This window comes from Helicoverpa zea, chromosome 17 (genome assembly GCF_022581195.2).
Source record: "Helicoverpa zea isolate HzStark_Cry1AcR chromosome 17, ilHelZeax1.1, whole genome shotgun sequence".
Taxonomy (NCBI): Eukaryota; Metazoa; Arthropoda; class Insecta; order Lepidoptera; family Noctuidae; genus Helicoverpa; species Helicoverpa zea.
The window spans coordinates 1,795,069-1,850,350 of NC_061468.1; the positions used below are offsets into that span (position 1 = coordinate 1,795,069).

Below are 55,282 nucleotides of genomic sequence, written 5' to 3' on the forward strand. Positions count from 1 at the left end.
AGATTTCTCTGTGAGTGACTTACTTCACCTCATAGATCATGGCGTAATTAAATGGCTATTGACAGGATGGAGAGACGGAAACTTTGGCAAATAGATCACAAAATGGAGCCATCGAAACACTGATAAAGCAAATATTTTTTTTTCAAATTGTCATTTGCGAGTCAAGTCAAGTAATATAGACAACTTATGCCACATTGTAGATGAAGTAAGAGGATTTGGTATACTGCAGGCTTTTGACGCTTACCCGTTCAAAAACAAACTTCAAAGAATTAAAAGCTTGTCAAAAAGAAATAAACCACTGCAAAATATTGCAAAGATACTTTTGGAGATAATTTTTGTTGAAATAGAAACTTTTGACAAACAGAAACCTAAAGGACCATTAAAGAATTAGTTAAAGAAACTATTATTCTTTATTGTACACAAAAACATATAAAAAATACACACAACACAGAGAAGACATGTACAAAGGCGAGCTTAACCCAGAACTGGGAAACTAGATGTAACAGTGGAAAAAAAACATGATTCTTTATCTGAAAAGTACTGAAAACATTCACATTGTCATAGGAAGAAAATAACAAATGACAATCAAGTTGTGGAAACGACTGCCATATTATTTGATGACACTTTTGGTATAACGTTATGTGGCTGAAATCGCAATGAAAATGTATGTGATGCTTTCGAACAACCTATGAAGTGCTCATTGTCCTCAACTCTTTTGAACAATCCCTATCCTTTTTGGATGTTTCATAACCTATGTAGGTGTACTTAACAAATAATTTCATTTATTTATTTTCTACTGAAACTTTAAAGGAACTTTTAATAATAGTTTTAGCATAGCAACAAGTATTTTAATAGAGAGGTAACTTTTAAATCAGACTTCGCAAAATATACTACGGCGAATTAAATAATTCTGATAACGATTGATCTTAAACTGTCGGAATTACTAAATTGGGTAATTTGAACTGGGTTATTGACCTGTGGGATATTTTGTAAAAGTTAAATATGGTCTTTTGGCGTATTTTTTTAATATTTATGAAGCCTTTTGATCGCAGACTTTGATTTTCTGATTCTTTGGTTATTAAAGTGGCAACAAAGATATAAGAAAAGGGTGTCATGGTTTTAATTAATTATCAAAGAAGCTTTAATTGCTTGATTTATACGAAGTAAAAATTTCTACTGCCAAGAATTCACAGATCATATGTATGTCTTTTTGTCACTAAAAGGTAGCGTAATAATTATTCTAAAAGTGCATCCACACTGCAGTAACTAGTTGTGGAGCAACTGAATGCGACACGATGATATAAGGATACGTTGTTTAACATTTGTGACTATACTTTTTGCTATCGAATATTGCCATAAAAATTACCATTATAAATAGTCTATTTAACACTGAAAGATTTTTTCAAATCGGACTAGCAGTTTTTGAGAAAGGCACGTTCAAACAAACTCTTCAGCTTTTGAATAATATTAGTACCGATTCAATATTATTATTATCGACATAGCTTTTGATCTTAAAAGAGGCATCGCTAATCGATATTCATTCACGCCAGTCATTAATATTTATCCACGGTTTGTATCAAACAAAAATAATAAGTTTTTATCTCAAGTTTTTTCATAAACACCTAGCTTTTAATCGTTTGTAATCTATCGCGTTTTTTGTTCTAATTTGTATACTTTATGATTATTGATGTTTTGTTTTTTTGTTCACTAGCTTCCGCCAGCGGTTTTACTTGCGTCCCTTGGAAACCACTTTAGACACCCGAATACAATATAGCCTACGTTACTCGGGAAGAGTGTACTTTCCAACTATTAAATATTTTTTTAACGGTTCAGTAGTTTTGGAGCTTTTGGAGTACAAACAATCAGAAAAGGTTCCTTTTTATTGTATCAGTAGACATTTTTATATTGCTATAGACCATTTTCTGCCAGTGGTTTCACCTGCGTCCTATGGAAATTACGCACCGATACAATTTGGCCTATAAGCCTTCATGACTATCTACCACTTTAAATTTTTTTCATATCGGACCAGGTACCGGAGATTACCACGTTCAAACTAACAAACTCTTCGGTTTTATATTATTAGTAAAGATATTATGTAGAATGGATTTTTTATGCTTTAACTTTGGTTCATGACGTCGTTTATCAATGGTACGATAACGTTCTACTTCATTCATACTAACCCTATAATTATCATGTTAACATCCTATTAATAAAAGTCTTGTTTTACCTTTAATACGATTTAGTTTTTTATTTCTGTTTCACTGTCGGGCAAAGGCGTGGTCGTCTCAAAACGACGTACAAGGTGGGTCACGCGATCAGCATATTTTATATTTTTGTTTTTGTGTAGGCTTTAATAAAAGAATACGAACTGTAATGAAACATTTCGAGTAAGGAATAAAATCGAATAAGTCTTAAACTGATTCAATTCAGGAATCCCTACTAACAGCCAGTTTCTTCATCAAAAGTTAAAGCCAAAGTAAAAGTCAAAGTTATGTCTAAAGTAAAAGTAACGGTCAAATTCAATTTTTCTATTAGTTTTGCTGTCACTTTAGCCTTGAAAAAACGTATTTGACCGTTACTTTTACTTTAGACATAACTTTAACTTTTGATGAAGAAACTGGCCGTAATATTATAAATGCAAAAGTAACTCTGTCTGTCTGTTACGCTTTCACGTCTAAACCACTGAACTGATTTTAATAAAATTTGGCATAGAGATAGAGTTAACCTTGAGAAAGAACATAGGATAATTTTTTTCCCAGACTTTTGAAGAATTCTCTTGGAAACGCGATATAAACTCTACGCGGGCGAAGCCGCGGGCGGGAGCTAGTAAATAAATGAAACCGATAAAACATTTTTGAAACACAGACACTACTACTATAAAAGAGTGTTTATTATAGCATACAGTAAGTTTGTTCCGATTAGTTGAGCATCAGTCTGCGCTATGCATAGGTCGGTAGGTATGTGAACCCTAAAGTGAAGGCGTTAAAATTTTTGCGTAGGATCACTTAACATTTTAACTACCATCCTTGTAACTTACTGAATCGCTTAAAAACATTAATCACAATCATCAAATATTTAATTAGTAGTAAACCAGTCGTTCTGATTTCATATAATTGAAGTAGGTACATACTTATCATAATTCGCAATCCTCTTGTAAGGTCGTTAGCTATCACTGTGTGATCACGTATGTACTATGATGATGATCATCACGTATCTATTTTAATAGAACTTATTGCCTTCACGTGATTCAAACAAGGGCATGGTGTTATGATTCTGCCATTCTCTTTGAAGGGTAAGTAGAAATTAGATACCATGTAATAGTGAACTATCTAGAGCTTTCAGTGGATTCCTCATTGTCATTAAGTATTTTCCTAGCCATTTCTTGCTAGCTTCCAGTCATCGTGGAGCAACTGCCTATCTTATCTACTGAACCCTAAAAAGCTATGGATGACTTGGTAAGACTTGTTGGCAAATTCCGCATTATTTGTTGTTTAGTTTACTGGGTGGAATTTACATAAACCTACTATACTTCATGGCTTAAAATGAACCCATTTGGATATTTCCAATTATTTCAATAATAGTAAAAGCACATTCACATACATTTTACAAAACTTACAACAGGTCTTATGATGTCCTTGAAAAAGATCAAGAGCGCGATATATTTTGACCATCATTTTGGTATTGAAATAGAAAGTACAAATTCAAGTTTTTGATATCGTTTTATCAAGTACAACTTATTAAAAATTCAAGGCTTTATCCGATGTCATCCAATAATATCGAACTTTAATTGAAAATTAACGATATTTGTCCACGTATAAAAAGGATGATATTCTACTAAACTGCACAGTTCGCCTTTTGTAGTGCAAAAGACAAACGTACAATGCATCTGGTAAGTGTTTACATTAAAGATACAAATATGGACCTGCAGTTCAACTACTATTATGTAGATAACAAAACAATCAAGAACTATGCTTTTGTAGTAGGGTTCAATAAAGTAAAGAGCATTCTTTCAAAGTAATTAAGCATAACTTATCATTTACAGTAGGAACTTATGACAAGGATGTCAATAATATAAAAACAATCTTGAGCCACAGTAGCTAATCCTTTAGATTCTAATCAGAATACGTCTATAGACTGACAATACTATCCTATATCCATTTGGCCATCGCTGAAAACCAGCGGCGCGACTCTGTCTCGCATAGGGTCGCTCCTGATGCTGAGCGAAGGCCTTTTCGCGTGATTGTGACGCATATTTTTCCTCTTACCATATTTTTCTGTTTTTTTTTTTATTATTTTATCCTGTTTTTTTTCGTGTGCTTTTTATAAGTATATTCGCTTTTTTATAGGTAATGAACGCGAACAAACGTTTTGATTTGATTTATTGATTGATTGATTTATTCACACCTTTCCCCTCTTTCCAGTTAATTATCTTCTCCTTAATTGTCTTCGCCGTCAGCGCAGCTCAGATTCCATCCAGGAGCTACATACCCCAGTCTCAAGGTGGATATGGAGGCCAGGGTGGCTACCAGGGCTCGTCATTTGGAGGTAGCGGCGGCGATGGCAATAGAAGACCTCAGCAGGATGCGGAGAAGAATGCTGCAACGTTGAAACAGGACCAGGATGTTGGTGAAGATGGAAGTAAGTAATTTAGGGACATGAAAGTAGTGACTCTATGGAAGGTAGACTGCAACATAACAGCAGATTACGAAAGTTATTGAAGTTACATACTACAGTTCTATTTCACTATCTAGAATAGATATTTTAATTAGTAACTAATGAATGAAATTCTATTTATGCTCGATTTATTATAGTATGGTGAAAGTAAAGAAGTAAATTAATGATTAAATTACGATTCGGTCAATGTTCATGATATGATTTACAACATCAACAAGTATGCATCATTCTAGAAAAGCTAGACTTTACTATGTCTAGACAACTTCTAAAAACAAAGCATCCAAATAATTGTTACTCACTAGATTAACGATCCAACAGATCTTTGTATCTAAACAAAAGGTTTTGAACTCAATAGCTGCATACGCTTTGTATTTCACAAAACAATAATGAAAGTGCCCTTGTTACCACTCGGTAATGTCAAGGTTGAGCATCAGTTCAAGCCCATCGCGTACGTGCTCCAAATAAGTCCATTCACATATTCAATGAGTATATTTGTTTCATTTAGAGTTGTTATTTTTGGTGTAAATTCTTATAATCAGTATCTTCATCTACAGATTTTGGCCTTGCCTCTGTCATACTCACAGTACATTTATTAATTTTACTTCGTTCGCATACTAGAAACTAACTAAATATACATGAATAAGTCATAGATAAAGTGTTTACTTAGCTTTTCATCTACACATATCAAATCTTTTTATCAAGCCTGAAGTTATCAGTGGGACGGAGAATCAGACTTCTACTGACTTAACTCTTCATATGTATGTTCCCTCTGGAGCTTTTTGTACACTAGCGTCGCAATAACTCTTTTGTACAATATCGTAGCTGCTCACCTATTCATGAAGCCTTAATAATATTTTTAAGAGTTCAAAAGTTACGTTATTCATATTTAGTGAATATAGAGTATCTTTAATATCTGTCACTAATCTTCTTCCAGGCTACCACTTCGGCTTCGAAACCTCAAACGGCATCCGAGCTGAAGAAGCAGGGAACCCCGCACAGGCTCAAGGCGGGTTCTCCTACAAAGGTGACGATGGCATCACATATACAGTGACCTATACCTCAGGAGAAGGTGGCTTCAGACCCCAGGGTGAACATCTGCCGGTACCACCTCCGACTCCTGAAGCTATTCTTGAAGCTTTGAGGAAGAATGAGCAGGATGAGGCTGCTGGCATTTTTGATGATGGTAAGCAATTAATTCTATTCAACAATAATTTGAAAAAAAACTTTGTTGAAATAAAATTTATTTAATAATTATTATTTTTCGTCTTGATTTTCTCTTGCTTTGAAAAAGAAAAACAATAGTATTTTGTGTTATTAAATACAGAAGGAAGATCCCTTAATAGCCAGATGTGACCACATAGTATCATGCACTTTACGAACTATATTTTTAATTGTTTGCATTCTATTTCACATATAAACTTAAATTTTTGATGTTCATTATTAAAACTTCACATATTTTCAAAATATATGAAAGGTTATTGTATTCTTTTTAACAGATTTACTAATTTTACTTGTTTCCCCAGGAAAATACCACCCAGAACAGCATGGAGGTGGTAAAAACGGCGGTTTCGGGTCCGCAAATCATCAGGGTGGTTTCAACGCTAACAGCGGTTACCGGTACTGATTCTATGGACTGAAATAATGTTACTTGTCAATATAAGAGCTTTTTGGAAGTCATGGAATGTATGAAGCGTGGGCTGACTAAAAGACTGTTAAAAGTATTTTGTAAGTATCGTCCAAATACTGAAACGTCACTCAATATTAAGCACTACTCAAATAGTAGATACTTAAAAATAAGTAACGTTTGAGTATTTCGAGGATAGAGTATGAAAGCGGTAGATTTTTGTGGTTCTTATATTGACAAATAACATATTTTTTTTAATATGTAGAACAAAGCTGAATTGTGTCTGGATTTTAGTTAGTAAGCGTAAAATAAGTAGGTTTTTCAATGTATGTATGTTAATAAAGAAGATCACAGCTATAAAACCATTTGAAATGTTTTTTTTTTCTTCTTTCTTTACTTACCCGCTTACACTTCTGTTTTATAAAAGATCTGATAATCTTCTGCCACTTGAAACTATTTCACTCACCCAGTTAAAAAGCCTGCCTTGAAAATAAAGGCTATCTAAAACTGAAAGGATAGACCAGTAGTTCCCTAGTTCAACGGATACAGCCAAACAAAAATTCATCTTTATAATATTAGTACAAATATGTATTATGATACAGTCGAAATCTTTAAAGCTTTGAAGCACACATCAAACATTTTATAATTGCGGTCAACGCCATCTTTGGCGTAGACCGTAAACTAGTGCGATTAGATCTTAGCTAGCTTACAAAAGCCTTCATCATTCTAAAGCTCGCAATAACTTTAGTAGCGATTGTATCTTTAGCTAGATGGGGCTGTAAATATTATTTATTTAGGATTGCAATTGTCGACGTCTGGCTATGTTAAAAAGTTTATTATCTCTTAAAAGATTTTCCGTGGCTTTACCTGAAGTTACTTTATAAATATCTACGAACACATTGTAGGTATTGGCAAAAAGGTTTTTCAGTGGTAGGGTATTCCTTCTGTATTAAACTTACGTGATTTCGCTAATGATATTTAAATCCATTGTTGTTAAACTTCCTAACTTTAGACACAAATGTAGACATTCAAACATATACTATAATTATTAGCAATGCGAAAGTAACTCGGTCTGTCTGTCACAATGCGATTTAAATGGGTAAATAGTTATACAAATATTCTAAACAAGCTAGAGAACGGATATAGGCTTCTTTTATCCGGCTGCGGGAAGTAGTTCTATCGGGATGCTGTTGCTGGTGGAACTGCGGGAAAAAACTTACCATCGGTCTATACTAATATAGAAAAGGCGAAACATTTTTTGTTTGTTTGTTTGAACCAATTTGAAAACTCATTTCACAGTTATAAAACTACACTTTTCTGGAGTATCTAATATAGGCAATATTTTATCCCGTTACGGGTAGTAGTTCCCATGGGACACGAATATCACCGCGGGAAAATGGCTAGTAGTTCTTATTCACAAAATCGATTTCAATAAGGACGTCGCTGCTCGACGAAAATATTCAGGTTCTACTTGCTACTTTGTTATTAGCAATGTTAGTAGGCTCAAGACAAACCACCTTTATATTATGGTTCATTGTAAAAAAAATAAAATGTGACTAAATTCAATGTAAATCGAATAATAACTGTAACTTAATCAATGGAATCTTTATTTGTCAGAATCAGGATTTGATTTGTCTTATGTATATTTTTGTAAAAAGTGCTGAAATAAAATGTGTGTGAACTCGCTCGTGTAACTATCCCATCACCTCAAGGAACTGTAAAACGCTATTAATTCCCACCTGTAATTTTTCACTACATCTTGAATATAATCTATAACGATTTCTATAGGTTAATATCTCACTTCAGTGTCATCTCGTTCTTGCCTACTAATACAAATACCATATCCGAATTATTTGTTATAGTATAAATCTAGCCTGGATGGATTATCCTGTACTTAATTAACTTTAGGTTGAAGACAGAAGTTGGTTGCATCAGATGCCCATAATTTCTGATTATCATATTGCTAATTACACTAATTACTCTTTATCTTTCGCGCCCCCACGTTTGACCAAAGCGGTCAGCAAAGAACCCGGTTATTTCTACAGTAATTTAACTTAAGGTAGCTTAAATACCCATGATAATTACATACTTATGCAATTACATTGCTCTTATTAAAACAACTTGTAAATTAGAAGTAATTGACTTATGGAAATTTTCAAACAAGATTTTTATCATACAATTTCTTAATATATTTCATCAGCTGTCAATTTTAGGCCTACTTGCGCCATATATCTTTGGACAGAGTCATCTATCAATTTATATCTTGCATCAGATATATTGTTAGAGTGTGGTATTTCTGACTTAGTCCAGATCTTTGTGTCAAGGTTGAAATTGTTCATCTTGTTTAGAAATAGCTGCTACTAGGTAATAGGTATAATTTTATTATGATTATGTTTGTGGCTTGTTTTATTGTTGTTTGTTAGTGTTGGGTTTATTTTGATGAATGTTTCGGATAGTGAATGTGATTAAAATTTTGAAAGATAGAAAGGGATGAGAAATTTTTTAGAAAAATAGTGGGCTTCTTCATTTTATGTTTAGATTTTTAGGTCATTTTGAAGCCTCTTGTAATTAACTTAAGTTGTATGTACCTATTCATTACTTTTACTTTGTTATATCTGACTCCGCCAATCTGACCGTCAAGACAGGCTGTAGCCTAGATTGAGGGTAATTAATTTAATTTGTTTTTGCTAGGCTTTTGTACCTACTTTTCGTATTTTACTTGGTAATGTCCTTATAATATTGTCCTTTGCAGTTTAATCATATTTTTGGTTGTAATTTTTAGAAAGATGAATTTGAGTATTGGTTATCAGGAATTTCAATGAAAATCAGAAGGTATTGTAGAAAAAGGTATAAGTTTTATTCATAGAATAAATAATAGCATTCTTCGCTTCATCTCACTGGTAACCATTATGACTATATCAGATTACACTTACTCATTGTTACAATATTTTTTATACTCCATTTTATTGATAACTTTTAATTTTTTCTATCTGTACGCATATTTTGACAAACAAAAATATCCAGAGCCACTGGCGTAACACTAATTCTAGAACGTTTAACTTTACAGTTAAATTCAAATATCACAATTATATTATTGTCAAAATGTACTTACAGACGAGCCTCATTATAAAAAAATGTAGTAGAGCATTTTTCGTATCGTTTTATTATTTGAACATCGAATCACCGCACGAGTTTTTAAGTGTGCGTTTGTTTCATTCATACAGGACGACCAATAAGGTTATTCCTTTACATGTGTGTGTAAAAACGATATGAAAATTGCTCTACTTGTTTTTTTTTGTGTTTTTGTTTTGCAAAATGAAATATATCTAAATACTGATGGATGTTATTTAGTATTTGTAAGCTTGTTGTCTGTAACCGGCGGAAGCTTGCGCTCTCGCGAACTGGGGCTGAGCAGCGTAGGCAGCGGCTCCGGCGCTAGCGTCTCCGTATTTACCGGGGTTGTATTGACCTGAAAATTATAGGAAACATTTTTAAAACTTAATCACATCACGAATTATTAAATAAGGATGAAACTGTAACCTAAAACGTTCTTACTATTGTGTAAAGACGAGTTTAAGTTTGGACTAAAACTCAAAATATTTTGTTCCTTTCATCATAAAATAATTAGCTTTTATTAATGTATAATCTGTGAACCATAAACGTAATTACGAAAACTATTTCAAGACTACATCAACTGTGAATATAATTTTGGAATGATGGATCGTTCTTAAATGTGAAAATGTTGTGAAACATCATCTTCAACAGTTATAGGTCAATAATGTGCATTCTCTTATTATAATTATTTGACATTTAAAATTATTGGGTAAAGTTGATTTCATAATTTGATGAGCACTAAAAAGCTTCATAAGTTAAAAGAGATATAGATAGATAGATTTGTCATTAGGAGTCGAAATTAATTAATTTCTTTGACAAAATAAATTTAATAGAAATTTGAAAAAACCATTATTTAGAAAGGAGCTATACAAAATGGAAATTGAATCCTATCCCACTAGAAGATCTGCCTGCAAAAACCAAAATCGCCTACTTCTTAGCCCCAACGGTCTCAACCGACCATCTCCACATGACCTTAAAATCTTCGTGAGACAATCCCTTCACTGCACTGACCTATTGTTCAGTAATACAGTAGCCATTATCCTCTAAAACTTTAGTTCCCGTAGTTTATCATTTACAACCTTACAACCAACACACAAGCAATCAAAACTCGACCTTAGTACCAAGGCATAAAGTCTTACACAACTGCAAGGTTGTGGTGGAAGCTTCAAGAATCGTATTAAGTGGCTTGTCAAAGGAATTTGAACTTTATTGTTAGGGAGATAAGAGCGATTGAGCGGTCATAGTGAGGGGTCATTGGGTAATATTGCAAAGGTCAGTGTACTAGTGCAAGCTACAGGTGATTCAGTTAAGTTATTTGTATTATGGATGTTTTGTTGTTTACAGGCTTTGTTTGATGTTTGAACATGCTATATTTTGTTAGGTAGTAAGCAGATATGGATTAAAGTAAGATTTAGACTTAAATGTTAACTGAGAAAAAAACTGGGCCATTTTCTATTTATCCAATGCCACAAAAAAGGTCTATGAAGTAAAAAATCTTAAATTGATTAATTTGTAGGCAGTTAATCCCCAGTAATATAGATACATATAACGATATTTCTTTTGATTAATTCATTTAAATTCTTTAATCCACAAAACCTAAAATATTCAGAATCACCCTCTAAACCACAGACCAATGAAGACATTTAGACGCTCCACCTCATGCACTCTCAGTGACATTTCCCACAAATTACCGCCGCCCTATCTGATAGCTAATCGCCGCTATTAGTCTATGTCTAACAGTGACATTCTAAAACAATTTGCTTGTTTGTTCACTATTTAGAGATCCTTTGTTGTGTAAAATAAGCTTTTAAAATTGTATAGGTAATTCCTGATTTTGTTAATATATCTATAATATCTATAATCTATCCTAAACTATGAAGAGGACTATCCTATCCTTCTCCGTGTGAGAGGAGGCCTGTGCCCAGCAGTGGGACGATAAAAAGGCTGTAACAAACTAACGAAACTATGAAAAAAAACTTACTCTTTTTTATAGAAAAAAGAGTAAGTTTTTTTGCTTTAAAATAAAGGCTATTTATTAACTTAAACAATGAACCGATCTTAAGTAAATAGATCAAAGTTCAAAGATATTGCGAGTAAGTATTTCGTCAGATTTTCTCAGGTCTGTTTTAGATTATTCTAGATAAAGATAAGCTGTGATTTATCTCGAATTTACAACACTATCCATTTGTTGTCTCAAATGTGCAAGTACCTACAATAAAGTAAAATGAGATGTCATCACTTGCTTGTAATAAATATGGAGAAACTCATAAAATGGTAATAATTTGTAATAATATATCAATAATAAATTAACGAGCTTCGATAGGTGTTGTTAGTATTTAACGATCAATTGAAAGTGTGGTAATAAATATAGGACAGCTCTATGAAGTAGAATGTTAGCCAATAAAAAGGAATAAATTAACATTAGTTCATAAAGGAAACGATTATTTACAAAGTAGGATTCATAAACATGTTCTTAAGTACTTTAATTTACGTTACATTGCGCACTTTATCAACGAGTATAGCAACATCATTTCAAATCTTAGCGACTCCGTAATAATATAACTTAGTGATTACCATTACTATTATTTCGTAATCGTAATGGCTACCTCTCAGCGACGCGATTACCGTAATCCAAAACATTGTGACATCAATTATCTCATGACCCCTTCCTATTAGAACCCTGATCTATCAGAAGCTCTGTGGATTAACAGTAAAAGGAGTGTCAGACTCTTACTGACTAAAACCCGTCATGTTCCTTCTTAAGCCCTTTATGTGCCAGGGTCGAGGTAACTCTTTCGAACAATCCCGCAGCCATGTCAAAACCTTCTAGAAAGTTCCACTTACCATCATCAATGATGCCAGCGGCTTCATCACGAGCGTTCTGTTCCAGAGCCTTCAGGATCTCCTCAGGTACTGGGGGGGCGGTGGGGATGTGAGCACCCTGGGGCTGGAAACCACCCTGGCCGGCGGCGTAGCTGATGGAGTAGACCTGGCCATCGTCACCAGTGTATTGGAAACCGCCCTGAGCTTCAATGCCGTCAGCCTGGAAGATTTAAGGGAGATTTCGTTAGTGATATATAAAGTTAAAGGGATTTTAGATAAAATTTGTAACATTGTAATAGTAATCTGATATGGGCTGTCAATACTGCTTGGCAATCATTTGGATTTTTTATTTTATTTTGCTTTAGCGAAAGTTTTCTTCGATCTTGCTATCTGTGAAATCATCTTGATAACATTCTATCAAGTAACATTGTGATCATATTACAGAACTTGAAATTAAAATAATCTTTTCAAACTTTGCCGAAGGTTGAAAAAATAATGTTCAAAAATTGTTTCCTTCTAAAGATTAATCTATTATAAGAATGATATTCTAGTATGGTATTCGTAAATTACATACGTGATTTACAAGATTAACAAAATGTTTATATCAGAAGATGAATGGTCTAAATAGTGATTATCTAAATGTCAATGTTATAATGTATGTTCAGTAAATTGTTACGTATTACGTTCACTGGTATCTGGTATTGGGGTTAATTGATACAATTGCGTTTTAGACCTTGGCCTTTTGTGGTTTTTCGGGAAGGTCATATTTTGATCTTAGAGTAAATTGTTAGGTTTTTTGGTGTGATGGTTTTTCAAAGATAATGTCATTTTAAAACAATGTTGTGAACTTAGACCTTAAAAGATATTCATCATATGACTTTTTATTTATTGTCCCATTTCAAGGTATTATTTTGCGATTCGTTAACTCGGAAAGTTAATCAATTTACTGCCATATATTTTACTACTGCTAGATATGGAATTTATTTGTTACCTATCACTAGTTCAATGCGTTAAAATAAGAAAGTCTACCAAGATCAAACACTAGAATTACTCATACATAAAATTACCTCACATTATCTAATAAATAACATACAAGTTAAGGTTATTACATAAATCTATCAATCAGGATGGTTGTTCAGTAAGTCAGAAACATTAATTATGTTTATAGAGAAATTCATAATTTTGAACTCGCAACATCAACTATAGGTACGGGATAATTCAAGTCGTTAATCATTGAAGTTATATGTAGGCTTATTTTGTAACTAAGCAAGTATGTATTATAACTGACTAATTTACTAATTACTGGTCTTCAAGAGTTACAATGTATTGGAATATCTTCAAACCTATAAAAAAACTGCTGACTCTTCTCCACTCAAAATTGCTTAAGAACACAGACAAAAATCCCGATTGACAAACCAACAAACAGATCTAATAATTTAGAAACCGCAAGAATTTTGCATAATCCTGACCTTTCTGGCTGGTCAGTGCCCTTTCAGACGCGCCTCATATATGGGCGAGCCGAGCCATTGAGAAAAAGATTACTAGGTCATCTGTGAAGCGCTTTAGACTTTAGACCTCACGGGTACGACACGATTATTGAAAGTTTTGACATTTTAGAGTCTTGGTTGAAATTAATGATGATTTGATATAGGCTTAAAATATTATAAATTATTTATTTTATTTACTGAATTTATATCAAAACTATGTGAGTATAATTAGATACAGTAATTTAATTGATAAAAATACGACTTCTTTAATTAAAATTAACTTTTGACTGAAAATGTAGTTGATACAAAAATTGCGAATATTTTTTGAAAAAGAAATTAAAATATTGTGACACGCTAACGTTCTTCCCAGAAAATTTTTCCTCTACAACTTACAAGTAATTGTCCGCTAGTAAAATCTAAGTTGCAAGCTAGACCACCCATCAAGTGTCGTAACAAGCAACTAAGTGATCAAATTGAGAGGATGGGCTACATTCACTTGTGTCCTAATAACATTAGGTTTTTATCGACACTTAGGCCTCTACACTGCTTTGTCGGCGAAACAAATGTCACATTTTATTAAGTGACGATATTGACAAATGTGTCATAAAGTGGCCAGTATTATTTTAGTCTTAACTATTTTAAGTTAAACACCATTACTGTTTTCGATATTCAATTTTATTGTCGTTGGATCGTCTTTTGTCTTGTCTGTTTTCTAATTCTTAATGATGCGTGAATAGCAGCTTTTTATTTAAATGATTTTTTGTAGCATAATGTAAATGTCTTTTTTTATAAATTGATTAGTGTTATTCTGAAGCTTTATCTGTATACTTTATCGTTACTTAGAAATCGAAAATAAGCCAATATATTGTGAAAACGGGAAAATGTATGTACATTATAAATGAGCTGTTTTATTATTCTTGTAACTGAAGTCGTGTATTATTTTCCTGCAGTGTCTAGACTAACACAATAGCGTATTTCCTTGCATTATTAATAACTTTACAATCCTGGCACAGGATGCTTATAAATATGGCAAATTGCCATGTAAAGCAAAACAATAAAGATGGCCATGACATCAAGATATTTTTAGAAAAGGATATTATAATTTTTTCAATGGCATTTGATAAAAACTTTTTGCCAAGTGTGTCTAAAAGGAGGTTACTGTAAGCCTCTATTACAAGCTGTAAATCTTTTAAAGTTATTTCTACTCGGTTACTGGGTTATTAAGTAAAGACAGACAATTACTACATCATTGTAAACATGAGTATTTTATGTCTATCATATTTCAGCAAGTTTTAAGTCTTCCGTGTTTCGGAAGGCATATGAAATAAGTGGGTCCCGACTGTTAATTTAACACTTGACAGTCATAATGGAAAGACAAAGCAGAAATTGTCTGCTGCTCAGGTCACCCTCAGGTCAACCGGTCTTACCAAGGGTTTGCCCGGGTAACTGGGTTGAGAAGGTTAGATAGGCAATTACTCCATGTAAAACACTGGTACTCAGCTGCATCCAATAAGACTGGAAGGCGACCCCAACATATTTGGCAAAATCTAGAAGTCTTTTAGAAGCAGTTGAAAAATCCCTTAAGAGTTAAGGATACATACCTCATGACCCTGTTCCTCAGCCTTGATTCCGTTCTCAGTTTCGTAGTTGTATCTGAAGGAGTCCTCTTTCACGTCGGAGTCCAGGGCGATGATCCTGGCATTCTTCTCGTACGCCGCTTGGGGGCGGTTGGACTGTTCCTGGTACGCTTGAGGAGCGTAGGCGGCAGCAGCCAGGCCGAAGAGGGCAGAGATCAGGATCTGGGGAGATTGGGGATAGTTAGATTACATGTTAAAAATTGTGGTACAGATAAAAATATAAAAATGATAAATTGCGTTTTTTTTTTTGGATATTTTAATGTGTCTTTATCAATGATGAAGCTTTTTTATGTTGAATATTTGTATCGTTTAAAATATGACAACCATAATGAGGCTGTAGGCATTCATATAATAAACTAGTTTCCATGTAACACCATGTTAAACAATGCCAAAATTAAAGGCCCTTTTGGGCCATAACTTAATTAAACGACCTTTAGAGTTCCGTGTGAAAATCCGCGAACAATTGAATGTTTACTTCTTGTTATATTTAGCATAAATTACGTTTGTATAATTTAATCAAATTAGAAAAACATTTTGTTAAGTGTCATCTAAGTTACATTTTACGTTTCGCGACTGAAAAATATACTGGTCCTATTACACGGAACCTTTACTTTTGACCCTAACAAACACTTAGCATTGCACAAGGCGCACTCTTGCGCAAGTGTGTAATAGATCAGATAGTATCACCGTCCCACCCATTGTCTTACATTTTGACACCAACTCAAGAACGATGAGAATGCCAAACAAAACGGACAAATTATTTTTTGGATTTTTTGTCTTGTTTCAGTTGGTGTTTGTTCTTGAAACAAAATGATTAAACGAAACGAAATATTTTGTATTTTTTTCGAATTTTGTACAATGCAAGTCGGTTAGACTTTTTAACTTGCACATTGCCTACAAAAAAATCAAAAATGCGATTAATTCAAAACAATATCTCTCTCACTAATAAGTACCTACATCTCTTATTTTCAGGAATTATTTCTAGGGGAACTGTTCTTAGAAAAACTTTCACTATTTAGCAAAGATCGTGACCTAATAAAACTAATGTTTCTAAGAAGATAGGCGTGTAATCTAGTGTTAATTAACCGCGTGAGCAGAGTTGTATTTTTCAGTTTCGCCCGTGCGAATTTTTTGGTGCAATCGTTTGCATAACCGCAAATTATTGCAGGTTTGAGAAAAATTGATGTTTATTATCTATTTGTTACTATGTATTTTTATACATTTAAAGCTGTGAAAAAAAATATAAAATTAATCGAACTAAAGATAATAATTAATCAAAATATTAATAACACTTTAACCACTTATCATTATGAAAATATTTTTTGAAAATTATTAACAGGTAGGTAAAACTGAGTCTAATTATAAAAGCACTATTACAATTTTAAATAATAAATTAATTTAAAACAAAATCCAATCACTCAAACGACACGATAACCGAAACCGAAATCCAACACTAACTCCCAAAATCGATTCCCGCCCACTCGATTCAATCGTCTAACGAATAGAATCGAGTCTCAACTCACCAGCTTCATATTGTCAGGTCGGAGGTGAACTCTTGAATGTAAGAACGACGGGCCAGCCAGCATATATATACACAACGGATGATAGGTGAATTACAAAATTCATTCTAGTTCATAATGATGCCACTTTTAACAAACATACGGATACATTTTTTGCGTAAGTAATGACATTTCGGTGAAATGATTGGAAGATGAAGTTGATTTTGGTCCAAGGCCGGATAGAAGGACCAGTGTTTTTGAGATGGAATTTTTGGTCCTTCCTGTGATTAAATGATCTTTGACTGATTTACCTAATAATTCATTTCTGGAGAATCGAAATAAAATTATTTCTCCCCTATTTAGGAGGCTGGATACAGCCAAAGACAGGAAAAAGGACAAATAATTTCAAGGACAATATTTTTGTGACCTTACAAGGTCAAAGGCAAATGTCAAACTTTTTGGACCGTGAAAGAAATGAGATTCTTTTTAAATGTTAATTAAATTCGATGATAAATTATTGATTATTGGTCCTTGGCGAAAAAAAAAATGTATTTTATTATAGAAATTATAATAATTTTAGATATTATGGTGATGTCTCACTTACATGGATAAATATAACTTTATACTTATCTATAAAATTAAATTAAATATTAAGAAAGCTTCAATAATTTAAGCGATTGTACTTTCAATTCAGAGATTTTCAGCATACCTTATTAAAACTTTTTAGGACTTTGTTTTTGGACCTTACTTACTAATACTTCTGTTTACGACGTTACATACAGTGGTCAAGTAAAACCACAAATAACATATTAGTCTTCAAAATTAATAACACCATAACTACAAATATAAACTTAACGTAACAAATCGACTAGCATTCCGAAACCTTCATTCTAAATTACATTTATTACTTTGCCTTAATAACTTAGATAATTATGTCATTACTGATCTATAAGTAGGTATGTATTTATCGCAATACTCTGTGATTGTATCAAAAACACATTAGGATAGTCATCATCGTATCAATCAACAGTCTGTAGGATATAGGAATCCTGTAATAATTGAAACAGTAATACTGCAACATTGTTTGCAGAATTTGAGTAAACATTAGCGGTTTCTCCCGTGAATCCGTTGTTCTTCGTGCATTTGGATAAAAATCTCGTAGCCTATTCTGTCAATAAATAGGACATCTAGCGTTTAATTTCTTTTTTCAAATTGAAATAGTAGTTTGAGAAATTGGCGCGTTCAAGCCAACAAATAAATGAACCCTTCAGCTTATAATATTTGTATAGATATAGATTTTTACAACAAGCGAAGTTCAGGATGCATCGGCTATTGGCATCTGGTCACATTAAAATGGAAGATCACAACAAAATTCCATGTACAGGATTATACGTACCATCATTATTTTATGAAATTTGAATTTTTACCCACACCTTATTTTAATCAATAAAATTACAGAATCTTAAAGAAATTTATTTAGTGGCCCTCAAATACGCAATGAAGTGGATATGATAATCAGAAAAATCGTAATATCCGTTTTAATTTGCTAAATTAATTGATATTGACTAATTGCGATTGACGTCATTGGTGGTCCTTTAAGAAGGTCAAGTGCATATGACACGAAACCTTCTTGCGTGCATCACTGGATGTGGGAGAAGTACTGTTGCAGTTTAGATAGATAACTGACAACAATAAGTCATTTTCTATGATGGAGATTAGAGTTCTCCAGCTGAAGATAAATGCAGTTCACTATTTGTAGGTCATGGGTACTCCTTCCTGTGTTAAAGGAATAAATATTCTATACCTATGCATTGAATTTTTACAAGCTTTCCTGGTGAACTTCAAACATGTTGCCACTTGAAAGAAAATTGTTTGAGAAAACTTTTCTCTCAACAATTATGTAATCATCGTGTGTTGTTTCTGCTATTCAAATATTCATCTCACTAGATGTTGTTTGTGAAAAATGAAACAAAAATCACAAAATGGTATATTTTTGAAATAAAAGTGGCGCAACTAACTAAGACAACTTTGTAGGTCTCATCAAAGAAAGATTTAACTACTTACTTAGTTTAATTCCCGCATTAAAAATAGAATTAATTATAATGAACATTCTGAATTACACGATACGCACACTTTAATGAATAATAATTCCATTTCTCGTAATTTTTAATTAAAATTAATAATTCAAGTTGCACAATAATTCATTAATTTATTGCGTTCAAGTTTATGCTGGTTTGGTTTAAAGTTCAATATTACACTGTAGATCATAAACTATGAATAGGAGGGGCTGATGTATACGCAAGACGCGCTAATCGACTCTACATATCTTAGGTTAAATAAAATAGGCTTATCGTGGCTATACGTGGACACTATAGCTAAAACTACATTAAATATTGAAAAATCTTCGGTGCCTCAAAGCCTCTCAAATAATATTTAGGCAGTTAATTTAACCCTATAAAAGAAAAGCTTATTAGTGAAATAAGTAGGTAATAAAGTGACTGTCAGGGAAAACCATAGGATGCTAGTTTCTTTTTCTACCTCTTTCCTGCGATTTCATACACGTCCAAGGAAAATTCTTCTCGTATCCATATAATGAATAACCTAAAAGCATAGCACCTCAAATATAACTAGAAACATCATAATTCTGACACAGTAGCTCAACAAGTCCCATTGTGCACAAGACATTGCATTCCTATTATTTCTCAAAACCAATAAACAAGTGACAATAATAAGAAACTTACAACAGATGCACTGAATACGAGAACTATCGATTCTTATACATACTCGTAAACCGTTATCGATTCTTAGAACGATTAGGTATGTACTGTTTGCAACAAAAGTACATTAGCAGAAACATTGAAATACCTACAAGCTGTTTCCCTGTGGGTCTACCCTCGTCCAATTTGAACTACTAACCAAACTAAACTAAAATATTAAGGCCAAACTTCCTCGACAACAGAAATGACAGTTTTTCTTAAAACAGCTACTTACTAAGAAAATGAAAAGGTGAAAATTATAGTAACAGTTGTAAAAGTTTAAAGTAAACGGACGTTTATTTCGTCATATAAGCTGATTTTGAAATTTTTTCATGTCCACTTGATTTCATCCTATAGTCGAGACAGTTCCTTATGGGATATTTTCAGGTATTTTGCATATTAATACTATGTGAATTTTGCTGCTGACTGTAGGCATAATTTTAATGCAAAATATATGAAGATGCTTGTTTCGTGTTTTAGTTTTAACCCATTGCGTCAAAAGGTATCTATTGGAAACGGAAAAGGAGTGTTTTGGTTTATAAACCCTAGTTATATTTCAATAGGCAATCAGCTTTTCTTCAATTTTTAAATTATCCTTCGGGTCTCAACCGAAGACGATTACATTTTACTTGCAGCATTACATGATATGATGCTATCTTCGTCACACCTTTAAAGCTATAATATCTAAAAAAAAAGAAACCTGTATCTTCTGTCTCACTCCCCCCTACTCCCGAGTGCGCGCGCCACTGCTTGTCATTTACGTGTTTTTGTGTTATCGGAATCACACCTACTTTCGTAACGGCTTTCAGTAATTTGAAAAATGGGAAAAAGAAAGCGGTCAAGGTCGAGAGATAGTGATTATAATAGTATTTTGCGGAAAGTTAAGAAGTTGGAATCAAAATTAAGGAAAAGACAGCGTTTATCATCATCGGAAGAAAGCGACCACGCGGTTCGTTATTATGATGAATATGAACAATACGCGGATATGCCAGGTAAATAAAAACCTTATTACAAGTGCATAATACTTATAAATTTGGTCAGTTTTCATGCAAATATAATTTAGTGATTACCAAGTACCCACAAATTGTAATATTTAATTTTGTGAGCAATTTGATCGTCGTAGTTAGCCATTCCTACATAATGATAAATAATCATAAGTACCCACTGGTAGCTCCATGTGCACCATGATGAGGAAATATTTACTTCACGTAAATCGTGTAAGTACTATCACTGTGAAAACTGTGTATTAGTTTTTTCTCCGCGTACATCGTGTCGAGACTTGTTCGTGTTCTCTCCACATTCGTGTTGAGGCTACTTCTCCACATAAATTGTGTCGAGGCTTTTATTTCTCCACGTAAATCGTGTTGAGGTGTTTCTTCTTTTTCTCCACGTAAATCGTGTTGAGGTGTTTTTTCTTTCTCCACGTAAATCGTGTTGAGGCAATTTCTCCACGTAAAACGTGTTGAGGCATCATCTCCATGTACCTATAGCATGTTGAGGCATCACTCCCACGCAAAGCGGTGTCGAGGGTGTATTTCCACGTTAACCCAGCATTTGCATTAATCTGATTGTCTGAGATCTGATTTCGTTTATTGTATTGCTTCCCCTTAGGAGAAGATACCGCAAATGAGGTCATAAACATCCACGATGATTCTCCGTCGGACCCAGCAGAACCAATCGCCGGACCGTCTACACTGGTTTCAGTGACGGCACCACCTACTGTGCCTACAGCAGAATCGGTAGCACCTGCGCAGGCTGGCCAGTCGATAACGATTGCAGAAGAAGCCCAAGCATCACCGACGGTAGATGAGAATATATTTACATTAGATCCAGATATTCTACAACTACTAGGCGAGGACCCTACCAATCAAAAAAATTATGGAGATAGTCTTCATAAAGACATTGCGTCAAGGTGGACGCATATATTAGTCAACGGGTTATCTAAGGAAACACAAATGGAGCTAATGAAATGCTACTTATCACCAGAAAATTGTCCCAACATGAAAGCTCCTAAATTAAATTTAGAAATCAAGGCAGCTCTGTCAGATGTTAATATTAAGAAAGATCTATACAGTCAAAGCAAACAAAATCAACTTGCTAATAGTCTTGCAGCTATAGGACGAGCTTTGAATTGGGCCTTGTCATCTAATAATACAGTACCTCAGGATATTATTAAATCCCTCAGCGATGCCGGTCGGCTCGTATGTGATAGCCATTATAAAGAGTCGCTATCTCGGCGTTATGCAGCGCTTAGTACTCTCAATAGAAGCATTAAAGATACCGTCAAAAATACAAACATCGATGAGCATCTGTTTGGATCTGCATTATCAGAACATATTAAGACCTCGAAAGCCATAAACAAGACTGGTTCTGAAATTAAACAAAAAATTCAGCGTCCTCAGTATAGGACCCTGTCAGCAACACAAACTAGGGGTGCTTTAAACTCGAGGGGGGCGCCGCCGCACGTAGCAGCAGCGGTCCAGCCGCGGCCGACCCCAGCACCGCGTCGACCACCGAGGGACCGCCGACAGGAGGCGCCGCGAGTCCGCCGCCCCACCAGCAACGCGCGGCACCAGACGCGGAGACGATAGACGAAGAGGACGTCAGACAGGTACCTGTTGCAGGCCGCTTATCATATTTTTATGATAAATGGCATGACATTACTAAAGATCAGATCATTTTGAGTTGGATTCAGGGGTATAAAATACCCTTCATTGTAGAACCCTCACAAACATCGGAGCCACAAAATAATGCATGTAACTCGCAATCACAAATTAAAATAATTGATCAATGTGTTTCTCAACTACTAAGTGCTGAGTTCATATCACCTTGCGAGTTTTGTGAAAACCAGTTTGTATCGCCAATTTTCACAGTGCCTAAGCCGAACGGAACTCATCGTTTCATATTGAATTTAAAAGAACTTAATAAATTTATTAAAACTGATCATTTTAAAATGGAGGATTACCGGAAGGCACTCAGACTATTGAATCGAAATGATTTCATGGCTACAATAGATATTATTATAAAGATGCATATTTTTTGATTAGAATAAATAAACCTGACAGAAAAAAGTTACGATTTCGATGGAAGTCACAATTATACGAATTTAACGTCCTTCCGTTCGGCCTTTGCACAGCACCGTTGGTTTTCACAAAAAATCTCAAGCCCGTCTTAGAATACCTACGTTTATCTGGTTTTCTATCAGTCAATTATCTTGATGATTTTTTATGCCTGGCCAGCTCGTACTCTGACTGCTTAAAAAACGTCAGCAATACCTGTGCTCTTCTGGAATCTTTAGGGTTCATCATCAATATTAAGAAAAGTGTCATGGTACCTACTCAGACTTGTAAATTCTTAGGTTTTATCTTTAACACCACGGATATGACTATTAAATTACCAGACGAGAAGAAAATTCGGATAAAAAATCGAGCATCGGAGATCTTAGGTAAAACTAGATGTACCATTAGGTTTTTTGCCGAATTCATAGGACTTTTGACTGCCGCATGCCCAGCTGTCAGTTACGGCTGGATGTTCACTAAATTGTTTGAAAGAGAAAAATTCTTGGCGTTAGATTATACAGACAACTATAACAAACTTATAAAATTAGAGGAAAGCCTTAAACATGATCTTTTATGGTGGACAAATAAAATTATGACTTCTTTTTCACCTATTCGTAAAAATGACTATTATTTATTGGAAATTTTCACTGACGCCTCAAGTACTGGCTGGGGTGCGGCATGCGGCAATCAATGTGCTAATGGCAACTGGTCATCAAACGAATTGGCCCTTCACATAAATGAAAAGGAGTTACAAGCCGCATTTTATGGGCTAAAAATATTTACTACTAACTTACAAGAATGCAATATTTTATTACGAATTGACAACACAACGGCCATTTCATACATAAATCGAATGGGGGGCATTCAATACCCACATTTAAATGATCTTGCACGAAAGATATGGCAATGGTGTGAGTCAAAAAGGATCTTCGTATTTGCATCTTATGTCAAGTCGTCTGATAATATTTTAGCAGATCGAGAATCTCGGCGAATCAATATCGATACGGAATGGGAAGTTTCAGATTTGATCTCTTTGCTAGTGCTCAAAATTATAAATGTAGAAGATACGCGTCGTGGAAACTTGACCCTTATTCTGAGGTTGTAGACGCATTCACAATTTGTTGGAAAAATATAAACTTTTACGCATTCCCCCCGTTTTGCTTGATCACAAGAGTGCTCGAAAAAATTATAACGGAAAAAGCAATAGGTATCGTTGTGGTACCTTATTGGCCATCCCAGCCTTGGTACCCTTTATGGTCCAGGCTTGTTGTATCCGAAAAAATGTACTTCGGACCAGATAAATTCTTACTACTTTCTCCTTTCAGAATTCACCATCCACTCCATACGAGTCTTATCCTAGTGGCAGCCAGATTGTCAGGCAATCAATGATTAAGCGCGGCGTTCCACCAGCGTCCTTAGACATAATGATAGCTCCCTTTGCAGCTAGTACTTTAAATCAATATAGTAGTTCTTTTAAATCTTGGTGGATATATTGTAAAGACAAAAATTTGGATATTTTCGAAGCTGATAGTTCCAAAGTTTTGTCCTTTTTAACATTAAAATTTGAAGAAGGTGCGAGCTATAGTAGTTTAAATACACACAGGTCTGCTTTATCAATTATATTAGGCACTCATGTTACGGTTAATGACTGTGTCAATCGTTTCCTCAAGGGCGTGTATAGGCTAGCTCCTCCAACTCCAAAATATAGTACTACGTGGGACACAAATATAGTGCTGAACTATCTTTCAACAATGTATCCCTATGATAATATTGATTTAGTTGATTTATCACACAAAACTTGTTCTCTTTTAGCAATTGCATCTGCGCAAAGGATGCAAACTATTAGTCTTATAAAATTAAAAAATATATCAAAACATGACAATGAAATTGTGATTAAAATTAGCGATTTAATTAAAACTTCAAAGCCCGGGGCTTGCCAACCACTCATCAGATTGCCCTTTATTCGCACAAACCCCAGTATTTGTCCGGCTCTGGCAGTTGAAACATATATTGAAAAGACCAGAGATTTGCGGCATAATTTGCCTGAGGAACACTTGTTTATTGGAGTGCGTAGACCTCATAAAAAAGTTTGTTCTCAGACGTTAGCACGCTGGGTTAAAACAGTGTTGCAGGCAAGCGGCATAGATATTTCCGTATTTGGAGCTCACAGTACCCGCTCGGCTTCCACATCTGCCGCTTACCGATCTGGAGTTAATCTAGAGGTGGTCCGCAAGGCCGCGGGTTGGAGTAATACCTCCAACGTATTTTTTAAATACTACCGTAGGGATACTGCTAACAGTAATAATAATGATTTTGTAAATGCCTTATTCGGCACGTAAATAATTGTGATAATATAGCTCGTAACTGCAGTATCAATTGCATTTATTTTATTAACAAATTATGTTAAGAAAACGATAAATGTATATTGTCTGGTAATAAATGTTCTTATGTTATATGATTAAGCTGTACAAAATCTAGCAATTTTGTTCTTCAATTAAAATTTTCCTAATTTTCTAACGTATTTTTTATTTTATTATTTTTTTTTTTTTTTGATTTACGTTGCTCTAAACATCTGCAAGTAAAATGTAATCGTCTTCGGTTGAGACCCGAAGGATAATTAAGAATCAAACGAACTTACCTGGTGAAGTTTGATTCCAATTATGCGAGGGTCTCAACCGAAGACGATTACATCCCATCCCACCCTACCCAGAAAAATAAAAAATAAATATTTGCAATAACACAAAAAGTACTCTAAATAATGACAAGCAGTGGCGCGCGCACTCGGGAGTAGGGGGGAGTGAGACAGAAGATACAGGTTTCTTTTTTTTTAGATATTATAGCTTTAAAGGTGTGACGAAGATAGCATCATATCATGTAATGCTGCAAGTAAAATGTAATCGTCTTCGGTTGAGACCCTCGCATAATTGGAATCAAACTTCACCAGGTAAGTTCGTTTGATTCTTAATTATAGCTAAATAGCAATTAATAATCAAAAGAATGACTCTCTAATACCAATAAATGATCCAATTAAAAGTAATCACCGTCATATGTAAATATTAATATCGTAATGTATAATAAAGTACCCAACATTAGATAATATCTCGAGTTATAAGGCCAATTTCATAATTATTTTTTTCTAATAGAAAGCTACATTATTTCCTAAGTGCCATAGGCTAGACAAGTAGGCAATGTGCATTATGTAAGATAAAATATGATTGCATCTAAAAGCGTAGGCAGAAACTTGTTACTGATGCTAATAAATCTTTGAAAGAATCGCTTTTTTCAATAGCCTACATGTGCCTAGTCTTTTCCTAACTACATAATGTTAGGGTCACGTTTAAGTATAACCAGATACTTACCACTGACGTACCAGTGTTTTACATGGAGCGACTGCCTATCTGATGTCCTCAATCCAGTTACCCAGGTAACCGTTGGTAAGACTGTTTATCAGACATTCTAGTTTCTGACGAAGAAATGACAGGTGGGAACTACAAAAACTATTCTGAAACACGAAGGAAATCATACATAGGTACATGGTCACCTGCTACAGTCTGACCGCGCCTAGCATTGCTTAACCTCCTGTCTGACCTATTGACCTACCTATATGCCTTTTATTATATTGATTTTTTTTATTAACTTAACCACAAACTCCTCAAAAAGCCTACACAGGCACTCAAAAATGTATTTATTATTTTTTGCCACTAAATAGTTTGATGGCCTTCAGTAGAGACAAAGCGATGAGGCATGTAACAATAACGTTTGCAGGTAATAGCTTGTGAAAGGTCACATTCCTGTACTAAGTTAAGACATAGTTTTGTTCTGTACTGATGTATAGTCTGACTATTTGTCTGTTTGGATGTTCGTGAATCATGTAGCGAGGTATACGAAAAGGATAAATTTTGAATTTGATACAAACTTATATCCATATACTTTGGGTTTACTTTAGTAGCCTATATTGTAAGTAAATAAGCAAACTGACGTTTTCTAAGTAGTTGGAAAAAGTCATCATTCTAGTATTTTCAATACTGTGAAATCGACTATCAGTCTACACAATACTACCAAAAATCTAGAGAGATAATAATTTTTACATGACGATAAGTACTACCACATGATGTAGCTAGCCATAACAACTGTTTAAAAAACACAATATAATTTCGTCTGATTTTCTTTCAAAGTAAAATTATATCCCTCTAATAACGGGAAATTCGTATAACGATTTAATTAATTATTTTTATTGTCGTTAAGTACTGCGTAACGATTCAGCAAAATAAACAATACTACAAATAAATCACTGCACAAATGACACAAGCAAAGTCACGTGCGCATCTAAGTTCAGCAATAAAACTAAACATCAGATACTGGTCTTCATGCTAAAGGTCTAATGAAGATCAAGGCCTTAAGGGACTAAAGGTCAATTGTAAGTGTATCGCGGACTTAGCATCTGATATCCTTTGAAAACAAATGCTAGTTTGTTTGTAGTTTTTAACGTGCTTCTGCTATGTAATGTAATGGAATAAATATGTAGCTATGTAATGGAATGTAAGATAACTAACCATCTTAGGGTCATGAAAATTGGCATATGTATGTAGTTTTGATGACAATACAATATGGACTGACAACATGGAACTGTCGAACTGATCTGATGATGGAGTTGAAAGATATGAGTCTGGAACTTCATAATGGATTTTCAGTTTTTCAGTGAACTTATTATTTTGTTTTTATGTCTTAACAACTGGAAAATGGTGCGACAATGATTCCATGTCTACCACTGGTTTGATTGAAAGCCGATCCCAAAACAATTTTGGAAAAATCTATGTAGATGATAATACCTACAAATGAAACCGCGTCGAAAAAGTACTGTTTTGTGTTCAGGTTTACCAACAAGAAATTTGGATTTCAAAACAGAATAATAAAGAGCACAGTGTCTTTCAAAAAAGCTAGAAAAAAAATCTTCTCAAAATTCAGTATTTGCAAGAGCCGTGCGAATTTGCGTAAAATTTGATTAATGATGATTATGGCATAACCTCGCTTTATTTTGTGCGGTCGGATAATAATTTCGTTATCATTTGACTTGTTTGAAATTGTCAGCTAGACATAATATAAACTATGAACAGACAGGACCACCAACATTATTTTGAAAAAAAAAAAATTCAACTGCAGCCTCACTGAAATCGGAGGATTTTTTTTTTTTAATTTTCTTTCCACCATTATCACTTTACGCTTGTTTATGAAAAATAAGTAAATAAATATGGTTACCAAACCTTCAAGTATAGTAAAAAAAAATCTTATGATTTCAAAAAAATCTTATGATTTCAAAAAAATCTTATGATTTCAAAAAAATCTTATGATTTCAAATAAATTTCTCAACATTAGTAAGCTACAAATCGCCTTTAATTTATCTCTAGATTAATAATTTTACTCATACATAATACGACTAGTATCTAAGAGAGGATGGATTCATACAAAATGATAGCATCTGTCGGTTTTAATTAAACAATTTACTTGACTAATCGTTATTGGCACTAGCTTGCCCTCTGGCTTGGCGTGTGGCCTTTGGTGATAGGTTTAATGTTATTATCAAGAGGTACAAGTATCTCTAATAGTGCATTCAAATTATAAGATGTTTTTTAAAACGATAGTGGGTATGCTACACTTGTGTGTGTGAACGGCTTACCCGCTTTCATTAACCGACTTCCCAAAAAGGAGGAGGTTCTCAATTCGGCCGGTATGTTTTTTTTTTTCTATGTATGTACATCGATTACTCCGAGGTTTATAGACCGATTTACGTGATTCTTTTTTGTTCGACGCGGAATAGCTGCCAGTTGGTCCCATAGTCATCAGGTCAAGATCTGATGGTGAAAACCCTAAGAAATCGAGGGCAACCTTCGAAAGTTGTAGGCATACATAGGGTAAAAACTTGCCACTCAGGTGTATGCCTGAAAGCACTATTCAACAGTGAAGGTTTGAAGCTGACCTAATGATGGAGACCAGAGAAGGTCGAGGGAACTCGACAACTGATTATGTAAAATACCTCGTATTTGGGCTTATATTCTTTGTATTGATGAGAACTTTCCACTTATATGGATAGTGACAACTATTCGTATCACTGAAAAGCTGTAAATAAAAAACTTTTTTACAAAAAAATTAAACCGACTTCCAAAAACACTAAAAAGTTAAAAAATAACTAATTAGGTGCATCGGCCTACAAGTCGGTGGCAAAATTAACTTAGTAACATCCATTAGACACCGACTTGTAGGCCGATGCACCTAATTAGTTATTTTTTAACTTTTTAGTGTTTTTGGAAGTAGGTTTATTTTTTTTGTAAAAAGTTTTGAAATTAAACAACTAGATAACAATGTATATAATTTTGGTATTGATATGACTATTCTAGTGGTGTTTTTAGTTTTTTTTTTAATCTGAATAAACAAACAATATTAAATATACTTTTGGTCTTAAAAATATATTCAACTTTAGTAATTATTTTACCATCCTAAGTAACTAACATGAAATAAAATCTGATTGAACTTTATTAATAGATTGATATCATTGTTAATTACAGGTTTCTTATAATCACACAGTCACTTCTCGCAAACTAATGATTTTAATTTTAATGAATATCATAGATAGTTAATAACTTTAAAGTTAGAATAGTTTACTTACCTAAATGTCAAAGTGACATAATTTCATCAAAATTAAAAATATTGTGTTTATACCTACAATTTTAGAATATTTTCTCAGCCTTTCCACAAATCCGCCAGTGTAAAAGCACTGGTAGTTTTCAATTGATTTGTATTCGATGCGACATCACCAATAAAATCCCCTAGAGTGAATTCGTTTTTACATTTCCCAAAGATTTCCTTACATTCAACCTACAAGATTTCTTTTGATTCCCACTACAAGAATTATAACAATACATATAAATTTACCTTCATGTAGGTACACCTTCTTTTCACCTTGCAGGTTGCCAACTAATAAATTCCTTTACAACAATAGATCAGATGACTAACTCTTACCTTGATAGCATCGTAAATACTTTTGCTTTCCTTATGTCTGGCATGCGCCTATATTATGAGAATATATTGAGGACGCACTGACATATTACTTGCCTACTATTTACCTGTAAAAGGAAAAACTGTGGTAAATAGTAACTACTTATGAGTAAATAACAGTCAATGAAATAAATATGTAGGCGAGGCTTATTATTTCACCAACAGCACGAGATTTTCTAAAGGCATGGTCAATAGAAAAAACTTCAGGTCCTCAGATTCATAAAGACGATGAAAGGGAGTGGGACGAGGACTCGGACTCCGAGTCCGCGTCCAGCGATGGAGCAGCGGGAGACCTTAGGGTCCCCCAAAGTAAGAAGGACCACCGAGTCGATGCCTTCCTAAAGAGGAAGAAGGACGACTTGGGGTCTTCCTCCTGCGGCCGCGGGGCCCCGGCCAAAAAGGCCGACCGGAGGCCGGAGAAGGGGAGGGTCGCTGAGGCGCCCAAAGACAAGGGAGGAGCAGCTCAACAGAGCTCCTCCGAGGAGGACTCGGCGGCCGTCGGCTCTGACCAGGAGCGGAGGGCCAATTTCGCCAAGACGGTGGCGGCCGCGTTCAAGGGCGTGTCCCAAAAGCGTCTCGGGACCAGCAAGCGGAAGGCGATTGATTCGGCCTCGGCCACAATAATTGCGGCAGCCGAAGCAAGCTTCGGCCAGGCTCCAAAGAGCGATCTGGCCAAGCTGCAAGAGGAAGTGGCTCGCCTCACGGCCGCCCTGAACTCGCTCCTGGAGGAGAACAGGAGTCTACGGGCGGACCTGAGGAAGATAAGAGAGCAGGAGGCCGAACGCAGCGGGACCACTTCGCAGCGGCCGCAGCCCTCCCCGGTGGAGAGCCAGGTACTGGCCCTGGTCCGGCAGGAGATGGCGGCCTTCCAGGCCCGCTTCTCCGTCCTGGAGGGCAGGGTCCTACGGCCTCCCCTCGCGGCGCCGAAGCCCCCAGCGGCCCAAAGGGCCTCTTATGCGGCTGCGGCTGCAGCGGCACCCCCGCCCAGAAGGGGACCGCCGAACAAGCCACCTGTGGCGGCGCCGAGCGGGCCGCCCAGGAAGGCGGCTGCACAGCCAAAGCCCAAGGCCGCAACAACGGTCCAGGCGCAGAGGACCCCGGTGCCAACACCAGCACCGGTTCCGTCGTCGGCACCAGTGGCGAAACGCCCTCCGAAGCCGAATCCATCTGCGGCCCCTACCTCCCCTGCCACTCAGTCCGAGTGGCAGGTGGTGGGGGAAAACAAAAAGAGACGGAGGGCGGCCAAAGCGGCCAAAAAGAAGGCCCAAAAACAGCGGCGCAGACAGCGAGCCGCCGCGGCGCAGCTCCGCGCCCCCAAGACCGCGGCTGTAGTAGTCACACTACAGCCGGACGCGGTCAAAAGGGGCGTGTCGTACCGCGACGTGCTCGCCCAAGCAAAGGAGGCGGTGAACCTGCAGGAGCTGGGTATCACCTCCGGCCTCCGGCTCAGGGTGACCGCAACGGGCGCCCGAATGCTGGAGGTCCCAGGAGCGGCCAGTGGGCCCGCCGCAGACGCTCTAGCCGAGAGGCTCAGGGCGTCCATAAGTGCGGACGATGCCCGAGTCTCCAGGCCCCACAAGTGCGCGGATCTGCGCATCATGGGCCTGGACGACTCAGTTACTGCGGAGGAGGTGGTGGCCGCCGTCGCTAGGACGGGTGGGTGCTCTGCCGACGAAGTGAAGGCGGGCACCATACGTCCCGACTTCAGGGGCACGTGCACCATCACGGTGAGCTGCCCCGTGACGGCGGCCAAGAGCATCGTCGACGGCCGAAGATTGCTGGTTGGCTGGGTGTCGGCGCAGGTCAAGCTGCTTGACCCCCGACCGCTGAGGTGCTTCCGATGCCACGTCGGGCATCATGTGGGTGTCCGTTGCACCTCGGAGGTCGACCGCAGCGCCCTCTGCTTCCGCTGCGGTCAGCCCGGTCACAAGGCCGTGGCTTGTAGTGCCGCGCCGCACTGCACTGCATGCGCGGCTGCTGGCAAGCCGGCCGAACACCGGGCGGGGAGCAAGTCCTGTGCCCCACCCGCCAAGACCAAGAGTAGGGGCAAGGGCCGGCCGTCCGTCGCCGCCACCACCACCACCTCCGCAGTGGCCACCACCGCAGCTCCTGGGGCCGCCGCCGCCTCCAACGCTGCCGCCGCTGCCAACGTCGCCACTGCTGCTGTCGCAGCGCCCGTCTCGGCGTCTCTAGAGGAGGAAGACGTGATGGAGTGCTAGTCTGGCTCCATTACGCTTCCTCCAGGCGAACATCAACCACTGCGCCCGTGCCCAGGATCTGTTGCTCCAAAGCATGGCGCAGTGGTCGATCAACATCGCCGTGGTCGCTGAGCCGTACTTTGTCCTTCCCAGGGATGACTGGGTTAAGGACCTTAGCGGCTCAGTGACCATCATATCGTCGGCCGCCGCTGGTACTCCTTCCCTCGAAGGGGTGAAGAGTGGAAGGGGTTGCGTCGCAGCACGGTTCGGGGAGATAGTCGTCGTGGGGGTGTACTTCTCCCCGAGCCGAACTCTCGCTGAGTTCCACAACTCCCTCCTGGAGTTGTCCGTCGTCGTCGGAAGTTATTCCCTCCCCGTGATAGTGTTAGGGGACTTCAACGCCAAGAACTTGGCCTGGGGTTCCCGACGCACAGATGCACGGGGTAGGATGGTGGAGGACTGGGCGCTGGAAGCAGGCCTGGTCGTCCTCAATCGGGGTTCTGTCCCCACGTGTGTACGGATGCGGGGCGAGTCAGTGGTGGACATCTCGTTCGCCAGCCCCGCTCTGCTGCCGCGTGTCTTTGACTGGCGCGTGGAGGAGAGGGTGGAGACCTACTCCGATCACCGGTACATCCGGTTTGACGTCTCCGCCCAGAACCCTAGCGCGCCGGTCCTGCAGACCCCGAGTGGTCCACGTTGGGCGCTGAGGCACCTGGACCGGGAGCTTCTCCTGGAAGCCTCAGTCATGCAGGCCTGGGTGTCATCACCGGACAGGCCCGCCGACATCAACGACGAGGCGGAGTGGTTCCGGGAGACCATGTCCGAGATTTGTGACGTGGCCATGCCCCGAGCCCCGCCAGGACGCGCCCGACGCCAGGTGTACTGGTGGTCTCGCGAGATCGCCGCCCTTCGAGAGGCGTGCGTCGCTGCGAGGCACCTGTACACCAGACACCGCAGGCTGCGCATCCGCCCTCCGGATGCAGAAGCCAGGGAAGCAGAGCTGTACGAGGGATACAGAGCTGCGAAGACCGCCCTCCAATTGGCCATCATCCAGGCCAAGGAGGTGGCCAATGCGGAGCTGCTGGGGTCTCTGGACAGGGACCCGTGGGGGCGCCCGTACAAAATGGTGCGGGGCAAGCTCCGCCCATGGGCCCCCCCGCTGACCCAGAGTCTTCGGCCTCAGCTGGTGGAGGAGGTGGTGAGCGCTCTGTTCCCTTCGCGCGGGGAACACTCTCCCCCGCCCATGTCTCTGCAACCCGCGGTGTCAACGACGGACCACACTTCCGACGACGACGATGTCCCCGAGGTGACTGGGGTGGACCTGAGAGTGGCGGTGGCTAGGCTGAAAGCCAAAAACACCGCCCCAGGGCCTGACGGCCTGCCTGGCAAGGCCTGGGTCCTGGCCCTTGAGGCTCTCGGGCCTCGACTTAGAGGGCTTCTCAGCGCATGCTTGGAGAGGGGCCAGTTCCCACTTCGTTGGAAGACAGGGAAACTGGTCCTCATACGGAAGCCGGGGCGCCCTGCGGACTCTCCGTCCGCATACCGGCCTATCGTGTTGCTCGACGAGGTGGGCAAGCTCTTTGAGCGAGTTGTCGCACACCGCCTCGTCGCGCACCTTGGGGGGATAGGGCCGGACCTTGCGGACCACCAGTTTGGTTTCCGCAAGGGGCGCTCAACGGTGGACGCCATCATGCGCGTGAGAGCTCTCACGACGGGGGATGCTGTGTCCCGGGGGGGGGTCGTCTTGGCGGTGTCTCTTGACATCGCCAACGCCTTCAACACCCTTCCCTGGAGTTGCATTAGGGAGGCACTCCGGTATCACCGGGTGCCGACCTACCTTCGTCGCGTGGTCGAGGCCTATCTGTCGGATAGGTCCATCATCTACCCTGGTCACAACGGGGAATGGAACCGGCGAGAAATGTCGTGCGGTGTTCCGCAGGGGTCGGTACTGGGGCCGCTCTTGTGGAACATCGGCTACGACTGGGTGCTGCGCGCCGACCTCCCTAGCGGCGTCAGCGTGGTCTGCTACGCTGACGACACGCTGGTTCTGGCACAAGGGAGGTCGCACCAGGAGGCGGCCGACATAATGACGCGCGGGGTTGCGACAGTCATCGAGAGGATCCAGCTGCTGGGCCTGGAGGTGGCCTTGCACAAATCCGAGGCCATGTGCTTTCATGGGCTTCGGAACGCGCCACCTTCAGGCTCCCAGGTCACGGTGGGGGGGGTTACCATCGGCGTCGAGAGGGCGATGAAGTACCTAGGACTCGTCCTCGACGGCCGGTGGAACTTCGTCGAACATTTCCGACGTTTGGGCCCCAAACTGGAGAAGACAGGTGCTGCCTTCAAGCGGCTCCTGCCCAACCTGGGAGGCCCAAACGCCCCCTGCCGTAAACTCTACGCGGGAGTCTTGCGGTCCATGGCCCTTTACGGGGCCCCGGTATGGGCACGTTCGGTACGGCCGCGGGCTGTACACTACCTGAACGTGCCCCAAAGGGTGATAGCCATTAGGCTAATCCGGGGGTACCGCACGATTTCCCGCGAAGCAGCTGGCCTACTTGCTGGACTGCCACCGTGGGATCTGGAGGCGAGGGTCTTCTTGCGCCTGTACGACTGGCGCGAGGAGGCTCAGCGCCGGGGAGAAACCCCGTTGCCGCGGCAAGTTGTCGCGCAGCGGGCGGAGCTCCGGCGCGATCTCATGGTGGCCTGGAGGGAGCGACTGTCGCAACCCAGTGCAGGGCACGCCACCATCGTGGCGGTAAGTCCCCTCTTTGAGGAGTGGCTCGGGAGGAGTCACGGCGCCCTCACGTACCGCATGACGCAGGTCCTCACCGGACACGGTTGTTTCGGGAGGTACCTGCACCGCATCGGTCGTGAGGAGGCGCCCGGGTGTCACCATTGTGCGGACAGCCCCGAGGACACGGTGGACCACACAGTCCAGGTGTGCCCCGCATGGGAAGGGCACCGCCGGGTCCTCGTCGAGGCTTTGGGCGGCGGCGACCTCTCGCGTCCGGCCCTGGTTCAGGCCATGGTCCGGGGCGAGAGGGAATGGGATGCCGTCGCCTCCTTCTGCGAAGCGGTCATGCTCGAGAAGGAGGAGGCGGAACGCCAGAGAGTTCGCACCTCTCATCCCGGCCGCCGCGCTGGACCAGGTAGACACCATGGGCGCCGGGTGTCGCGAGATGACTCCCGGCCACCGTAGGCGTGGGTCTGTGGGCGGTGAGTTCGGGTGGCTCATCGTCCCTCTGTCTTTCTAGACGACAGACCCGTGTCGACGGCGCGCGTTGTTCCACGCGCTCCTCAAAGAGATGTCAGCAACCCCAGCGGGGCCCAGCAGGGCCAAGGCCTGCCGGGGCTGCGGGTTGTTCGAAAGAGATACCGCGGCCCTGGTACATAAAAGGCCTATGACGGAACACGACGATTTTAGTCAGTAAGAGTCTGACACTCCCTTACCGCTGCTAACCCACAGCGGGAGGGGTCATTTGATGATTTTACGTCGCTAAAAAAAAAAAAAAAAAAAGGTCCTCAGATTCAGTATTCGAACAAAGAATCGGAGGTCCGAGAAATGATACCAGACCTAATTTAAAATTCGTAGAACTAATCATTTAGCGAAGAAGTTTCCTAAACTAGGTTTACCAAAACATTTGCCGAAACTGGAATAAGAAAAGAAAAACGTTTACAAAATAATAAATAAATATAGATTTCTTATAACCTCAAGTACTTATAAACAAAAAGCTCAAAGTTATCGGCACCTTTCCACCTGTATTACAACTCATAAATGTCAAATTCTGACAAATGACAGTCTCACAAGTCATAACAATAGTTTGATGAGTAATCAGCTATCCACGCAGCTCCCAACAGATCGTATAATGGAAACGTAATCATGTCCTTGCAGGTATCAATGAGTTTGTTCTGCTTTGTGCCGAGAGATTTGCACTTGTCTGGGACAAATTAGCTTTTATGCACGTGTGTAAATAAACGCCCACAAGGGAGTGAAAAAATCTTTCCGTCCTATCTTCCCTCTGTCTACCTTTTTTATTGTTTTAATTTCAATTTTCATTAAATTCCCCTTGAATGGCCAAAACCTATGCCACCTGATCTATATTAACTAAAGATAACTAATTATTATGACAATCAAATGCCCAGGTATTCAAAATATTGCTGTTTCTTATCCTTTTTTTTAAGAAGAGTATAATTTTTTTAAAGAAGAGTTAGAAATAACACATTAAATGTATGTAACGTAAACGACTGCCTAAATAAAATCGTTACCAACTTAATCCAATCATACACAGCAAAAAACAACAACCACTACCTTTTCCACTTCCTCAAAACGAAACAATTTAATCCACACCAAATCTAAATCCCAAGGCCAAATTAAAATACATTACTAATAATTTCTAAACCTTGCCCAATATTAGATAAATCACATCAATTCCGCTCTTTTTTCTTGCGATGCCCGAGGCCGAGGTGTGAATGTCAGTAGGTCAAAGCGGAGCAAACTTGTTGGACGAACCTGGAATATACAGTCAACTTTAGGTTAGTGGTAATAGTTTTATAGGAAAATCGTACTTATCACTATTGAGTTAAGGTGCATGACAGTTACCACTGATGTGTACACTGATGCAGTCTACCGTACTACAATAGGACTAGTGGGTTGTAATTGTGTGTAATGGAATTACGTCATTGGATTATTATTGTTTTAGGTGTGTTTCGGCTTAATTGGGTATGGGATGGTTGTGTGCTTAGTTATGTTAATGATTGTTACCATCAGTTGTAAGGCTAACTAGCATGATCGTTTAGAAATACGCTGGGTTGAATTTGATCTTGAGTCCTATTTCTGGATACTCACTACGTCCAAAGTTGTAAGAGTTTGTACGTCCTAATTTTTTGGAAGTTTAAATTATGCTACATTTTGATCGCTGTTAAAAATGAAGCACAATGAAAATTGCAGTTTTAAAAGCTACTAATTACGGGAAGTGGCGAAGACAGGTGGCCGAACCCATTTCAATCTACAGATCAGATTCACATAATTATGTCTATGTAAGTAATTTAAATCAAAACATAAAGTCAAAATTAAATTATTGCAAAATTAATAACTTAATCAATGAAAGCGCAGTAAAATAAAATGTTAACTGAGCGTATATCTTCTGAAATCTATAAGCAGTGATTGTCACTTCAGCACTAAAGTTACATCATGACATTGTTAGAGGATGCGTCTGATTAGTGAGTGTTTGTCAGGCGCTAATTTTATTGATTTTAGCAATGTTTGTACGTAATATTATCTAGTGTAGTGGGGTAACGGTTCCTCTCTACTTTGCAAGGTCAGGGCGTAGCATAAATGTTAGGACCATGTGGTTAGTAGCATCAGTGGACGATTGTCTCAAATTAACGAGACAAAAATTAAAATATCACTTTAAATAATAATCATGTCTAATTGTTCGTAACTATAGGTTAAGAACAGCATCTGTCTTTTTGTTGGTTTGTTGAGATGTTACGGTTAGTAATTAAATCAATTTCAATTAAATGAAGAGAGAGAATAAGTGACTTTTTCCAGAGCCGGGGTGACAATAAAACTGCACTCAACAGCAAGATATTTTAAGTGCATAATTTTAACATCAGTTTATAAGGCTGCATGTAGTAGCTGAATGATAAAAACTTATCACGAAAAGATCGTCTAAGAGTAAAGTTCAATAAAACAAAGCCGCCATAATATCAATAAAAACATTTATTTCACAATGAAACAAAAACATAACAATATAATTTAGACATCGGATTCCTAAACCCATTAAATTGACTATTACTAGGATTTAAACATTGGTCATGGATAGCCAGCCATTCAATAAGACAAAAAGCTCTGACATAAAATTGCAAATCCTATGACTTTAACTATTTAGAAATATGAAGGTAGTTTGGATCATATACAATGTTAGTTTTATTTCATACATTCTAACAAAGTAGTAAGAAATTCGCCAATGTGTATTGCTATATCAATTTATGTAATCTGACAGGTCAATTGAAAGATTATGACTTCATTGACAGCGGTATGTGTCAAGCCGCCATTTTGACAGATTGATTGACGTTTGATGAATCTTTTTGACTTATATAGCAGTTTTTTGTCATGTCATGATATAGTTATGAGTACATTTCAGAATATTGTTTTTCTTTCAATTGATTCATCAACTTAATGCCATCTATTTTACGGTCGCAATCCTGTTTTGAACATGTCAATTCCCAGTTTTCCACAAAAAAATAATCGATTAATCTTTAAACCGGTATAACATTCAGGTACAATAGTAACTATTCAGAAAACCAATTTCATTTTATTGCACTTCAACACACACACGCACACATTCCATCATTCACTGTAATTTTCACTATTCAATCTAGGTACACTACTTAATGATGACCACGGTAAGCCAACTCGGCGCCCAAAGCATGTCCCGAATAGGCGTGACCCGAGTGAGGGTTGTAAGACAATTGAGCGTTAGAAGAGTGCCCTGAAGGAACGAAACCGCTCAAAGAAAATCCTTGAGGAGCGTGAGATGACAGTTGAGCGCTAGACCCAAGACCTGATGGAGCGTGGTAAGCTAATTGAGCGTTGGATGAGTGAGCTGACTGAGCTTGGTACAACTGAGCGTTGGAGCCGTGACTAGAAGGAGCCTGGTAGGAAAGTTGGGCGCCAGAGTGTCCCGAGAGAGCCTGGGTCAATTGAGCATGGTAAGCCAAGTCGGCGCCAGAAGCGTGTCCTGAGGGAATCTGGTAGGACAGTTCAGCTCCCGAACTGTGAGATGATGGAGCTTGGTAGCCAAGGGACTGATAACTGGCGTCGTACTGCTGGTAACCTTCAGTCATTTTGTGACCGGATTGTTCTTTGTATTTACCTGAAAATGAAAAATATAACTTTTAAGAATTTGTTTTTAATGATTCCATTAATAAAACGTACAGAAATGCAACTTTGCTATTGAGAAAAACACAGTGGAACTTTTCAAAAGTTGTTGTATATTGGATCGATATACTTTTATTAGAAGGTTGCCGCGAAGACTACGTTCATCTAATCTTTTGTTGATAGTTCAAACTGAATGTCATAGATGGCGCTATTGGTAGAAATATTAGTTTTGAAAATATTACCTTATGAAAACAACAGTTTAAATCGGTTTATGGATTAAGCATAAAAAACACATCTGAAGCTATGTATTGATAAGGAGTTATGCTTCAGTCACATTGTAGTAAGTAAATTGTACATTGTGTTAATTTGACTAAACGTGACTAAAATCTTCCAGTGCATTAAGTGGTGAATAAATAAAAAACTTATTATAATTTTCCTTACCATCATCAAATACACCAGCGGCTTCATCCTTGGCATTCTGCTCCAAGCTCTTCTGGATCTCTTCAGGGATAGGAGGGGGGGTGGGGAGGTGAGCTCCCTGGGGATGGAAGCCATGCTCATCAGCAGTGTAAGTCACGGTGTAGGTCTGGCCATCATCACCCTTGTAGGAGTACGCGCCGTGGGATACGGTGCCATGCTCTGAGGTTTGGCCGGCTTCCTCGGCTTTAATTCCTGGAAAATTGGGTGAAAGGATTTGTGAATATTGTATGATATTGTACCTTTATGTTCAACTATCAATAAGAGATTTTTAAAAGTGAACTACTAATTTCGTAGGCAGAATTTTGCATTTTGCCACTTTAACTACGTTTTGAGCGTGGAAATCAACCAAATCATACAGTAACTTCAAAATTACTTTCATTGTCCCTCTAATCACTGGTATACATAGAATCTATGCTACTATAGCAAATATTTTTAGAGTTCACCTATAGCTGCATTTAATACCAACAATGTTCTTATTCAAATTTCAAAGCTTTAAAGTCAATGGAAATCATTGGATTGAATCACTTTAACGGACAAACGTCCTAAAGTGCTTAAAACTTACCATTATCAGTCTCATAATTATACTGGTACTGGTGTCCATTATTCTCCGCGTTGTAACTCAGGATCTTAGCAGTCTTCTTTCCAGCAGGCCTGGCGGAATACGAAGCCTCATGGCCTGAGTAGGACTGAGGAGCTGGAGCCTCAGAGTAGAGCCCCAGCTGCTGGTGTTCCAACCCTGACTGGTATTGTTCAGCTGATTGGGCGTAGTGCTCTGAGGAGTGGCCCGTGAAGACCTGGCCTGCTGATGCGGCGGCGATGAGAGCTGCGGTGATGGGGGCGATCTGAGAAGGTAATTAGGTTATTAGGGTTATATTTGAGGTGACGGAGGATCTTACAATAGTGCTTGTATGGTAGGAAAACATAACAGCACAAAGCAACGTTGAATTGTCACTGATGTTAATAATATAAAAGTTTGATGGGTAGCTCTTTAACATCATCAATAATGGATGCGTTATGGTGTGTAGAAAAAAGAAAGATCCTCTTAAGATAATAAAAAAAGTCTTCTGATGTTAATGCTTTTTCCACCAACACCCTTTTAACACCCTCTTCCTTTAAATCCTGGATCACTTAAATCCGTGATCCAAAAATTGCATGTTCACTAATGATCTCTTTCAACTTTCTACACAGGACCACAAACCGTTTCCAAAAGCCAACAGAAACTTTCACTCAAATCACTTTTAACATCAAACTCAGATAATTAACTTATTAAATTCACATATCTTAATTATATTTGTTTTAACGTACCAGCTTCATATTTGCTAAAATGTAAGTAAGAAGTGGAATGTTAGACACTTGAACACCGAATGAATTTGTAATTTCTTTCTGACGTTTATATAGCGAAAAATTTCCTAGTACGCACAGATGTATGAACTCATATCTATGATAGAATTGACCACTTAGAGTTTGGAGTTGGGATAAAAGCGTGATTTTGCACTGTCATGCATGGTGATTTGATGGATCGTTTTGATTAGAAGAAAGTTAATTTTGGGGGCTATTTAAGGACGATTTTTAAATAATTAAGGGCACTTTCTAACTAAAACTGGCCAGCTCACTAAGGATTACATTCCCATGATCCAATGTAGGGAACGGGGCGTAAGCAACAGAGGTGATTACAAGACCATGACAATGTTCTTAACAAGCTTGCCAGACTCTCTAACTGTCGCAATTTTACATAATTCAAGTTCGCAGCTGCAGCGTCTACGGAGAGAATATTTAATCCTAATCCATAATGTATAATTCGTTCTATCAATTTCTGCCCTTACTTTTAATCGTCGTATCTTTATTCTACAGTCGTGCGTGATCCAAATACATATTTAGCCACCATCCTAGTGTTCTCAATCCCTTTTTAAATAATATTTTACTCAGTCCTCACAAATAATTTAATCCAAACAGGTATCTGTGGAGATCAAAGGGGGAGGCCTATGTTCAGTGGACGTCCTATGGCTGAGATGATGATGATGATGATAATTTTCTCTTAAAATCTTAATTTGCGTCATTCAATTTTCTCTGTTCCTATCTAACCAAATAAAAGTATCAAGTCCACAGCTACAGTAGTCACAGCGGAATGTGATTCAAGTACGAGAGCATTGTTAGGTAACAGAAGTAACGAGATGCGCCCGCCGGCTGAATAAGTGGAGCACTGCCATAGACTCAGTGACGAATAGATATGACGGTGCCTCTGCAATGTTAGGGTAATTTTTGTATAGATATGTAATGAGTTAAAATAGAGTTTATGACAGTTATATGTTTGATCGTAAGATTTTAAATAATAATATCATTTAAAGTCAAATACGTCTTTGATTAAATGTGTTCATTTTTTCTTCAATTACGATACTAATTCAATTAAAATACATTAAAATTATTGTAATTACGTGAAAAACGGAGTAAAGTAAATACTTTTCGCAAGTAAATTCATTTCATTCAACAAAGTAAGCTTGATTTACTTTGGAAAGCTTTACAAGAGATCTAATGTTTATTTAATTCCTGTGTCATCTAACTCGGTTTCCTTAAAAATTATAGCCAAGAAAAATCCACTACGACAACACGCGGCCCCATCTAAACATTCACAGCTCTACTTACACTAAGTAACGAAATTACTCCGGCGCAGTGTCCAAACATTCGATATATTTGTATCTAACTAATAACTGATAGCACAATAGTGACTTTACGTAACTCAAGTGTAACTCAGTTGTAACTCAACTGTAACATTCGCACCTACCTCGTTATGATTGACAACTGGATCACTGGGTCATTCTAATAGATTCTTTAGTCTGATGATTGTAGGCTATTATTTTAGGCACGTGTTCAAATGGATACTGTATTTATTATGATATAAGCCTCAATTACGGTGGATTTAATGAAAGTGATACGATATTTAGCTAAAGAGATTAATGATAAATCTTTTTTTAACAAAGGACGGTAACAGTATTTTAATTAGCAGCGCACATTTCGCCTTCAGTAGGCATGCGAAAGCTTACAGTATATAGTATCAAATAAATATTAAATAGATTATCTACAGTAAATATGTATATTCTTCTAAGGTCTAGAAGTAATTTTATAATAGAAAGAGCAATGAATTTAAGCTTTTCGACAACACCTTTCTTTGGAGCTTATTTATAAAGTAAAAGTGATCTGAATTTGAATAGGTAGGTACCTATCAATGGAATATTATTACAAATTGAATAATAATCACTACATTAAAATAATTACTCAGCAGGTTGCTAAATAGCCGTGCCTTTAAACAGGGTTAGTACCTACGTCAATACACTTGCTTGCCAAGTATTACCAATAATTTTAATGTGTCGCTTGACATAAAATTACTTACTTAATATAATGAGGTATTATACAATTCACCTTGGAAGGTGTCCCCATACTCTCAATAGCAAAAATATTAAGAGTACACTGCAAACTTTAAGTCGGCCGATAGTTTGTTTGGGCTCATAAATCAGTATGAAAATCCTCCGAGCCCTTTTTCCCAACTATGTTGGGGTCGGCTTCCAGTCTAACCGGATGTAGCTGAGTACCAGTGCTTTACAAGGAGCGACTGCCCTATCTGTCATTTGTCGGCCGACTGTTTTGTCGGCAGTTTGTGGGTACTATAACTATGATTGACGCAAAGATTTATTAAGTCACACCCAACTATGTACACCTTTTTACTTTACAGTAGTTATCCATTTTTAACGCTATATCCTGGACAATGGTAGGATATTATGAATACAAAATTAGCAGCCATTACGTAAATATGCGTCCCGAATTTTAAATAAGGTGCTTTTAAATTACTATACTTATACATAGCTAGATTTTTAGTATGATAGGTATTAATGATGCAGGTAGCGTTGGCAGAGACTATACTCTTTTTCTATTTAGTTTTGCCTGTAGTTTTTAGGTGAAAATAGTTATGAATGAATCGATTTGAATCCATATTGGAAAGAATATGAATTGTTATTGTTTTAGTATCAGATGGCCGTTTTGGTTAAAGCAAAAATTGCGTTTATATCTTGCCAGGTTCGTTCGTCTGCTGCATGATTGTTCGAAATAGTCATCGCGGCCCCTGTACATAAAAGCCCTACGAAGGAACATGATGGGTTTTATTCAGAAAGAGTTTGACACTCCCTCACTGCTGCTAACCCACAGCTTGGCTCATTTGATGATTACCCATAAAAAAAGTTCATTCATCCATCAACCAATACTTAGTAACAGTTAGAATAATTACTCCATATCAATTCCATTAGGTAATATTATGATCCAATTGTAATATCTTATGTAACAGTCTGATTGCATCTTTAATTATGCTCTAGGAGTCAGGGTTGCAATTCGGAGCTTATGTAATCGATAATAATATCGATTAATGATCGATTGAATGCTAAATAATCATTATGTACGTGTATGTTAAGTAGTGTAAGTAATAGTTCCTATTTATGACTTCTAGGATATTACGTCGAAATATTAATGGGTAGACAAGCCACGAATCTGGTTTTTGTGAGAGAATTAACCGACAAATTAGAATTTTCGCCTAGTAGTAAAAGTGGTTCAATAACTATTTTTACTTCCTTTATTGCCTACTTGTTCTATAAATATAAGTTTAAGTTTTAATTGCAACTATTTCCACTTAATGAAATCGTTCAATTACAATGTTACTCCCATACCGAGCAGAGGACCAGCCAAATATCACGGTCACCTATATATTTTTTTCTTTGTTTGTCAAGTACCTACCTACTTAAATGAAGATGCCATAGGCTTGATTTCACACGTAGAAAACTTAAAAATACCGCCTTTGTGGAATGATAAGCCCATATATCCAGAAATCCTACATCTTAATACCTGAATTGAGTCGTTTTCAAATGATGGTTTTAATTACCTATGTGATATTCATTCCATATGTACAATGTTGAGTTTCATTAAACAAAACTACGTATTTACAATATCTGAGTATGCACTCTGCAAACTCATTCATAGCAAAACGCTTTGCCAAAGAAAACAAAAGTGCATATTTTTAACCGTCATAAAACTAACAACTCATCCAACTATAAATATTCATTAATTTACTTTTTAACAACGTCTGTGGTTATGACAATTAGTTACGGAAATCATCAAGAAGCGAGATTTTAACCAACTAGAGTTGAGATGTTTAGATAAATCTGACTCTGAGTGCAGAAAGGCCTATCGCCCAGCAATTATTAAATGTATCTTTTTAGTGTAACTTTACCTACCTTTAAGTTTTTAGTCTATATTTCTGTTAAAAGCATTTTGTTTTCATCGCAAAAAGCGACCGATAGAGAAAGAAGGCTATCGTGGAAGCTTTCGCCTATTAGTGAGACAACAAGGGCTAAATAGAAAAACTCTAAAATTTACAAATTCCACAAGAAAATAAAGTAAAATATTTCTTTTTAATATATTCTAGGTAAATCTACTTACAAACTTATACTTAAATGTGAAAGCAAACGCCACATGTAAATTGTTACGAAAGAAACACTTTTATGATTTTAATTTTAAGTCAAAAGGTTAACATCCGACATTGATCCTAAACCCGCTTTGCTCCTCTACTTACCTACATAAAAATAAATTGGGGAAATAAAAAGAAACTTAATTATGTACCTACGGTTTTCGCACCATAAATTAAAAACTGTTAAAAAACGAACTCATAAATTCAATTTGCGTTTGATACATTTTTTTTGTCAAATTATTAAAAAAAAAAACATAAATATAATTTCAAACATCCTGTTTATTCAAATGAAACTAATAAGACTCTAATTTTAGACCGAATCCTATTCCAAATGTCAGAATCAATTGTTTAAACTGAGTTATGGCTATTAAGCGAGACTTCAAAGTGTATTTTTATTCTATAAGGTAAGACTCCCATATGCGGCACATTGACGCCAATATAGACTCAAATGGTTCTTCTTTTCTAGTCGCTTGAGCAAACTGTAACAAATAGCGTACGAACATTTCTAATATGTCCGCGAAACTGCAACTTCTGTTCACGAACACACAGTGGACTCAAGCCGATGCATACCGACATTATTATTATTATTTCTTTCTTTCTTTCTTCGCGAACAAATACATATATGCGACCCATTTAATACCGTATCTAAATACAGATAACTAACTACTAATATTATAAATGCGAATGTAACTGTCTGTCTGTCTGCCTGTTTCACGTCTAAACCAACGAACTGATTTTCATAAAATTTAATTCAGTTCATACAGTTCAAGAATATAGGATAGTTTTTGTCGGACTTTTGAAGAGTTCTCTTGGAAACGCGATATAACCGAACTCGATGCGGGCGTAGCCGCCTGCAGAAACTAGTAATACATATTAGTGTTATGAGTATATTGAGCACAGACACTGACAAAGATTAATGTCGAAAACACCCAAGAAGCCCTTCAGTGTAACGCAACATCTCATTCAAACCAAACATCAGATATGATCGCTAAGAAAACAAGATCCTTAACAATTTTAGATTTATGAAGCAACAAAGACATATTATCAAAGCATGATTAATGCACGGATTAAAGAGCACTGGATGTGACCTAAGCCTAATAATAACACTTAATTATCGCGACTAAGATGGATCGATGTGCTTGGCGTTGCTTTAGACTTTATATCTAGGGTGAGGCTTGTCGAAAGTGGTGACAAAGAGTAGAATGTAGTTATAAAGGTTAAGATAAGCAGGAATTGTGTTGGTTCTAGAGAAATGATTAATGTGTTTTGTAAGGATGGTATTATAGAAGGATGCGTTAGAATAGAATTGTGGTTAGAGCATTTTGGGGCCATTTGATTGTAAATTTTTATCTCATGAATCTTTTTTGCAGGGAATGTGAGTCTTGCATAACTTATTTAAAGGGTTACCCTATTATTGTTATTTTTCTTCTTCTAATTTCATTCAAGTTACTTAATGTTATTAAAAAACTGCCTTTTAAAAAAAGGCTTTTGGAACAGACAAAATAGATCATCTAAGATTCAGTAAGAAATATGTAATATTTTTTGAAATATAGGAAGTTGAAATAATTTTCAATTTATAGCCAGCTATAAAAATATTATCATTTTTGCAACCCAATCAATCATCAAATAGTATACAGACATTCTATTTTATAGGATTACTCTGTTTTTAAAACATTTCAACAGCAGCATACCAAGAAACGGTTCATTCACTACTATTAAAACTATCAACTGCAATAAACTAAATTTTATGACTATAATGAATTACTCGTATTAAAACATCTCTATCAACTTTTATTACTTTTTATCATCATTTGAAGATTGTAATATAATTCTCTGATTTCTTGAGAGTCGGTTTCCTAATCCGAAATTCTTTCGGTAATCCAGATTTGATGGGTAAGTTGTTAAGTTATGATTTCATTACCTACGTAGAGATATATTATAAGGAGAACTATTTCCAGTACATTGTAATTCAACTTGATCCTGATAGTATTTTGTAGGAAATCATTTCGAAACAACATCATCTTCCCAGCCTTTTCCTAACGCGTTGGGGTCGGCCTCCAGTCTACCCGGAGGCAGCTGAGTACCTACCAGTGTTTCGAAAGGAGCGACTTTTTCTATTTTGCAAAATGAATAAAAACTCTTTTTTCGATTTTTTCTTACTTTAAATACCTACTTTGCTTCAGTAATATTAATCTCATTCTCAATTCAGTTAAAATTCAGATACCAACAATCAAAATGTAACACAATACATCATGAAAAAACTGAAACTATTTCTCAGTTCTCAAATTACAAGATCTCGGGAAACTGAACCGTGAAGGTCATTATTACGAACGTGTACAAATAAAACAATAATTAAAAACATTATCAAATATAATTGCAACTTTATTGCTTCAATATACAAAATAACGTACAAAAGATCAACTCAAAACGTGTGACGAAAAAACTGTTTAAAATCCTACAAAAAAAAACCTCGTATTAATGGTAAACATTTGTATAGCGTTGATCAACATTGTTGCGCAACAAGAATATTGCGTCGAACGAGAGCTTTTCAACTGCCTGTATCGACTGTGCAACGCAATATTGCTAGCAACTTGTTGACGCAACTTTTTCACAAAAGTTTACTACAAATATGGGGCCTAACCCTTCATACAAAAACCCAAGTTTTTCAATCACACGTTACATTTGAACTTCTATAATTTTCTTTTTACAGTATGTATAATATATTCTTAATCTATATCAAATGGCACTGTACAATGTTGCTTGCTGTGTTGCTGTGTTTACTGGCCAGTAGGTGCTTAGTAACGACGGTAAGGGTTGTAAGGATTGTAAGGGTTGAAAGGGTATCTCGGAGCCTGGTACTGCTTGCGGGCTAGGATGACTCCGGGAGCGTATCTGGCGTCGTGGTAGCTTCCTGTAATGTGGAAAGGGAAAATGATAAGTTTTATTCTTTGAACAGATTTATACTATAATAGCACATGTAAGGCACAAGTGTTTTTTTGTTTTTTTGACCGTGCTAATCTCAGGACGTACTGAATCGATTTGAAACATTCTTTTAGTGTTATAAGCTCATTCATGAACAAGGCTCTAGGCTTTTTTTACCGAGGTCAGCGAAGTGATTCCCACGGGACGCGGGAGGAACCACTAGCCGAAGCTAGTGTCATCATCAACGTTTTAAACTGGATGGTATATCATCCTTATTATTCCTGACCGACATACTAAAAGCTTAAATGTTTCAGACTCAAAATCTAATCGTCACCAAAAACTAAGCTAACTAAACCAATTAACACAAACAAAATATCCTTAGCCGCAATTACTCACTTCCAATCACATCTTATGGCTAGAAGTGACTTGCCATGAGGTGATAATTACTAGGTTATTAAAAAGCTATCTAGATTAATGGCTATGTCATCTGTGTTGGACGAGACAGAATGTTGATTGACGCTCGATATCAGCTCTGTTAGTTCTTGTAGGATTACTAATTGACAATTTGAAAGTAAGTACGGCTATAAAATGCTAATATTCTCATGATTAAAAACCTCTGTACGGTATTTGAGTTACACTGAATTCTACAACATACCGAGGGATGTGATTATGTAGAACAATTGTTTGTCTGACCTCTGGTGTCCTATTGTAAGGAAACACGATACGCTTTTGTTTTTTCTCATTTCCCTTGATACGATTGATAATAGGATATTCGTTCTTTTGTAGGTAGAAAGACTGTCAAATAAAAATTACAACATAATTTCCAGACATAGGACTACCTGTTTCTAACCGACATTCTAAAAGGGAGGAGGTTCTCAATTCTGATGAAATGTATGTTATTTTAAATGCCTATTTATCGATTTTTTTTCCTTTTTAGGATACACTCAACTCATTTTAATAAAACTACTTTTACTGATTTTATCATCGTCGAGACTAAATAATATTAATATAACAGCGATAAAATCTGTAAAAGCAGTTTTATTTAAATGCCTAATATTCGCGTGAATTTCAGAAAATCACTTAACCACAATTTAACATTAAATATAAAAAAAAAATCTCACCATCATCATAAATGCCAGCAGCTTCATCCCTCGCGTTCTCTTGCAGCGACCTCGCAATAGCCTCCGGAATGGGCGGTGGGGTCGGCAGATGAGCACCTTGAGGCTGGAAGCCGTTGGCATCAGCCGTATACCTCACGGAGTAGACTTGGCCGTCATCACCAGTGTAGGAGTAGCTGCCGGCTGCCTGGATGCCGTTGGCTTCAACTCCTGCTTCGTCTGCGTGGATTCCTGGAAGATGAAGAGTTAGTGGTTATTTTTGCATTTCTATATTGCAAGGAGGACATGTAGGCTTGTAATTGGCTCCTGACGACTATGTTTTTTTAAATTATTTTTATTAAACGGTTTTATTTAGCTCACCCTGTTTGTTTTTTTTTTTTTATTATTTATTTATTATTCTTGGGTCAAATTTAGTAATTCAAATTTAAGTACCTTCCTGTTGTCAGATTGATCTGAAATTTGGTACACACCTTCAATTCCGATGAAAATACAATATAGTAATATCAATAACATTGTAAATCCAAGATGGCCGCCGGTACAAAATGGCGGATTACATATTTTTTCCACAACCCCCTCAATATGGGTATCAAATGAAAGGGCTACACAAGTAGAATACTGTCAGCAACCCCAGCGGGGCCCAGGCCTGCGGGATTGTTCGAAAGAGTTACCGTGGTCCTGGTACATAAAAGGCCTACGACGAAACACAACGGTTTTTAGTCAGTAAGAGACTGGCACTCCCTCACAGCTGCTGACCCATATATAGAATGAGGAATATTCGGTAAGCATTTTCATTAAATACTAAAAACTAGAAAATAAAAAATCGGTAAAAAAAACTTTTAAGTTAAACGGTTTTACTTTATGTGCACTGAAAACTAGAAAATAAAAAAAACTGTTAAGTCCTTACCTATAAACCTACGTAGGTGGTCCCGATCATATTAGACTAAAATAAAAACGTGGGGCCCTCTGAAATCCTACCTATGGCAAAGCATATCTTTATACTTTGGTAGATCATGAGCTAGGCGTGCGCTGGTGAAGCCGCTACGGCTGATTATTGATTGCCAAATCTCCAGTTACGATTATAGTAAGTCGATGCAATCCACACCTATTATACCTCTAGAAGAAAGTACTACAGCAATAGTTAGGTAATGGGCCCCACGTTTTTATTTTAGTCTAATATGACCGGGACCACCTACGTAGGTTTATAGGTAAGGACTTAACAGTTTTTTTTATTTTCTAGTTTTCAGTGCACATAAAGTGAAACCGTTTAACTTAAAAGTTTTTTTTACCGATTTTTTTTGTTCTTTCACCTACTCGAATAGATTAGATGTGATAGTTTCTATAACGGCTTGCAGTCAGTTTGTAGGCCATCTTGCACATTTGAGAAGCCACTAGGATTTGTTATCAACAAATCTTAAGTAAACTTATAATCTGATGCAATAAGGAAAGCAAGCTGGAATGTTTTATAGGTTGCAGTGACAAGTTTGTTAACGTTATAAGGATTTTAATTAAAAAGAAAAACTTTTTTGCTTTAAAATTAACAAGAATCCTTAAATTGCTCAGACATAAATTAACTATTAAATTAGTGTTACAGATTAGCTTGCCAAAACTCGTGAACTAATTGTGAAAATTACAAGTCTTCTTCAAGCGAACTAACTAGGCAGATCTTATCTAACACTTTATAATACTGCTTGAGAGTAGGTAATCTGCAATTATGTGCAACTTGCTAATAATACGGATCGTTGGTATAAGAGCGTGGACACACTAACTTTACTTCAAGTCTAATTAGTGATATTGTTTAGTGATGCCCAGAATAGTGAATACAATACATAGGTTATACCTATTAATCCGATATGGTGTTGGAAAATATCATCAGAGCCGTTTTTAGGGTTCCGTAGCCAAAATGGCAAAAACGGAACCCTTATAGTTTCGTCATGTCCGTCTGTCCGTCTGTCCGTCTGTCCGTCTGTCACAGCCGATTTACTCGGAAACTATAAGTACTACAGTGATGAAATTTGATGGGAATATGTGTTGTATGAACCGCTACAAAAATATGACACTAAATAGTAAAAAAAAGAATTGGGGGTGGGGCCCCCCATACATGTAACTGAGGGATGAAATTTTTTTTTTCGATGTACATACCCGTGTGGGGTATCAATGGAAAGGTCTTTTAAAATGATATAAAGTTTTCTAAAAAACATTTTTCTTAAAGTGAACGGTTTTTGAGATATCAGCTCTCAAAGTCGTAAAAAGTATGTCCCCCCCCCTCTATTTTTATAACTACGGGGTATAAAATTCTAAAAAAAATAGAGGTGATGCATGCTAATTAACTCTTTCAACGATTTTTGGTTTGATCAAAGTATCTCTTATAGTTTTTGAGATAGGTTGATTTAACTGTAATTTACGGAACCCTTCGTGCACGAGTCCGACTCGCACTTGTTTCTTTAATACCATTGTAGGGTTGTTTAAACCATAATGCGATATTCTGTTCTACTCAGTTTTTAAAACTTAATTATTTTTAATTACTTAATTATTTTAGTATCAAACTTAAAAATATCTTCACAATTTTTCTCGTAAGAATACAGCGGTAATTTTTCGGAAGGCGGTTAAAAATTTAAAACTGAAAATAACGTAACGACGCACTACGCCAAGTTTTATAAAAAAAATATATAGTAATCCTAACCTCACGAGTACAAATTATACATTTACTGCTACAATTACTCCAACAGTCTGCACTACGCCTAATACTATAGACTTCAAATTAGGTCCAACGCAAAGTTGCGTAAAGTTTAGACGCACCCACGTTTTCTAAGATTGGGTTAGTATAAGACGCATGATGATGCGTTTATGCAAGTGTAGTGAGCAGATAATGAAGTTTTATGCCTCATATATTATGTAGAACGATGTGCGGAGGTATTTAAATAAGCTTAGCTTGTGGTAATGCGTGTATTTACACGGTAACTAGAAGTTAGTAATGGCGCGCTTTCAGACATTGTAATTATAGCGCGCTGTTCCTCGTGTTTCAACCCATAGGGAATTCTTTCCTGCACACAATTGAAAAGTGGCCTTTGGTCCTTTTTCAGGCTTTAGAATATCTGTGTACCATATATTTATTAATCAAGTATTGGCTGAAAAAGCGATGGACTGTGATAGATCTAGTAAAACTATTTTGAAAAGTCTTAACAATAGAAATTACGTTATAAGTACGCGATTGCCACAAGCTGTATTTTAATCGGGAAAGAGAAGCAGTTCCCACGGGCACTGGTAAAATATATAATGGAGTTTATTAAAATAATTAATATAGAAGTAGACGGGAAACTTCAGCAATGTCGTTTAAAAACGTACATTTTTGTCCTAGCTCCCAAAAGTCACTCCCAACTTTCCAATATTGAAAAGAAAGAAATAAAAATAGTCAAAAAAAAAACTCACCATTATCCGTATCGAAAGCGTAGTGGTATCCTTTTTCGTTGACTTCAGATTCAGACCTCAGGATGTTAGCATTTCTGTCTAATAGTGACCGCACTACGTGAGGAGGTACATAACTCGCTGCGCACACGCCGATCAGAGCGGTTAAGATGATCTGCGGGAGAAAATGGGGTTGGTATAATTTGGGGTTGAATTTGGCGAAATTAATGTAGGTATTTGTAAAATAAGGGGTTGATGTTTTGGTTTATTATTTGCTGAAAGTTTGATACGGGTTTCGGTTTGCATTTTTTTTTTCTTCTTTATTATTTGAAGAGAATTTTTATGGGGTTTCTTCGAACTTTGATAAGTTCAAATGGGAAACTGACGAGAAAGGGCAACGCTTTTGTGAATTTTCCGCAGCACTTTTCTCGTAGGTTTAATAAGCTTTTATTTTTCCACGAGCTTTTATTCTGGGCTGTACTTTTTTCACAGCTTTTTTCTATTTCAATGTCTTGTAATTATTATTAGGTATTTAATAAACCACGAGAAGTAAGTAAGTATCTCATAACAATTGTAACAACACTTCATAACTATTACGATAACCATTACTGTAACGCAATCTTTATTTAATAACAACAAAACCCGTGACAAAAGCCGTTACACAAATCACGAATACCAAATTTGAATAACACGAAAAAAAAAGTTTATCAACACCACAAACGAGTTTTGTGACAAAGAGGTTTGATCGACACGGATTGTCGTGTTTTTTTTTTATTTCTATAAATTTACGGTCTACACCTACCAACTTCATGATGTTTTCTGGTCTGAGGTTGGCAGAAGAATGCTGGTTTTGGTCCTCGCTTCACTATATATAGGTGTCGACCTGATAATCTCCTGATTCCAAGGTCATGGTCAAGTGAAGTCGCCTTAGAAGATCTGATTCATAGACGCGGATGTTTTTTTTTTAATTAGGACTCACTGGAATTTGAAAGGGGAATCCAAGTTCTGATTTTGAAAACGTGTGTGATAAAGTTTAGTGATGCAATTTAACTAATTGCAATTTAATTTATTGTACTCAAAAATCGATATTCAATTTATTTTTTATCGAATCAAACAGATTTTTTGATTGTTAACTGTCAAATATTTCATATAAATCAATTATTATTTAATTGTTAATTTCCGTTTCTTGTGTGGTGGTATTAAATTTTAATCAATTAACAATCAAAAAGTAATTTAAACCGTGGAATACAAAAGCTCTAAAAACGTGTGATAACTGAGTTGTTTAAAAAACTTGCTATGGTAGCTTCCTAATCCTATCTGCGAAGATTTTTTAAAGATATTTTAATTATCATTTGACCTAGAGACCCCATTTGCGCCATGATTGAAACATCAAAGGATGATTTAAGGGGTTCTATCGTCAAATGAGCACTTTTAGTTTAGGTGAACTGGGAGATTATATGTTAGAATTTACCCAATAAAACACACCCATGTTTTCAGAAGCCATCTATGTTCTATAATACCCAGAATATCCCAACAATACCAAACCAAAAACATTTCTAGTTATCTCTTGGTCTTATTATAGAAGTTTGATTCCAAAAATAACTATGCAAATTAGACAGGCAAGTCCTTACCTGTCTGAATAAATTAAAAAGTTCAGAGGTACCAATTTAATTTTGCTATTGTAATCCTTGATAGCAAGATGACTATCAGTATTTAATATATAAAGTGAACCTCGTATTCTTAATGCTAGCGTTTGTCAACCGATAACTATGTATATGTAGCTTCGTTGAAAAATATCCTTGTACGTTATATTTATAGATCCAGTTGTCAAAATTATTCTTACTTTATAGAGTACAAATCATTGACACCTATACTCAAAACTCAAGTCTTTATTAGCATTCTATATGTTATACAGGTGGTATATTTTACTGTCTAGAAACAATATGGACCCTGTAGAGCACATACAAGAGCCAGTGTAAAAAATAATTTAAGTCATCTCATATTAAAAGTTGTTAATTTAGAATTTTAATATAGAGACGCTCAGGTTCGATTCCTACGTCGAGCTACGGGGTCGGGTGCTTGCTGAAAACCTGGGTATGATTAGCAGATGTTCACAGCTGATCCGTTGGGTATCTTTCTAAAATAAGGCCTTACTATGGTACGAACAAAAGTGAAAAAGCCCTGTACAAAGACTTTTCTATATTTATAAATTGATGGTTTTGGTACTAATCCTAAAGTCATAGGTGAGATAGCTAAGAATAGATCCATTATAGAGCAATGCAGTCCTATTTGACCCCTAACAGTCGTGCATTTAAAAAACCGCATCGAATTGTAAATATCTGAAATGCAGATGCAATTTATGCCACGAATTGTAATCATAGCTTGATCTTGCTCTAATTATTAAGGATAGAGTGAGACTTAAACAATGCAGACCCAGTTTTTTTAAAGATTTGAACGTTTTTAAGATCAGTCTAGAGAGATAAAATAGGAACAAATCATTATGTGCATAGATAACTGCTGTATGCTCAGTCTTTTTGGAATCAAAAGACTACGTAGTATGTTTGGTTTAAAAAAAATACTTTGTAGATAGTTTGCTCTTAAAGAAGTCGAATTTAACTTACATAAAATAGTATATTTCATCTATTTCGAAGGTACCACAAAGGTAATTAACAACTAATCTAGAGTTTTATCTCCACAAAGACCTATCATAAAAGGAAACATAATTGTTTGTAACCCTAATAAAGGCTTCGAAACTACTAAACTGATTAAAAAAAATATTTCACTGTTGAGAAGCTACATCATCCTGAGCGACTAAATTTTATCGCAGACGTCAAAATTTTATCTGGATTCGAAAAGAATTTTCTCCAAGACACGACGGATGCCGCGGTAAATTAGCTAGTATTAATTAAAAATGCATAGAATAATAAAATGTATAAGATTTGTCATTAAATCGAAGCTCAATCAAATAAAATGGAATGCCAGACATCCTGGTTCAAACCATTTTGATTGATTGTCATTTTAACAGTAGAATATTATAATTTTAAACCTTTTAA

The 55,282-nt window shown here is 37.3% G+C and overlaps 5 protein-coding genes across 5 annotated transcripts; 2 read left to right on the forward strand and 3 right to left on the reverse strand.

Moving 5' to 3' along the window:
* Positions 1 to 3,880: 3,880 nt before the first annotated feature.
* Positions 3,881 to 6,361, forward strand: LOC124638404 (pupal cuticle protein 27-like). The gene is made up of 4 exons (XM_047175360.1): positions 3,881 to 3,889; positions 4,422 to 4,638; positions 5,609 to 5,857; positions 6,198 to 6,361. The coding sequence occupies exons 1-4, from the start codon at positions 3,881 to 3,883 to the stop codon at positions 6,296 to 6,298; spliced, it is 576 nt and encodes a 191-aa protein (XP_047031316.1). The 3' UTR covers positions 6,299 to 6,361.
* Positions 6,362 to 9,131: 2,770 nt separating this feature from the next.
* Positions 9,132 to 16,945, reverse strand: LOC124638222 (cuticle protein 3-like). The gene is made up of 4 exons (XM_047175121.1): positions 16,883 to 16,945; positions 15,324 to 15,521; positions 12,257 to 12,455; positions 9,132 to 9,767 (listed from the first exon to the last, which is right to left on the reverse strand). Exons 1-4 carry the CDS (start codon positions 16,943 to 16,945, stop codon positions 9,646 to 9,648), a joined length of 582 nt encoding a protein of 193 aa, XP_047031077.1. The 3' UTR covers positions 9,132 to 9,645.
* A 3,436-nt stretch (positions 16,946 to 20,381) lies between these two features.
* On the forward strand, positions 20,382 to 25,194 carry LOC124638412. The gene is made up of 3 exons (XM_047175368.1): positions 20,382 to 20,606; positions 21,226 to 22,225; positions 23,999 to 25,194. The coding sequence occupies exons 1-2, from the start codon at positions 20,435 to 20,437 to the stop codon at positions 22,203 to 22,205; spliced, it is 1,152 nt and encodes a 383-aa protein (XP_047031324.1). The 5' UTR covers positions 20,382 to 20,434; the 3' UTR covers positions 22,206 to 22,225; positions 23,999 to 25,194.
* Positions 25,195 to 37,690: 12,496 nt separating this feature from the next.
* Positions 37,691 to 40,644, reverse strand: LOC124638568 (filaggrin-2-like). Its single transcript, XM_047175583.1, has 4 exons — positions 40,590 to 40,644; positions 39,847 to 40,126; positions 39,246 to 39,476; positions 37,691 to 38,799 (listed from the first exon to the last, which is right to left on the reverse strand). The coding sequence occupies exons 1-4, from the start codon at positions 40,596 to 40,598 to the stop codon at positions 38,315 to 38,317; spliced, it is 1,005 nt and encodes a 334-aa protein (XP_047031539.1). The 5' UTR covers positions 40,599 to 40,644; the 3' UTR covers positions 37,691 to 38,314.
* A 6,495-nt stretch (positions 40,645 to 47,139) lies between these two features.
* Positions 47,140 to 53,089, reverse strand: LOC124638570 (cuticle protein 3-like). Its single transcript, XM_047175584.1, has 4 exons — positions 53,032 to 53,089; positions 52,254 to 52,404; positions 48,831 to 49,058; positions 47,140 to 47,698 (listed from the first exon to the last, which is right to left on the reverse strand). Exons 1-4 carry the CDS (start codon positions 53,038 to 53,040, stop codon positions 47,583 to 47,585), a joined length of 504 nt encoding a protein of 167 aa, XP_047031540.1. The 5' UTR covers positions 53,041 to 53,089; the 3' UTR covers positions 47,140 to 47,582.
* Between the last annotated feature and the right edge of the window lie 2,193 nt (positions 53,090 to 55,282).

Excerpts from the sequence above, each read along its gene's own strand:
- LOC124638222 (XM_047175121.1), bottom strand. The coding sequence starts at position 16,945 with ATGCTGGCTGGCCCGTCGTTCTTACATTCAAGAGTTCACCTCCGACCT. Across the intron at positions 15,522-16,882 it reads GACCTGACAATATGAAGCTG|ATCCTGATCTCTGCCCTCTT; the intron begins GTGAGTTGAGAC and ends CAATCTCCCCAG. Across the intron at positions 12,456-15,323 it reads CTGAGGAACAGGGTCATGAG|GCTGACGGCATTGAAGCTCA; the intron begins GTATGTATCCTT and ends TAAATCTTCCAG.
- LOC124638412 (XM_047175368.1), top strand. The coding sequence starts at position 20,435 with ATGGGAAAAAGAAAGCGGTCAAGGTCGAGAGATAGTGATTATAATAGT. Across the intron at positions 20,607-21,225 it reads ACAATACGCGGATATGCCAG|GAGAAGATACCGCAAATGAG; the intron begins GTAAATAAAAAC and ends GCTTCCCCTTAG.
- LOC124638570 (XM_047175584.1), bottom strand. Across the intron at positions 49,059-52,253 it reads CGCTTTCGATACGGATAATG|GAATCCACGCAGACGAAGCA; the intron begins GTGAGTTTTTTT and ends TTCATCTTCCAG. Across the intron at positions 47,699-48,830 it reads TGCTGGCATTTATGATGATG|GAAGCTACCACGACGCCAGA; the intron begins GTGAGATTTTTT and ends TCCACATTACAG.
- LOC124638404 (XM_047175360.1), top strand. Across the intron at positions 4,639-5,608 it reads GGATGTTGGTGAAGATGGAA|GCTACCACTTCGGCTTCGAA; the intron begins GTAAGTAATTTA and ends ATCTTCTTCCAG. Across the intron at positions 5,858-6,197 it reads TGCTGGCATTTTTGATGATG|GAAAATACCACCCAGAACAG; the intron begins GTAAGCAATTAA and ends TTGTTTCCCCAG.
- LOC124638568 (XM_047175583.1), bottom strand. Across the intron at positions 39,477-39,846 it reads TAATTATGAGACTGATAATG|GAATTAAAGCCGAGGAAGCC; the intron begins GTAAGTTTTAAG and ends CCAATTTTCCAG. Across the intron at positions 38,800-39,245 it reads CGCTGGTGTATTTGATGATG|GTAAATACAAAGAACAATCC; the intron begins GTAAGGAAAATT and ends TTTCATTTTCAG.